Source organism: Tinamus guttatus, unplaced genomic scaffold (genome assembly GCF_059628265.1).
Source record: "Tinamus guttatus ecotype Peru unplaced genomic scaffold, ASM5962826v1 Tinamus_guttatus_pri_ptg000133l, whole genome shotgun sequence".
Taxonomy (NCBI): Eukaryota; Metazoa; Chordata; class Aves; order Tinamiformes; family Tinamidae; genus Tinamus; species Tinamus guttatus.
In genome coordinates this window covers 2,372,615-2,444,703 of record NW_028288667.1, presented here as the reverse complement: position 1 = coordinate 2,444,703, position 72,089 = coordinate 2,372,615, and the positions used below count along the sequence as shown (strand labels likewise).

Here is a 72,089-nt window from a genome sequence, read left to right as displayed (position 1 = left end):
CTGATGGCCATCATATTTTGACAGTAAATTATGTTCATTTAGAGAAATGCATCCCAGTACATGATAACTAAAATGTTCGCTATGACTGAAAATCTCATCATCTTTTATCTCATATGGACTTTTCTGTTAATTCAGTGGTTTATTTTTGTCTAGCACTAGCAGGAAAAGGGGGTGGGAGGGTGGAGAGGACTAGAGACAAGCAGAAAAAAAGATTAACAATAAAATGAGAAAAAAATGTAGAGCTCCTCATGGCAGTGGGATTCTGACTGCAGGATTACAAAACAACAACTTCAGGGTTTTTAATAGAATTGTGACTTAATATATTTTACCTTGTATCATAGCTTTCAACAGTAACTTACAATATAAAGCTACCTATACCAGAATAGCATCTTGATGAAAGCTAAGGGCTTGCCTAAACTTGCTCCTTCAAAGAAAGTATATTGTCAGTTTGAAGAAGAGCAGTTGCTTAAAAAAAAAACCTCCATATACAGAGATTCTTATTCCAGAATAAAAGCCTGGAAGAGTGATCTATAGTAGCAAGACTATTATCTGAAGTTTTTTTTTAAATACAATTAATATCTTTTCCAGTATAAAAGTGCAATTAAATTTTCCAATTAAATATACAACAGACTTATAATTTTTTTACCTCTGATGACTAAGGACTTTTCATTAACTATGTGTGCATAAAAAAATAAGGACATTAACCATTCCCAGAACAAAACAACAGATTCAAATACGAGATTACTCTGGTTTGTTAATTCATACATGAAAGATGTTGCAAAGACAACAGTTGCTATTCCAGTAGCAAGGCACTTGGAAAGTATCAAAACTGGTTTTCTGATTTACAGCTAAATCAGAACTCCAGCAGGGTCCTGAGCCCCACCACACTCCTACCTGACTCTGTTAAGACTCAGGTCTTGTGAGATATGTGCAAACCTTCTGAAACAGCCTTCTCAGCAATCCCTCTACTCCTTAGATCTCTCAGGTACACACACACAAAAATCTGTTCATGGTGTATTAGAAGGCACAGCACATGTGCAATATGTGATCTTCTGATGCTGCTCTGGTCATTATAGTTCTGCCAGTACGTCTATATAACGTCATTATCAGCATTAGCAAACTCTAGCTTCTGCCTGATGTACATTTATTATCAGTCAATTCTGTTTTATCCTTGCAATATAATTAGTGGCAGATTATATTGATTAATTGAAAAAATCTGTTTCTGAATAGCAAATACCACAGGAAAAAGTCTATTGAGAATGATGGCTTACATTTCTGACAACATTTTGCCATTGGAGTATGGTATAGCAGTTCAGAAAGAGCATGGCTTTCCAGTAATCTCAGATAAAACAGCATGAAATTCCTTAAATTATTCCAGGTGAATATTAAACGATCATGGAAAGCTTTAGGGATGATACCACACCATAATGAAAGGCAAATATAAATGTGAGAATGAAAACTAAGTGTCAAGGCATATTTGTGGAAATCTATACAATGCGGAATTTCACATCAAAGTACATGAGATTTGTATCAAGGGTATTTCTAGTGATATCCAAGTGAAAGGGAGCAAATGTGCTTAGAAATGTATGCCCGGACAAACAGAATAGCTCAATGTGAGCCTGTAAACCTCAGACTATCAATTGACAATTACTAATGCACACAGAAAATCCAGCCTTCAAATGAGGTACTCAGGTTGGCATTTCAGAGCTTAAAATATGTAATAGGATGATCAGAGAAGTTTTGTAAAAGGTTGAGAATTTCAGAATTGAACAAAAGACTCTCAGATTTAAGTATGTCTCTAGACATCAAAAAATAACCCTGTGAAGATAAAAATGTACAGCAGTAAGCATTGCAAGTAATCTACTACAATACTTTTATTCATTTTGACTGTGGATGAGATTATCAAGTTGGAAAAGATGACTGAAGAATCATCTTCTACAATAAAGATTATAGCATAGCCGTAAAAATTTTAAAATTATTTTAGTCCTTCTCAGCCACAGACCCTTGATCTTCTGATACCATTCTACTTGTTGAGTGAAGGTTTTAATGAAAACAGTAACTTAGAACTTGCTTCCTTTGTGAGTATATGTCCTCATCTTAACCTTAACATTATTTTGACATTGTTTTTGTGGGAGCATTTACTCTGTTGCAAAGTATAGTAAAGTATTGCAAATCTGGTAAGAAAAAAGTAAATTCTGAGAAGAGGTTTTTTTTGTATCGGGAATGGCTGAAATATTTACATATCCTGGAAAACCTGGGAAATTCTGATGTGACTTTCTGATGGATACAGTTTTTGATTAAAAAAAATCTCTTGCAGACAAACACAAAGCTAAACTGCTGTTATATTGTTTTGTTTGATGAACAATCCACATGGCTCATTTCCTGGGCATCAGGAGAAAAACTATTTCCTATACAACCCACTGAATTGAGAATAACAGCAATGAAATGACTGGTGACAGCAGCAACATAGAATCTAAAAAATACCCCGTATAAGTATGCATTTCTGAAAGGAAGTATAAATATCATAGTGTATATCACATAGGATGTTAAATCCAAACAATTTGCTTCAGTGTCCTACGAGCTGCAACTGTAACTGTCACAACCATTCATTATCTCCCCAGACATTTTAAGCTGTTCCTAGAAAAACAAACAAGAGCAACAGTTACTAAAGACAACAACAACAAAAAACAGTAAATCCAAATGTACTTTCTGTTTTCCAAAGGAAACCAGCAAATATCTCATGTCTCATGATGTGAGAAAGTTTAATTGTCTGGTTTTGTTATCTTCTAGAACAGAATTTTTCAGATATAATAGGAAGACTATTTCCAGGTTTTAGGGTATTTTTTTCCAAAGAAACTGTTTTTCCTAATCTCTAATTTGACCATAAAATATTAACCAGTCATCTAAATGAGCAAAGATGCATACTCCACCTAAATCTGCTATTATCATTCCTGATTTCAAAAGAGGTTGATTGCTGCAGAAGAATTGCCTTCATGCTACAGGACAGTATGACAGTATGACAACATATCCACATGCTTAGAGGATATACTCAACCTCAAACACCTCATCAGGCTCATGTACTATAATGATTGTCAGTCTTTACGTTTGAATATATTAAGCTTATTCCTACTAGAGTACAGGATTCCTTTATATACCTGGAGGAAAAACAAAATAAGTAGAACAATCAACTGTGAGCAGAGCTCCTTGCAGTACACACCATAGAAATGCTTCATTGTGGAAAAGTAATTCAGATTTACAAGAGGCATTTTTCTATTAGGGATTTAACAGCTCTTCTAGAGTTCTTACAATGACCCATCATATTAATACATATTTTCTTTAAGCCCTGCATTTAAAGACATGACACTAGCATCAACAAATTGCAGTCTAAAAGGCATCCCCTTTACAGGCATTCCTTTTCAAAATCATTCACAGTGTACTTGCCTATGCTGCCACTAATTGCCAAAAATTAGTTTTATATATCATATAGAATGTTGATCTGATTTAATACAGCATTTCCTGTTTGAATATTTAACTAATCCCAGTATTTTCTTCAGTGCTCGAGCTTTCACTGCTGCATTAGCCTCCAAGGAAAGCTGATTTAGAGCTCATTTCCTGTATCTGATCTTCACCTCTAAGACAAATAACCCATTTAGTTCAGTGAGCTGCTAACTGTTAAAGTGGTCAAAATGACAGTCTTGGCAACTATTTATTTTAAAAATCTGACAATCTTAATTGGAATCATTTGAAAGTTTATTCCAGAAGAGCAAGGAATCACAATTTCAAAACTATTAATAACTGAAATTTCTGATAAATACCACTGCATGTAAGAATGAATACTCCATAACTATAAATGAAGGAGAAAATAAGATCAGGCAACAAAGCAATAAATTTAGACTCTTTTGAAAACAGCAAGGGTTCTTTGGACTCAGCTCATTATTTTTTCCCAGGAGAAATGCAATTGAAATTCAGTGAGAGTTAAACACTTAATTCCCTTAGGTTCTTTAAAATTCCGGATGAAGTGATATTTAACTAATTCCCACACTAACAGAAATCAGTCACTCGGCACAATGATGCTCCCTAATTGTTGGTCACTATAATAGATTCAGTCCCCAGCATCGTATTGAATGACGTTACAGGAGCTCGCATGTCCTGTCCTGCTGGGCTAGTATGAGCTGACTTTATTGGCCTCAAAGCCCAGTCACCCACACTGCAACACAAGTAGCTGCCCTGGAGAGTGGCTCTTGCTCCCCACAGTAAAGTGTGTGTGCATGTACTCAGCTTTCCACACCACTTTCCCATTTTCAGAAGCATAGTCTACATATAAGAATATATTCTTTGGGTGTGATCATGCTTTCATTTTTTCATAAAGCAGTGAAATTACATCACTTTGACTTTTGTATGAAACAATACTGGACGTTATCTGGAGAAATTTACTGTTGAATAGCAAGAGCTTTCTGCCTTTTCCTAGTTTGTTTTCCTTCTTCCATTCTTCATGTCCTTGCTTTGCTGCCAGAAATTTCTAAATTGGTGGGCTCGCTCCCCCCCTTTCCTTTCCTTCCCTCCTTTCTCTCCTCCTCTCTAACCGGCTGTGGCTTTCAATGGGCTCCTGCAGTTACTCAGGCGGGCAGCATCGCGTTGCCAGGCGACTCGCTGAAAAGCAGCACATGCTGCTGCTGCCCAGACAGAGCCTGCCCGTCTGCTCCAGTGATGCTGTGGCCTAATTTCTACCTCCGTTGTGTTAAATACAAAAGGGAACATCTCCAGAGTAGAGGGTTAGGGAGTGCTGAATTATTTGCACTTTTTTGTTGTTTGTTTTTTCCCCATTCCCCTGATCGGGTGCATCCCCTTCCATCTCAGGGCCCCCAGAAGTCATGCATGTCTAATCTGCTTGCATCCATTGGGGACTGCTCCCTGCGCTTTGGAGAAGACTAACAATTTGCTGTTAGCTTTCGCCTGAGTTAATAGTACTTAGGGAGATCCGTTAAGCTTCCCAGTAGCTCTCAGTTAACGGTGGTTTTGCATATAAATTCTCAAGGCGATTTTGCATTTAAATTCTCATCTTACCCTACCTGACTCTTTATCTCCTGTTTGTTAAGGTGTTTTTTTTTTTTTTAAGGCCTCTTTACAAATGCAAGCATAGCCTTACTTATTTTCTTTCCTTTCACTGTGCCTTCTTGAGAACAAAGAAGAGCAAACTAAGAAATTCCTAGGTTTTTTTTTTCCACAGCCTGAAGAAAGGGCGCTGTTTTATCCATGGATTTAGGTTTGGTCTGCCTAATCTTCTCAAAAGGCAGAGCTGTATGGATGCAGGTTTTCTGATTTGAACTCGGCTCTGCTCTTGCAATCTTTCATTGTCTGTTAGAGATAGCACTGTCTTTAGGTAAAAAACAGTAGACAGAAAAAGAAACAATTTATTTTGATTTATTGTTAGCTTTCTTACATTTACTGTTAGCATGATTTTAATATGAAGGTTACTTATATTAGTTGCCTCTTGTCAGTTCGGAACTCAGCAACTCAGCCTGCAAGTAAATGGGAACCTCAGAGAGAAGCTGCACTGTAATGAACCTGTCGTAGTGGAACATTGCTCTGGTGCTCTGAGTATTCCGCTGATTCTCCTTTCACTTCTGGACCAAGTTTGAAGTCCCAGGGCTAATTTGCAAGTCCCCCATTTGGTTAGTATACATCTGCTTTAAAGGCAGCCAAGAATCTGCATTCACTGCTCCCTATGGTCAGCATTACACTATAAACTTCTGCCAGCATAGCTACCTCAGCACAAACTGTGAAAAATGCATAGCCTGTGCCTGACATTGCCATACGTGTAAATGCCTGGGGCAGACTCATGTACACCGCCAGGGCAGAGCATTTGTTGGTTTAGTCTGTGCCTTCCAGTAATGGGCTAGAACTGGACAGGGCAATAGAAAAACACTGAAATGGCAGATGCTCTGTAATGCACACAAGGCCAAACAGCACAGTGGCCTATGGACACATTACAGGTAAGAAAGACTCTGCAAAGACACAAGATCCAAGAGCTTTGTTGGAGGAGGATCCCAGCTCAAATGTTCCAATTCCTCCCTTTATGATCATGGCATATAATCTATTAGATTGCAGCCATATTTCAGTCCAGCGTATTTTATATGTATATTGCATATATACACAAATTGCATATATGTGTGTATATATATGTATATTGCTGTGAATAATACACTGCCTATCTTTTCCTTATCTTTTGTTTATCTGCACAGAGAATCAGAACTGTTCAACTGTATGCTAGTCATAGTGCTGTGACACTAAGAAAAGCAACTGGAGAGGCAAAATCTTACTCTTTTGGAGCCGCAGAATATTTAGATTCATGATACATTCATGATGGTAACAGCTATCAAATCAACATACCATTTGTACAGAATTTTGAGATGTTCTGGATTAAAAGGTGCTATATATAGGACGATAATACTTTCATGAGCTCATATAGCCATCTCCATGTGAGGTAGAACTTCTTGACTGTGAGGGTGACAGAGCCATGGAACAGTCTGTCCAGAGAGGCTGTGGAGTCTCTTTCTCTGGAGATCTTCAAAACCTGCATGGATGCCACCCTGTGCCCTGTGCTCTGGGTGTCCCTGCTGGAGCAGGGGGGTTGGACTAGATGGTCTCTAGAGGTCCCTTCCAACCTCAACCATTCTGTGATTCTGTGTGATTCTGTGATATATAACTTCCAGAATTAAACAATGCCACAAAATTTCTTCCTTCCCAAGCATATAGAATCACAGAATCACGTAAGTGTTGAGGTTGGAAGGGACTTCTGGACACTGCAGATGTGGTCTCACCAAGGCTGCACAGAGGGGCAGGATCACCTCCCTCGACCTGCTGGCAACTCTCTTGCTAATGCAGTCCAGGATCCCGTTGGCCTTCTTGGCCTCAAGGGCACATTGCTGCCTCATGGTCAGCTTGTCCACCAGGACTCTCAGGTCCTTCTCCGTAGAGCTGCTGTCCAGCAGGTCAACCCCCAGTCTGTCTGTTCTGATGTGTGAGGTTATTCCTCCCCAGGTGCTGGACTCTGCCCTTCCCTTTGTTGAATCTCATGAGGTTCCTCTCTGCCCAACTCTCCACTCTGCCCAGGTACCTCTGAAAGGCAGCACAGCCCTCGGGGCTATCAGCCATTCCTCCCAGTCTGGTATCAGCAGCAAACTTGCTGAGGGGGCATTTATCACTTCATGCAGGTCCCTGATGAAGGGGTTGAGTAACAGCAAAGACTCAGTATTGACCCCTGGGGGCCTCCAACTAGACTCTGCTGATCACAACCCTTTAAGCTCTGCTATTCAGACAGTTCTCATCCACCTCACTGTCCACTCATCCAACTCATACTTCCTGCACTTACCTATGAAGATGTTATGACAGACAGTGTCAAAAGGTTAACACTGTATAAGATGAAATATTTGGGACCTTTCTCCCTCAAAAACATAATAGCACTAAAGTAATAGCAAAACCCATTAAAATTACAGTAAAAATTCACACTCCCATTTGAAGTCAATCTAAAATAGAATATAAGGCCCCAGAACAATTTATGGTCATGCCAAATCCAAGGAACAAAACTGAGATGGTCTCCCGCCAAACAAAGGTAAAAAAGAATAACAATGCAAAATATGAATATCAAGTTGTAACTCACTGTCCAGGAGCAGTCTATGTGTGCATATATTGGACTCTCACATCAATTCAAGACGATACTACAGCCTGGCCCACAGCCAGGAAAAGGCAAGTCAAATAGCGTTCCAAAACTACCACGTACCATGAACACACAGCTGGCTTCAAAGGGAAATGGACTAATCCTACTTCATTTCCCTTCTTCAGGATATGTTTAAAGAGCTTTCGTGCGCTGAAGGAAATCAACTAGAATTCATTAGTTTCCTTCTGATTCAGCTCATTGCTGCTGTAAAGGGAAACAGCTCAGGATTGCAGGATCCTACACAATTTCCTTTTGAAGCAGACTTACAACCAATTCTCTTGCACACACGCAGATCCACAATTTTCAGGAACTATGCTTGTATCTAAATGCAATACCTCTCCAAGTGGCTAAAATATACGAAGACTTTAAAGGGAAATAAATTTAAAAAAAAAGACAAATATCAGTCCATTGGACTTCACTTCTTTGACAACTTCTGTTGATTGCTAAAAACAAGTATTCCTGATAACAAGCTCAGAAAATTGAGAGGAACGGGAAAATATCATAATGAAGGAAAATAGGAGAAAATAATCATTTCTTGAATATAGAAACTTTTTGTTATTCAATGAAAAATCACAACGAACTGAAACACTACCAATGATAGATGACCTAAGTCCTACGCATAATTTTGATCTTGTTTGCAGAAGATTTTGAAAAGGAGAGACATTAAACTTAATCACTTCTTTTGGATGGAAAGCCTCTCCTCCAGTTTGTAATAACACCTCCTCTCCAATTCTCTCTTCAGAGCTCCTGCCATGTTTTCATGAGCCTTCTCTAAGTTTTGGGAAGCCAAAGGATTTCAAGTGAATCCAGGCTATACGCTATTCAGTTTGAGGCTACTTCTTTTGAGACGGTAATCTAGAATTCACATTCTTCTACAGCAATAGTTCACAATTTATAACCTAAGCAAAAAATGGCTTTTGACAAACAAAGCAGGAAAGAATCATTATTTTTGCATTTCATTACTACAGTGAAGACAAGGAAGTACTGCTATAAAATCTGTTCAGGAGCAAAGTCACAGCTGAGGAGAGAGGTGACATAAACAAAATATCAGGCTCTGAAAGGTTTTATTTTCCGAAATTCTAGAGGTGTATGAGGAGTGCAACAATTGAAAAATCTGCCTCAAGTGTAGTTAGGCTGCACAAAGAGAGCACAGGCATGACTTTTATCCTGCACTAAAAGCTCCTCAGCGTATGAAACTGAAAGACAGTTGGAGAGCAACTAATGGCTCATTGATTTTGTAGAAGAGTCTGTACCACCTACAGAGAGACTTAAAACAAGATAATTTCCCTTTGCTATTCTATGCCAATCTTAGTTTATAGCCTTAACTTTGACTATTGGACCATAATTGGGACTGTTATTCAATCTGCTCTAGAAAAAAATATTAGACACTTCTTACTTATAAAGCCTGAGAGTTTGATATAGAAGCCAAGAGACAGCCCAGCAACAGCAGAGATAACGTGTTCCCTTCGCATGTACAAATAACTTTCTCATTCCCAAGACAAAGATCAAATGCCCCATCCCTCTCTTTGGTTGTAATGAACGGATGTTGTACAGGAAGAAATCAGTCACCACTTCTAGATAACATCACAAGCAAATAAATACATAAAACAAAGGTATTTCACAGCTCAAATATCCAAAGTCAAAACTAGTTTATTAGCCATTTTCTCGTTTTTGTTGTTTATTGTATTTTGAATCAGTTTCAAAGTATAAGAGACTATATGATAAAAAAATGTAGCTTTATCGGTTCAGTAAGTATAACTAATTACATTTTCTTAATCCTTTTGTTTGCTGCATTTATTTCTCTTATTATTATTCCTGTTTGCTGCTCTTATTATAAAACTTTTTGGTTTTTTTTTGTATTCTCTTTCCACAACCTACACTCTCCCTCTTTCTTCCCATCTGCTCAAGTTTGCTATTTCTCACATGTAACTTTTTCTTTTCAACCCTGGTATGCATGTATATGACTTTTACCTCATCTGGTGTCACCTCAAAATTTAAATTTTCAATATGAAATTACTCTGGATAAAATCACATTCTGAATTTATTCAACCTTTATCAGAGATTAAAATTTATTTTTTACTGTCATAAACACTGCAGCTTGCAAAACATTATCCAGGAAAACCTCCTCTTAATTCCTAACGTAAAGAGCCATAGGTCACTTTTCTGAAAATAAAAAATAAGTGCAGAATGCGAAATGTAATAAAATAACCTAACCAACCATAGAGACAGCTTCCACACTAGATAAAGTTACTATTTACACATGGGAGTTAAGTGTATACAAGGACAACTGGGATCTTGAAGACATAACAGGAAAAGAAAACATCCTCCAGTTTACATCAGAAATGTCGCACACTCTTCAAACAAGAGGTAGAGAGATACTGAGGGAGACTGACTATTACGGCAAGGGACAGAACACAGTGACAGAGTGGCCCACCCCTCCCACCATTCCTTAATGGAAAGGTACTTTAAAGGCAGCAAACAAGCATGTCTGCCTGCGAGCATGTCTGCCTGCAAGCATATGCCTCCTCTTAACCCACGGTGGAGGCCAATGTGGGCCGCCTGGTAGCAGGATGAAAGGGGCAGAAAAGCTTTTAGAGAGCCAGTCTCTAATCCTGTCTCCTCTCTTCCCACTACGTCACTCCTGACAGTACAAACACTTGTGCAGACTGTCCTGGGCAACAAAGTTTTCCATGCAGTTTGAGTGACTCCTCTTTCGACTCATGCACAATTCAGAGAAAAGAGAAAGGCATCCTGCATGCCACATAAAGTTACAGAGCCTGTAGTAACAGATACTCTGAAAATACATGATGATGATGTCGGCAGACAATTATTCACTTTGCTTTCTGGTTCTTCTATGGCGTTCACAATCATTTCCCTTTAGAGGCAAATTGATCCACATCTTACTCTCAAAAGAACACAGTATCCTGAATCTCTTTCAAGAACTTTGGAGATTATCATTTTTGATGAACCTTTGAGAACAGTTCATTAATTACAGTCTTTGTTAAAGACTGGCGGTTTTGAAACAAGACTGTGGATCACATTTTTCTCTTAGTTTAAGATAGTGCTGAGATATGCTCAAGCATTAGGATCCATATAGTCAGCACTGACATCATGCCTCAACGAGAAAGTTTCAGGTAGAAACAATTTTGCCTAATTTAAAAAATCTCTATCTTCAACATTTAAAAAAATAAAAAGTATTTACAGCACAGTAATTACACTTTTCAGCACTGAAACCTTGGAATGAATACATCAGGGCATGCTAAGTCAACCTACCTGCTATATTCGGGGGCATCCTGGTCTTTATTAGCCATTGTATACAGGCCGAAACCTAAGGAAGTCATTCACTCTCCTTTTGCTACATGGTAACATTATTGAAAGTTTCAGAACAACACCCCAAAAATCTGATTTAAATACAGATCTCCTCTTTGATCTCCTCCTTGAAAACAAATAGTATGAATGAAAACTTGCCTCCCCGGTCTTCTTCAGGCATGGTGTTTCATTCCTGACAGACATATTGTAAAAGTTGGATAAACCATTGCTTATCTCGCTTACAGATCTAGGACTTAGGGCTTTTATACAAGTTAAATACAACAGCTCAGGGAACATAACCAAAACTCTTTCCTCATCTCCAAAGCTGAAAGTAAGAAATCAAAATTACAAGTCCAAAAAATAATCCACTTAATCCCACAACTGTGGAAGCTCTAACCCTTATTAGATCTCTAGGTCTTCCTATGGTAAATTAAATAGATAATAATAGGTCCAAGAATCCTGAAGGTCAAAGACTTCTAATAGTGCAGACAAACAAAGAGAGGAAAGCCCCTCACAAAGATTGCCTTTCTGCTAACTGAACTAACTCAAGCTTGTGTCCTCCTAACTCTGCTGGTACAGCTATGGAAAAATGAAAATATGAACTAAGGAAAAGGCAATTGTCTAAATAGTCAGGGACAAAATTATACTTTTATTTATTTTTTAATAAAGTAATATCTTCAAAACATAGAGAAACCAGGAAGAAATTAACATGGAGAAGGTGGGCTTTTTTTCCTCCTGATCTAGGTAAGAGCTGTTACATTCTCCACAAATTACAGTTTCTGAGCGATTTTAACAAATAATACATTAGCAAGACCCAGTCATCTGCTTTCTACTATTTCAAACCAAAATGATTAAAAATGCTTTACAAATGTATGATATGATTATTGTACTATTAATAGGCAGACAGAAGCAAATTTTTCATATACAGGAGAAAGAACTCCTAAAATATGGATTTTCAAGCTAGAGGAATTTTCAAATGCTTTTGTTTAAAGAATAAATCAACATATTTTCACTTGCTGTTAGTAATTTCCACTAGATTTTGTACAGTTGTAAATTGGATGGATGCACACAACATACTAACTGTTGTTTATGTAACACTTGAAACACAACAGTTCAGGACAAGATCTTCCTCTTACAAATGAAAAAGATGCAAGAGAGAGAAGGGAAAAACAAATTTCCCTCTTGGAGGTTCTGCGTCACAATATGACTACTGGACAATGTTGTGTTTAACACTAACCGGTCCAGCTGGCTTCTTTGCTTTCTCAGTAGCCTTCATAGCTTCCTTGTGTTGTTTTCTAGGGTCTTCCTTTGGCTGGCCGTGTTTATAGCACTAGGAGAGGAAGAAACAAAGCAATTGTAAAGTTTGTTAAGAAGCAGTTCACATGCTATTAAAGGTGGCCTTCCCACTTCCAGTTCTATTTATTCTCCTTTCTTTCCAAAGTAGGTCAAATCTTTCCAAATCTGAGCACTCTCAACAGCGAGGTCTCCGTGAAGAGCAAAGCTAAATCCTGAGCTGTCCTGAGTTTCTGAAAAGAACAGATCAACATTCAGACAAAGTGGGAGAAGATCACCTTATAGCAATCTCAAATCTACAGATACATTAAGTACAACACAACTCTAAGCCGCCTTCATAACAGATGGAGAGGCTGTTACAGTATTGTTAGGTCCAGCACCAACTGCAAAACTGTGGTAGCTGCCAAATGAAGAAAACTCAGGGTGCGAATCTGCTCAGAACTATTCTCTAGAACTCTATAGACAAAAATGCATTTGCAAACAGCTGTACTGTATAAGCAATGTCCAGTGGCACATTCTCAATTGTTCATCACATTAAACATTAGTGGAGATTACTGATCTTTTCTCTGTTGTTTGTTCAAGATAGGATTTCACATTCTGTTTCAGGTGAGGTCAGACAGGTTAGTTTAAACAGCAGTTCTTTGCTAACCTGGATGATCTTGTCTGCAAGGGACGGTAGTGCATCTGTATGAGTAGTTCAGCAGATGGTCTGAGGGTGTGATTTCACATGACACTTAATAGGGTGTAAGAGCAGGTTACCACAGAAGTTAACCTGTAAGAGAGCCCTGTGGACAGTCTCTTCCAGAACTAGTAGGAAAGGCTACTGGCTTGCTGTTCGATGATCATTATGGAAAAAATGCAGATCTATATGATCTTCTCTGAAAAAGAAAAAAACTGTATTTTGATTCTTCAAGTGATGAAACTTTGCACTGAGGGATTAGATTTAGTGTTCAACTGGTCCTCCTGGAGGAAGGCAGTTAAAGCTTTATATTTTTGCTAGTGTCTATCTTAAGCTGACACCCAAGGCAAAACCACTGCAAACATTGCTATCTGATATAACAAATTGAGAGATGTATGTTTTAAGTACATTTCATCAGGTGTAACTTAGTGTCCTACATTAGCTTATTTTCCAGTCCGTAGGGTTCAAGTATACAGATCATGAAATCTGAAATCTAACTGTAAGCATATGAAAAATCAACAGATAGAGCTTCACAGTCATATAGTGAAGTCATGCACAGCAGCCAAACACAAATTAACAGGAATGTCCTCAATCCAGAGTTATCTGTCAAGGTCTGGAAAGCAGAACCTTCTGCAAGCAACCCTGCAATCAGGTAGAGTATTCAGTCATTCTGAACAAGGGACAATTAAAACAAAAATATGTTATCATGTAGGATTTGTATTTTTGCTTTTAAAAATAAGATGGAATATGATGTGTTAATCACCCTGTTTGTTTCTCTGCTATGGATGTAAAACACGTACTCTTCATTTTTATGAACTATAAAAAGAAGGAAAAGTTAGGGGGAAACCCTCAGAGTAGCAATGAACTAGCAGTTCTGTATGCATTGCCCACAGCCCTGAACACCATAAAGTTAGAAAATGCCCACAAGTTTCACTTAGCAGAAAGAGAAAAGAGGAAGTACAGTCATGAAAAGTGGCTGCAGTTTGTATACTATACAGTTCATGTTAGTATCCCCAGAATTGTAGGATGCTATAGATATACATATTATTTAATCACAATTTGCTTGGACTTGAAAATTCTTACTGAATATGGCATCTTCTGATCCTGAATGCTCTCCTGATCACTCTAAAACAAAGCACATTTCCAGAATTCAGAAATGTGACACACAAAACATTTTGCACATTAGGTTTGCAGTGAAGTATCCAAAACGAAGGTCTTGGCCTTGCAAGACATAATAAACTTTGCATTCTATGTAATCCCACCAGCTGAAATTTAAAGGCTCTTGACTGTATATTCTGGTTGTTTTGAAAGTCTCATTTCAGTTTCCCACAGACTAACTGACTTTAAGTAAAAATACTATATTTGTGCATCGCTTTGATCAAATTTAAGATCCACGTTATTTCTTATTGACATGTGAAAGATATGCATAAAGGACCACAGTACAGAAATTTAAATGATAAAAGCGTGCTTACATTTTCCTCCCAGCATGTAAATGACCATCATTTCTTTGTGCGAGGTTCAGAAAAAAAAAAAAGGGCAACAAATTGCAAACAAATATAAACAAATCTGCCCAAATAAAACACTAACAATTATAAGAAATTTAGGGGAAAATATAATGACAAGATATTTATTGAATCTCTGTTGTCAAATTCCACAGCAAATAAAATTTTATTTTTCTTATGATGGTGAAGGTAAAGGCTGAATTCATACCTAAATCAAAAGGCATCACCCCAGTGGGATGGAATTATCTCACTTTACAGAAGTAGAGGTTTGACCCCAATTGTGTTTGCCTCAAGCTCTCTGGTAAGAGAAAAGCTTGAGCTATAATGACGGAGTCTGCAAAATGACCCACATTACCTTTTGGCTAAGTACTACTTTTAGCAAGCTTTAGCAGTTTATCTTCACTATATGGTAATGATGACTTTTCTCAGACACAAAGAATTATGTTTTTTATCAATGGTTCATGCCAAATCCAAGTCCTTAAAAGAAATCAGCCCAAAGCAGGTGCACAGAGCTGTCAGACCTTGAAATTTGTTTTGAAACCAACCACCTGTTAGTGTAATTGTGTAGCTGTTTTTCCTGGCTTATGGGATTTTAGTTCAGCTGTTGTTCTCATGCTAACGTTTATTTCCTCTAGGAATCAGTCCATCCACTTACACTAACCTATAGATTTCTATGTGACTATCTTCACAGAGTCTAATTCAATGCATACATGCAAAACGTCTGCTGTCTGTTGTAGAACCCTTGATCAACAGTAGACTTTGTTTACAAAATAGTTCACAATTGCTGTAGGAAAATGTCCAAAAAATAGTATTTCACATCCCTTGTGTCAAGTCAGGTTTAATCATTTAGATGACTCATCTCTGTTCCTTGTTTGTGTTCAACTGCAACAAAGAACACTTACTCTTAATGCATGATCTCAAAGATTAGACTTAATGTTGGTGCCTGACTCACATTTTACTGATAACAGAATACTGTCTCTGCCACTGAAAGTAAGTCTGAGTCAGGATTCCCACTAAAACCTTCTGTTTCTAAAGGTTTATAACTTTAACAGAAGTTTATCCCACATTAGAAGTTAGTAAAGACACTCTCAGTGCAAATGCACATATACTTGAAAAATGAAAACAAAAATCTGCCTACATGTGAGATACGGGTAAAAAATATTATCAGAAAGATAATGTCTTAAGATGCTTTTTGCAAGTAAGAAATTGCATTTAGTAAATAACAATGGGCTTATACTTAAGGAACCAGTCAGAATTGCAGTTCCTTTATTCTCCAGATTGCTGTTTTCAGCACCCTTTGGACATAAGCCACCCTAGAAAAGGACTTGAACACTTGGATCAGAACAATAGCTGAGCTGTTCATGAAATGAATGTTTCCTTGAACACAGCCAGTCCCAGCCATCTCACAGCTCCACACTGCCCTCCAGGGAGGAATGTCAACAAAGTCACAGTGTATCCCTCAGTTTACCCCATCAGCGGATGATTCCTTGGGTGTAAACACATAAAGCAAGAATAAAAAATACAGCTGACATACACATAAACATACTCATAAAATATTTCAAGACAATAAGCAGTAAAAGGTCAATTATGAAGATTAAATATTCCATGGGTTCTTACACATGCACAGATAACTGCTATCCTAACGCTTTTTTCAAGCATCATATAAAGGAAACAATAAACAATTTATGGGTAACAGATCATAAATATATGCAGTGCCGCAAGTCCAATGGGCAGAGATATTTCATTGTGTAAGACATGATTACTAGGTTTGTGATGACATGAAATGTGAGCTGTTTAAAATCATTTCGGGACAAAATATACTGTTGACAAGATTTATCCTATTTAAGTGTATTGCGCATCCCTGACTATAGAGTATGCTGTCTTGTTTTCAGCAAAGGGAATACTTCTGAAATAGATTGAGAAACTCCATTGTTATCATTGTCTTAACTTAAAAAGACTACACCTTTGTATAGAGTTCTGTTAAAAGAAATCCTGCTGCTTATCATAAGCACGTACTTCCCCGAAGTTCCTGTTTTTTTAGAGGTTTTATTAATTGCAAATGTTGTTTACTAGAGGAACACCATGATTGAAGCTGTAAAACAAAGAGAATAGTGGTAACTTTAATCCTTTCAATAAGCCTTTGTTTCCCATTGACTAAAAACTTCCTAAAGGAAGTAGAGCTGCGAAAATCCAGGAAGGAATTAGATTTGCCAAATTCTGCTCCTACTTGGAGTTAGACGCAAAGCCTTTGTTATTCATTGTACAAATGTTTGAAAAAATAAATAAATAAATGATGATCAATTATAAAAATGTATTTTTACCAAGGTTGAAAATTACAAATAGAAGAGTTCTCCCTACCACAAAATACATAATTAAAAAAAAAAAAAAAAAAAAAAAACTGCTGCTGCAATTTTTTAGTATTTCTTTCTTTTTATTATCTAAGAGGGACTCAGATACTGGCCTGATAAAGATCATACAAGAACCTAGATAAGTAAATAAACATGAGAAGAAAAATACAACCGCAACCTCTCACTCACATTAAGCATGATTCAGAGCATGCAAAAGAAGAGAAATCTTGAAAATCCCTTTCCATGACAACGAGTAATTGCATACTGGAAAGCATACTATTGTGGCAATAAAGCTGAATTCCCTGCAGGCCATTCAGAGACACTACCAATTTGTTTTGTATTTTTTTTCCACATGCTCATTGTAACACTGTTCATGCTCTCCAGGATTTAACTAGCCAATATGTAGAGTTTAGGTAAGTATTTTCACTTATTACATAGGCCAGAGGCCCTATGTAAAATGATCCTAAAATTATCCTAAAATAAATGAAACTCCTACCTCCTTCCCACCAAAGCAGTGTATATTTAAAAGTCCATTTCTTGTTCAAGAGTACACTGGAATATTAAAGGATATTAGCACTACCATTTTTGTAACGAAATGCATAAGGATATATCATTTTCTTAGGCAAAAAGATGCTGCCTACTTGTTATTGATTTCAGTGGAAGTGTTGCTTAGCTTCTGGAGACACTCAGCTTTGACGTACAAGAAGCTCCACATTTTCACAAAGGTGTGTCAGAGGTTTGGCCAAGCTTACTTGGATCACTGAGTTGGAAAAATTATGTTATGCAAGTTCCAGTAGCCAACAGCAGGCAAAGAAATGTTGTATTTGACATCATGTCCAGTCCCTGTATAATGCTAGTGCAAACTACCAAGTGCAGAGAGCCTGCCTGGGTGTGATCTTCAGCCTAAGCAAAAGCAAATGCCTCTGGATCCCTAATGAGATGCATTAATGGTTCTGCTATGGAAACCTCTTTCTAAATTTTGTAATACTATTACACATATGACCAATTTATAGAGTAGCTTCAGCAGTTTTGGTTGCTAATGTTTATATATCTAGGATACACTAAATAATCTAATGCTTAATTTAACGCTGACTTAAAACTTGCTTTAAAAATCCCTGTATGCTAATAGATATGTGGAGTACCTCTCTAATATTTATTAATAGACCCTAAAACTACACAAATACACACACAAAAACATGTTTTGATGGCATAAAATCATGAGAGGAGAGGAGAGGAGAGGAGAGGAGAGGAGAGGAGAGGAGAGGAGAGGAGAGGAGAGGAGAGGAGAGGAGAGGAGAGGAGAGGAGAGGAGAGGAGAGGAGAGGAGGAGAGGGGAAAGAGGATTTCTATACTCCTAATCACCACATTGACAAACCTTTCTCAAGATGGAAAAGCCAGTTTTAATTTAAACTACAAACTGTTGACCAGGCCTCAGCTTGGCTTTGCGATGCACTGTATGCCTGAGGGATGAATTATTTAGCATTAGCACATGGTATGTCATGTCTTGTTACTTAAGTGTAATATGGCTTCTCTCCAGCTATCCCCGCAGGGCCCCCGGATTGGCTGTGAGTGATGTCACTTCCATTTGGAAATCCTCAGCGGAGCCCCTGGGGACAACGCCGGCCTCCCAGCCCCTCTGCCTCCAACCTGGGCCCAGCAGTGGGTTTCCTCATGCTTATCGCTCCTGGGTTCACTGCAGGTACCGCTCCAATTAAATGATTTTCAATAACAGTGTAGTGGAACAGAAGGTGCAGCAGATAAGCTGCATCACCATTCTGTAGCGTTCTGTTTCCTTTGCAGAAACTTGCAACAATTTTGGGGAGATGAATAGGGCAAAGACCAGGCTGAATTCCTGCCAAAGCTCCAAATCAGCTCACAAATTTTGAAGAGTTTATTTAACCAAATATGAATATAAATATTGTCATTAAAGTCTTTTTATTATATTTTCATCATATTGCAGATTTTAATAAAAAATGTGTTTTTATATGGCAAGAGAAAGGGATTCTTAAAGTATAATTCTGAAAAATACTTCTTTTAGAAGACCAGCAATTAATTAGTTAACCAGAATGCCTTTAAATGGTCATCTTTTGTTTTCTGTTAACTCATTATTTTGAAAGGGCACTTCCTTCACAACCACCCTCAGAGATTATCTGCCCCTATAGGTAACAGTCAGCATGCCATTCGCTACTGGCAGGTTTCCAGCACAAAAATAAGTTCAGGATTGTTTCGGTTTTAATGAAATTTGGAGCAAAGTCAAGGCAATGCCGAGAATTACAGGGCACTTTCAGTGCAGTACAGATGGCACCGTCTACTCAGCGGTGAGGCACAAGATTTGCCTGGCAGTTAGGGTTCAGCAGCGGTTCTGCTCAGTCTTGTATTCTAGATGACAGATAACAGAAAAGACCCAAGGGACTAGCCCTGAGAAAACTATGTGTTTTGGTACATTTTTGTTTAAATAGACTACGTGATGCTCTCAGAACTTTGTTTCTTGTGGTGAGGAGGTATGCAAACTGACTGTCGTTAGTCTTTTATGCTGCTGGATCTCAATTATTTGCTATATAGCATGTTGCATGAGAAGAAAAAACAAAAGGATTTTGTGGAAATAACGTGATCTTGCAGAAGTGAAGTGCGTAATTCTACAAGACAGTAGGGGAACTTTGCAAGGGGATTCCCACAAGAAGAGACACTGAACCAAGACAGGACAAACGGCTGCACAATAAACAACTGCAAGGCAGGAAATGAAGAACCCCAATCGATACTGCGAGAGGGACTGTTAGTCAAACGTGGAAATTCAGAACTGCATTTAAATCAGAACTGTTAACTCGCTCTTCTCATACCACAAAATACAACCTATAGCCATGGGATTGAGCTCAGAACTTTGATTTTAGGCATTTGGAAGTTAGCACCTGCAGCAGGTCCTAGCCTCATAGTACAGTGCTGATTTAAACACTCAGAGAGAGGGACACAACGAATTTGCTCTCATGTTCATTCTCCCTAAATTATCAGTCCTACTTTGGCTTTAACACAATAATAAGCAGCAAGATTAGCAGGCCGGCAGGCAAGTAAAGCACTCTGCGGGCAAATACACAACTTCCCTTGGGTTCGGCTCCCCACTCCAACCCGCGTGTCAGCACAGCCTCTCTCCCCGCAGCCGACAAAACTAACACGTTACCTCACACCCTAATGTGTCACATTGCTAAACTGGGGGCAAAAGAAGACTAAGCCCATCTGCCGTGCCGGCCTTGGGAACCGAGGCCGGGGGAAACACGGGCTGTGCCTGACGGGCTCGGGAAGCGCCGCGTCCTGTCAGGGGGCGGCCCTTTTGTGAGGGTAACTGCGGCGCATCCCAAGGCAGAAGCAGTGGGGCTGACAAAGCAGAGCCTCCGCCGGCCCTACCTGCTACGGGGCGGGCAGCGGCGACCGGGGCAGGGGCAGAGAGCGCCCCGCCCCGCCGTGACCGTTAACCGTCAGCGGGAGCCGTTGGGCGCCGCCGCGGCTCTCGCGATATCTCGGCGCGCACGCGCACTGCCGCTGCTCTCGCGAGAGGTGGCGCGCGCGGCAGCGTCGTGGCGCAGCGGCGGGCGGAGCCGCGAGGCGCCGCGGCAGCCGCAGGGAGATGCCGAGCGCGGCGGGACGCGGGCAGGGCCCGGGCCCGGGCCAGGACCGCCGTCCGGAGAGCGCCGAGGCGGCCGATGTGCGTCTCCCGGGGGAGCGAGCGGGCGAGCGCGGGCCCCGGAGGGGGAAGGGACCGGGGCTGAAGGCGGGGAGCGGCGGAAGGCCCAGCGCAGCCCTCAGCCTTTTCGTCACCTGAGGCCTGCGAGGCCTTGGGCTCTGCGCTTGGAGTGCGAAGAGGCGTAGGCCGGTGCTTCTCCCCACAGGGAGACCCTCATAATGAGCGTGGCTGCGCCCTATAGAGCGAGTTGCGTGGTGCCGGCGCGGCGGCAAGGAGCTCCGCAGTGGTGGCTGCCGTAGGAGTTACACGTGGCTCCCTGTTCCTCAGAGGAACCTAGACTCTGCTGTGAAGAAGTTAAAATGGCCTCCTGTTCATTTATAGAACAGAAACGACGAGAAATAAAAAGTTATTTTTTTAATTAGAAGTGAGTGAAATTTGTTTTGTAGACTCTTATCTGGAGCTGTGATCCCTGCCCTGAAAAGGCCCCATCCCGCAGCGTATTACCCAATTAATTCTGTTAGTGGCCTACCAGGCTTGCCCTGGCTGTGTTACTGCCATATGATCCATGCAGCTAAATACGTGAAGGATATATTTAGCAATGGATCTTCTGCAAGACTTAAATACTTTTTTGGGAGTAGGTTTTTCACAAGTATTCATATTAATGCCTATATAAAAGTCATATATTTGTAAATACATGTATTGTGCAAATATCTATAAATATTGAAGGAATTATCCTAATGAATGCTTGCTGATGGTGTTTTTTTTTTTTTTTTTTTCCCTGTGGGACACAGTTATCTCTTGTGTGCCACCAAGAGTCTGAAACACAATTTTCTTGACTTTAATAGTATACTTTTTTTTTTTTTTGCATTACCTGTAATGATTTAATTCATGCTATTGTGCATACTTCTTTAGTATGTGATTCTTATATGTTTTTCACCTCCATTTTAGGATTATGCTAAGGAAAGATATGGAGTGTCATCAATGATACAATCCCAAGAGAAAACAGGTCAGTTAAAAAGATGGAAAAAAAGTTCAAAAAAAGGAAAAATAAATTATGTATTAGGTATTATCATTACTTGTTTGAAAAATGATTTTCCAAACTGTTTTTTATTCATTGACATCCTATTGATATGCTTTCCCTTTATTTAAATACATTCGGTACTTAAAACTGTGTCCAGTTTTGGCCTCTCCAGTGCACAAAAGGCAGTGACATTCTGGAACAAGTCTTGGGGTGGGCTTCCAAAATGGTCAGGAGACCAGAGCACAGGATCTCTGAAGAGAGGCTGGGTAAGCTGGGCTTGTTCAGCCTGGAGAAGGCAGAGACATGATTCTGAAACTGGACCCAGAGTGGTTATTGAATCTTCATCTCTATTGTTGCCTGGACAAGGCCCTGAGCAACCTGCTTCAAGCATGGGGCTGAGCTGGAAACCTCCACAGTTCTCTTCCAACTTATGTGTTTTTAAGCTGTATTTTAGGATGGAGGAAAACTGAAGCTAAAAGTAGTATATGTGCATAGTAAATAGTTTGCTAACATTGGCCTATTAAAGCCATATTCTAAAGGCTGAACTGTATCCGAGCCCTGAACCTTCATAAATCACAATGAAAATGAAGAAAAGATCATCAGCTTAAAATAAACCTGAAGTAAGCTTGGATCTTTTGAAATCACTGGCAGTTTTTGTCTACATCCACCTGTATGTACTGCAGACTTAACTTTTTTGGATTTCCGGTAAGATTGATTAACACGAAAAATGTTGAGTCCTAGGATGTTTGTTTTGTTCATTTGTTTGGTGTAAGCTCTTCTGTAGCTTGCTGCAACAATGCTGAGTAAGAAATATCTCTGCTTTTTTGACCTTTGTTACCTATGAGCATCAAACCCATCCTATATCTATACATATGTATCTTATATACATTTTTATCATTGCTACCATCACTGCAAATTCAGGAAACAATCATTTTATAGGGATGGGGAATTGGGATTTGAAAAAAATGGTAAGCTAGAGAACTGTTTCCCAGACCAGCATGCTAAAAAATCGTAATCTTCGTGTTCAAGGTATGAAGCAGTAAAACTGCAAAGTGAAAGAAGATGGTAGGTTGTTTTTTTGTATTTTCTTTGTAAGGATTTTTTTAAAGAAAAAAGTCTCATCATTTATTATTACATGAACCTTTTTCTCCCCTGAACGACTGCTTTGGTTGACCTGCCTTAGGAATGGAAATGGAGAATATAGAAAGAATTAGAATCACCAAAGCAATCATAAATTGAAACCAGTTCAAGGGGGATCATCATGTCAAGAATGTAGCAAGATGAGAAAGTCACTGGATATTATTGTATAAAATAAGTATTAGCTATGAAGAAAGGGAACTGAAGTTGGCCTTCTATTAAACATAAGCCAGTCTAACTGCTGGCTGCTGTGGTTTCCATCTGCCTTGTGCTGAGTCTGCTGCTAATCCATTTCAGCATGCTTAAATGCTAATAATAATAATGACTTGTTTAGCCAGCTTAGCGGTGTGGAAAAAAACAGTTGGCTAGGATCCTAATGAGTGCTGGAGGAGGCTGGAGCACAGCTGTCTCTAAGTTATGGCTTAGGTTGCTGCAGAGCCATAATCTAGACAGTACAGTAGTGAGAAGAACTGACTTCTCAAAGTTAGCATCTGACTGCAGTCTGTTTGATTCCTCATTCCCAGCATGTTCCTGTGATGGCTTTTGCCTTGCAATGATTTCTGCAAGTAACCTTGTGTCAGTTTTGTTCTCTGAAAGCCCCAAATTGGCAGATTCAGATGGTGGATCCATTCCTACTTTCTTGGAAGAGGCCTGCCCTGCTGACTGACTTGTATTCATAAGGAACACTCAAAACAGTGTGTGTGGGGGGCTTACATTCAGCAAGCAAATGGTAAAACCTATGGGAAGGGATATGAAAATGCCCTGTTGTCCCCTTCGCCATCCATCCTCATAAAAAGAAAGTCTCAGCTAAAGTACAAGGTTGAGGAGTTTTTGTCCATTGTACTTGAGATAGGGCCTGATTCTATTCATGCTGTTTAGTTTTTTAGGTAACAAAAAACCCTATAATTAAAATAAATCAGGGTAAGTCTAGTCCCTTTCTTAGGGTAGATATCCTCTTACTTCATGTGTGAATACTTATTGCCAGGGAGAGCTCTTGATCCCATCACTTAACTTCAGCAGATATGTGTGTTGTTCCCTGGAATATTCTACTTGGATTGACTGTTTTAGAGAAACTACTGTTACGGGAGGGAAGGCACAAATGTGGGAGTTCCCATCTGTTTCTGCCGTGTTAATTTTGTTTCTTTCTGAAGTTTATTTGGGTATGTGCCATTTTGAGGTCAGAATAATGAATTATGGTATGATATGTATGGATCCATATACAGTCTAGTGACTGCAGCCAACAGGCAGCACAGACAATACAGTGGGCAGGAAATGATTGATGTCCTCAGCACTGTTGGTCTTAGGTTACTGTAGTGGCTGTACTTTACTGGGGACACTAGCCAGATATGCGATGCTAAAAAGCTTAGACTGTCAAGGCAAATTGTTCTCCCTTTCCAAGCAATAGGGTGGTTGTCATTTTTCTGTACTCATAGATTCTTGTTCCTCTCCAGGTCAGAAAACTTGTTTCACTTGTTTCCAGTTTTTTTCAGAGCTCCTCTGCCCTGCTAAACTGATCTCATACACACCTGTGCTTTCATTCTTGGCCCCCTGAAGTCTTTTTTTTTTTTTTTACTTTCTGCTAATGTTGGCTGCCCTGCCTATCTGGTGTACTCAATTCCCCTTACATCATGTCTCTGCAGGCCTTTCTGGCTGCTTTAGGCTATGACTGCTAGTAAAACTCCATTTGCTTTTCCCTTTTCCTCACTTCAGCCCCATTACTTTCATCTCCCCTCCCTGGAAACTAGTGATACTGTTTTTGGCTTTCAGGTTTTTTATTCAACTTATCTTCCATTTCTCTTTTTCAATATTATCCAACATGGTAATGATGCTGGTACTTAACAGAAGAGCAGAAATACTGCTCATACTTTTGGCAGCTTGCTGATCTAGGTCAGATGAGAGAAGGGGGCCAGAGGCAAGAAGATGCAAGTACAGCTTGCATTTGTGAAACAATAAGTTGTGAGTCTGAACGTTATGCAGGAGAACCTCTAAAGTGAGAACAAGAAACTTGTTACCTTTTGGGAAAGGCAGAAACGAACTGAAAGGATTTTTATGTAAAATGATATGAGAGAGACAAAAGGGAAGATTCAGGATACAACATGTTGCATGGACAAGAGAGAATGAGAGACAAAGGGCTTTTTTACACTAACAAGTGTAAATGATAACTTGAACCACTGTCATTTGAGAAATGAGAGGAAGGAAAACTGGATTTGGTCAGGTTGAAAGTGGTAGAAAAGTTTCTATGTCCCCTTGCGGGGAAAAAAATCATTTCATTGTGCCTCTTTTCAGGGATTTTGTTAGCCATTCTGTAAAAGGTGAAATAGATTTTAATAACATACCATAAAATTTATTTTCATCATTATTTTTTTGTTTAGTTTTGATGAAACACAGACCGTTGTCCAAAGATTGTTTTTTAATGTTTATCTAAAGCATATGGTGCCTGAAACATGAGGGATTAATAAAAAGAGCAACACCTCATTCTGCTTTTATGCTTGCATCTGGAAAATGTTTTTGGTTTGTAATAGTACAGTTTTAAGTCGATTGAGGTAGTCCTAACTGTTTATATATCAAACTTCTAGGAGTACTAAAGCTTATGGTTTGTACTGGTTGTATGTTTGCTTAGTACTGATGAAGTTTGAGCATCTGAAGTCGCTGTGAAGTGATAACATCTTTACTCCCCTTTCCTCCCTCCTCTAATGCGCGAACACGCATTCACACGTCCTTGTACATGTGCTGACATGCGCATATGCATGCAGACACTCACACTCTTAATTATGAATATGTTTGAGTCAGTTTCCTATAACATTATTTTGTACATTTTATTTCTGTTCTGGTTTTGATGTGTGCCTCCGAGGAAAATACTGTTTATCTGTGGAGAAAGTGCATAAACTATTGGTCAGTTACAGAGTGTTGGTAGCAGAATTTTATATGAGACACGATTATAGTTCTGCATTACAAAAAATAACTATATTGCTCTAAGCGTAAACTAAAGTGAATTAAAAACTAGTAAACAAAAACTCCAAATTATCAGGAATTGAATTCAATCCTGGTACCGAATAATAGGGTTGCAGGGCAAGCTTAGAGTGGTGTGTGGAGACAGAAGGAAGAGATCCAGAAGAGCAGATGGTAAGCTGAAGTGTCGGTGGAGTTTGGAAAAGTTCTGGCCAGAAGCAAAGTCTAGAGTGGAGGTGCTGGTGTTTTTTAGTAAATATGTTGAAGTGAGGTCTAAGTCTTTTATGAAGGACAGAGGCAGTGAATTTATTTGTGTTACATATCTCCCTTAAAGACAATTTTTGTTATAATGAGCAGTGGTTTTAAGCACATATGAATCCTGAATTAATAAATGTAGCTGTTAGAACTGTGGAGTTTCTCAAAACTCCTTGTTTAAAAAACAAAAACAAGGTAGTTACCTTTTTTTTTTTTTTTTTTTTTTTTTTTTTCAAAATTCCTGCTCTTTTCTGACCATGCAATTCCCGTTGATGTCTAAAAGATACCTGCTTTCTTGGATATGTAGAATTTGAAGGGTCCTTTGTAATGAATTCTGTGTCCTGCCATTCCAGGCAACTGCAGTACTGCTTGATCAGATTATCAAAGTGATTCTCTCTTTAAGTAAGTTTTACTGGTTTTGCACACTAATCCTCTTTCCAAGATGTTGCTCCAAAATGACATTGCTTGGGTCAAAATGAATTTTCTTTTACTATTTAATGCGTATCAGTTCATGGTTCTCTATTTTAAATAATAATTATTCTACTCTGATTTTTACCCTACTGATGTAAATACAGGAAACAGTTTCCTCTTCACCTTTGTTTTGCTATTTGGAACATGCCAACTTCCACACCTGACAGTGGAGCATCCTTGAGCAAAAATCCAGACCAGTAGGCACACATGGTGCACTGCAGCACTGTGAAATCCTATTAGAAATAGTGTAGTCAGGTTGGGCTTTCCCATCCTTGAACCACAGTGAGTCTTGTTTTTGTTTTACTGAAGTTTGATGCTGCTGTATAAGTCACACAGTCAGCCTGAACCAATTTAAAATTAATTGATCAAGTATAATTCACCGAGAGAGGAAATGTGATCTTTTCTATTTCCAGAGTTAACATTCACTGTAAAGTAGCTACACAAAATAACATCCTGGATTTATTGCAACTATTTAGCAATAATAAAGTTATAAAAGATAATAATGTAATATCCGAGTGTAGAGTGAAAAATATTTTTGGCAACTTTAAAAAAGAGAAGCATTCTTACATTTGTTTTATTTTTGTGATGCAGATCGAGTTTTGATTCGAATAAAAGACTTGACAGAGGAGAAAGCTGATGAAGTGGTTTGGGTTCGTGGTAGAATTCATACAAGCAGAGCTAAAGGTGAGATGCCTTCAGAATTTTGATGTTTATATTCTAGTTTTATTGATACAAATGAATGTTTATTTTGACTTGAAAACTTTTTAGTATAAAGAATCAAAGCAATTCCTTTGCATTAATTCCATTTTGCATTTAGAAAGTCTTGTCTTCTGGTTACTCAATATTCTCACTTGAACTGGTTATGTTTGCTTTCTTCCAGCCTTCTTTTCTGAACAGGGGAAAAGGACATTTTGTTTTCAGCTGGACGGGAGATCAGATATTATTATTGCATTCCCGTATAAGTGGCTTTAGTTTTTACTGTGTTACTAAATAGCGTGTGGACGCATGTAAATAATAGTAATTAAAAAAAAATATAGTCGTTCAGCTTTGGATGTTATGTACATGAAATAAAATATAATTCTAAATTTAAGTGGCCTTCTAAGGAAAACCTGTGTCTATTATAAATTTACTGATTGTTAGACGGGCCCTATTTATTCTGCATATAAGTGTGCATATAAAGTTTCATTGCATCTTCTATAAGAAGCAACAATCTGTTTTAAAATTTCATACTGTTTTACTTTCAATTGCCGTTATTTGACTGGTTGATTTGAACTTAATATCTTAAACCGAAGAGCCTTTTATAGGTTCTGAATACTGTGGGCTGTAATAGTTGGTCTCTGACAGCCATATGTCTTCACTGGAAGCAGAAGTTCTGTCTGGAGAAGTTCTCTATTCAGCTTTTTCAGTTGACATCAGATGCTGACAACTGCTATACTGACTTCCAGTTATGCTGGGTTTTTCTGTGCTGAGACATAAATATGTTGTGTTCCCAAGACTTGAAAGAAAAGAGCATAAAGAAAGGGTGTTCAAAGGAAATTTAACAGTAGTCTTAGAAGTGGGAATAATGCCAATTGAAGTTGAAAGTTCAGTACAGAGTATTCTTATAGATACCAGGTTAATTTCTCTTTCTAAGACTTTATTCTCATATAAAAGTTCCTCTTTTATGTATTTATTCATTAAAGAATATATGTAGTTTTTTCTTAATGAAAGCATAAATCACTGTCAGTTAAAAAGGAGCTGGATGTAAATTGTGCATATAATATGCATTTTAGTTTGCGTTGGAATTTTTAAATTTGGGTAGATTTAGTTCTGTAGTGTGGTTCTCACATGGTTGTCATTCTTTTTCTTTCCTGTGTACAGGAGTTTTCCAACTTCAAAAGCTGTGAAAGCCTCAGTCATTATTGTTAACAAGTTTGAGCTGCTCAGACAGGTGACACTGTGTTTAGTTTAACTGCTGCTATTAGTATACAAATTAGAGGATACTGACGTTTTCTTCTTTTGCAGTTATACGAAAAAGTTTAGACTATAGATAGAATTTAGTAGATTAAACATGAGGGTCAGAGAGATGCCTCACTGCAGACCTTTAAAAGAAAAAACACAAAGATCTGTGGTTGTTTATGGCTTGCTTTTATGAAAGGCATCCTGCATGATCCATGCATGTACTTCAGTCAAGATGACATAAACAATATTGCAGTGTTAAACACTTCACCATAAGGTGCCCTTTCTCACCCTTCACCCTCAGCCTTGGGAGAGACCATTGTTTTTAATGAAATAATAATACTTATTTTCAAAACTCTTAATGCAACCTGAAGAATGAAAGAACGGGAATTGATTATGATTTTCTTGTGAAGCATTCTCAGTTTATTGATGGCACCTCTTGTTTCCTCTTGGGCTGTCAAAGCAAAATCTGACATTCAGGGACTGCTGTAAGTTTTATATGCTTGTTTGTTTAAGCTTTGAGGGAAAAGCAAATGTTTGAGTGTAAGAAGTAATATTAGTCTTTCTCACACATCATGGCACTGTTCCGACCGTTATGGAAAGGAAAGTCTGCTGAAAAGTAGCTTTATTTTTTTTCAGTCTCAAATTTGTCTCCTAAGTAACCAACATATCCTTTATTTAACCCTGTCTGATTCTGACCAATAAACCAGAGAAATGGAACAACTGCAGAATCCAGCTGTCTCATGTAGTGAGCCACTCATGAAGCCCGACAGACGCTAACTGAAGGATGTGTAAAAAAAATGGGGTGTTGGGAATTTCTGGGAGTTGTACTTAAAACTAAAGTAGTTGGGGCCCTGTGATTTTTATCATAGATTAAATAAGTGCTATTTCTGGCCTTATTTTAAAGCTCTGGCTCATTTTAAAAAACTTAAGCTACTGATCAAGTTTATCATTGAACATCTACTGGGAGATCAGCCTGGTTTTTGCAGGCTGCTAGGACCTAGGCAACTTATTAAACCTGAATTTGTTTTCGTTTCATAGATTTATTTTTTAAACATCAAGATAGTGTGCTGAAAAAAGAAAAAGGTCCAGCAGTTTCAGTATTAGAAAAAAATACAGTAATCCATATAGAATTGTTTCTTTGCGGGCATATATATTTAATTAGCAATGTTATTGGTCGTACAAATATATGTTTTGGTCATATAAATATATGACAAATTCTCACTGTTTATGGGAATTCTTTTGCTACAACTTATTCTCTCATAAGGTCTTGTCATTTGGTATTTCCAACTAAGAACAGATATGTATTCGTGTTTGTTTTTCTTTGTTTATTTTTAAGACTCCCATGTGTGGTATATTGTCTGAGTGCCTAGAAGTTCCTTGAGTTGGATGGAATCAGACCTTTTTAATCAGATCTTTTTGAAGATTTTCATCCTTTTAGAACTTTTTGGAGAATACAATGTTTGTTTTAGAGAAACGTATAGATATCTTTGCTTTTATTGAATATAGATAATTAAAGTTGGGCCTGCACTTTTAACTTAGAAAAGATAAAAAAGGTATGTGAAAAGATCTTAAAACATTCAGAAAAGAGTTTTTTTTTTTTTTTCCCTCTCCTCCGCTCTCCTCATTTGCTTCCTTTTTTCTTTTTTTTTTTTCCATAGTCTTGCCAGGAAAGGCATCTAATCAAGGCATCAAATCTAATCAACTAGATTTGATTATGGGTTGTTTTTTTGATGTTTTATTTCATGTACATTAGGCTTTCTTGGGAAACGTTCTGTTTCTCCCTTGATCTTTGTAACAGTGAAAATGTGTGTAACAGTTCTCTTTCCTATCAGTAAGGTTTGTTTGATCACTTATCTTTTGTGTGATTAGAAATGGTTATTATATTCTATAAAACATCCCCTTTCCTTACAAAAGCAGCTAGTGTTACTCATGACAAAAAATATTTTGAGTCCTTTTGTAATGCAGATATTGATCAGACTTCAAGCATTTTGGCTAAAGTAAAACTGACTTGTGTAATAGCCAGTCCTTCCATTTCTTTGTCTCCTCCCCTTAACAATTTACTAATTCAGAGACATTCTGGATAGATATCTTAAGCTTTTTTCATTTATTCATTCAGTTATTCAGATATTTTTCATTTGAATCCCTAGTACAATACCGTTGAAATTCCATCAGACTTTGTTAAATTGTTTGTAACTGAAATCATAGGGAAAAAATGCTGTATTTAGGAAATGTATCAAACAAGTTGTAAGAAAGAAATATGGAACTTTGAAAAGTGTGAGTAAGGCCTCACCCAAAGAAACTTTCTGAAGCTTGCCATCTCCTAGTTTAAATCTGTAGATCTATTTATTTATTTATTTATTTACTTTGAGTTTGTCTGTAAGAAATGTGAGAAGTAGTGCCATACTAGTTCCTTCAATTTTGGAATCCCTCGAATATAGAAATGGTTATACTTGTTTTCTGAAAAAAACATGGCATTTCTGCAACCAAGGTCATAGGACAATAAGTAATTTCTAACTATTACGATGTCTTTTTAATAGTATTGTGTGCTAGTGTTATGTTTGCCTCAATTGCCAACAGATTGCATGTCAAACGATTTGCATTTATCTTCTAATAGTGTTTAAATTATTTGCAACTGCGTCAGGAATTGTAATCTACATGATTGCAGATGAAAAGTGCAGTTGACATTTTGATGTTGCTGTGCAAGTTATATGCTATAGAAACATTAAAACATAAATGTAAGTCAGCAATAACTGGGAAATAGCAATGTTGTAACAAAGCTTCTGGCTTGAACGTTTCTCACTGTTTTAATTGAAATACTGTTTTAATGTTATGACTCAAAACTTGGAATTAAAAAAAGGGTATGGATGCATTTTGGCAGACACTGATGCAACACTGGAATGTTTTTCCTCTCTGAGGAAGAGACTTTTTTAATTTGAGCTAAGGAATAAATGTCTGTTAGAGATGCGAGATGTGAGGAGAAATATAACATGATTATAAATGTCACTGTGTAGGTACTTTGAACATATGAAAACAAGCTTTGTTGGTTTGGAAAGATGTATTTTGAAACTCAGCAGACTTCTCATACTCTTTGCAATTATTAATTGCTTTTAACTTCTTTTTCCCTAAGCTGTTAATGAATAAATTGCTCTTGCAGGAATTTTTACTCAAGTCTTTTAGGTTCTTGTCATTTAGCAGAATCAATGCTTCTTTTGCTCCTGTTTGTTCAGGGTGTATATTATATTATAGAATGAACATCATTGGTTTAATCCCTGTGGTGCAAAATCGAGTCTAATTCACTCAGGGTACCTTTGTCAAAACAACCCTACAGCTTTTGTTGTAGACGTAATAGCATATTTCAGAAGAGGAAGATAGTCTTCTTTTAAAGTAAGGCTCAGTAAGACTCAGAAGGCTATTCATTTTCCATGTATGAAAGTGAGCAAAGCAGCAAGGAAAAATGTGAATTACATGTAGAGTTCTGGGACTGAAGTATTGCATGAATTCTGATTTTCAGTTCTGTCTAGATAGTGCTCATCTCAGAAGGCATATCATTAATTTATAGAAAATGTACGCTCACTTATAACACAAAATCTTGGGATTTGATGTGTGTGTGTACATGCAGAATTGAATCTAGTAAGAAATAACTATTCAGAGAAACACACATATAGACATAACATCTTAGTGTAATATAGCCAAGCTTATTTTCCCATTCACAGGGACCTCGAATAACTTGTCCTTAATACACCTGTGTTGTTTTCCTTTGTATTCAGGGAAGCAGTGTTTCTTAGTCCTGCGTCAGCAGCAGTTTAATGTCCAGGCTCTTGTGGCTGTGGGACAGCATGCGAGCAAGCAGATGGTAAAGTTTGCTGCCAAGTAAGTAAGCAATTATATCCTGTTGTCACAGTAAACAATGGTGGGAACCAGGACTCCCAGGGGTTGGGACCATTTTCACACATTAACATCAATGCTTCATTTGTTTTAAAATGTACTTATTTAAATTGTCAGTTCACTATTGCTTGAATACATTACACTTAACAAAAGATAAAATAGAGAACAGGCTTGAAATTCATTCTGAACTGCTGAAGCAGCATTCCCTCACCACTGACATGGCTTACTTTCCAGCAGGCTATCAATAAAGTCTGGCAAGCTAAGCGTAGTGGGGTAGTGGGACGCTTCATTTTTTGTGTGGTACTAGTCTGTGTGTCTCTGCGTCTGTGCACATGTTCAGGGTTTTCCTTCTATGAGGAGGAGATTTGCAATGTGCTAGTGTGTTTTATAGTGAGAACTGGGATGGTGTGAACTGCTCCGTATACAGCAAACAACATACTGAGTTGAAGAAACCAGAGTGGTTTTTGTGCACCAAATTTATCTTTTTTTGACACTACAAATTGAAGCTTTTTAAAGCTGCTTTATTATTATTTTTTAAATATTTAGGGTCATAGACATACCAAGTAAGGAAAATGTTTCTTGAAGCAATTTAAATTTATTTGGTTTGTTTTATTCTTAATGCTAAAAAAAAAAAAATCTTCCCCTGCTGCCTTGCCTCAAAAAAAGATTGTGTTTTGGAGTTACCCAATATTAAATATGTTTACATGACAGAGGTGTTTTTATAATAGAGGTTTTTTGGTCATGTAGTGTTTTTAGCTACTTGTCCACAAACAAAAATGTGGGTCAATTCATTGCAATAATATGTTTAACATGTGGCACTTCAGTTGCCTCTGTGTAGTTCTTGGCACTGCTCTGGTGCCTGGGAAGGGAGCCCCACTAATTAGCTGTAAAAGTGCTACAGCCTTCAGCCTTCAATATGTCAGGGAAAGGAGGGATTCATTATAGTGTAGCCTTCCACCAGCCAAGTTAAGGTTGGGATAATACTGCTGCTCACGAGGTTCAAGGCAATGGGAGAACAGACCCTGCAGTGTTTGTTGTCTGGCGGTGCTTAGTGTTGGCAGTGCCAGTGTGAGACATGCTGTTTACAGGTGCTGATGAGCCAAAATGAGGCCAAAATGAGCCAAAGTGAAGTGTTCTGTGTCTTTGTGAAATAGCTGCTTCTCTCCAGCACTTACAGGGTTCTTCAGAATGCATTGTGTGCTCTCTCTTTTTTCGGTTCTCTTTACCCCTCTTACAGTCTGCCTCTACTTTTTTTTTTGACTTGATTTATGCTGCAGAACTGTGAAACAATGCTTCTAGTTGTGATACCCAGTTCTGTCAGACCTCTTGTTTTTTCCATGTTGCTTCATATTTGTTCTTTCTGCATCTGAGTTTCTTACATTTCTGTTTCATGAGCAGCTGAGCTCCATGGTGTCATGAGAGGGAAGCTGGCCCTGGCCCTTGCTCTTTTCTTTCCTCTGCTGACTATGGGACTTCATGACCTTTCCTCAACTCATCTTTTTTTTTTTTTTTTTTTTTTTTTTTTGCTGCGTTAGTTTTCTCAGGCTAGTGATTTAAACTAACTCATAGAGTTCCAGAGATGACAAAATGATAAATAGTAAAAAGGTATCTGCAGAGAGAGAAGGGCAAAAGCTTCTTTCTCTTCTGGTAGCAGTAAGTTAAATCAGCAACCTTGTTAGTTCCTTTCCAATTCCCTTTCATCCCCCCTGCATTTTTTGATGCCACAGATCTGCTTTTTCTGTGAGTAACCAGGTTCATAATGCTTATACCTCATTTTGATTTTTCATTCTGTTGTTTTTCTACAGGAGTATTTTCAGGGTAATCCCTGATGGTACAGCCTCTCATTTATAGCATGCGCATTTGACTCTATATTTGCTTCTGACAAGGTTGTAAGCTGACCCTCACGTGCTTTGAATGATAGAGCTTTCCCTGCTATGGCCTTGTTTTGTGTGTTTGTTTTCTCTGTCTTCATTGCAGCTGCCTCTTGTCCTACAGTGGCTGCTGCCCTTTGACCTCCAAGTGCATTTGCGTTGCCACCTGAGTAACACCTGAGGCACAATAGCAGACGTGCCTTGGCTTCAGTCACTTTCCTGCTAGTTCTCGTGGCCTGTGGAATGATGCCACTATTGTTATTATTAGCAGATCGGGCTGGTGATGGATGTCCAAAAATAACTATGCTCCTTCTCTACTTTTTTAAATGTCTTTTCTTATCATCTCTTTTTTTCCTATCCATTGAGGAATTCGTATTATTGAAGAACATATTGAAGTACCTTACATTTACATACCTTACATTCCTTACAATTAAATGTGTAAACTAAACTCTTTTAGTGGCAGCAGTATAAACTTTGGCATTTGTATGTTGCTTGTACATATTTTGCTACTGATTTTTTTTTTCTTGGAGCTTAGGTACAAAATTTTTTACAAATAGCTTGTGAAATGCTGGAACTTTAATTTTTAAGGAGGACTTCAGATAGCTTAAGTGCTGGTTAAATCGCAAGCATTTTTTTTGTACAAAATTTCATAAATAATAAACAGACCAGTTCCTCTTCTTGGTATTGGCACATAGAAACTGAGAACTTTCATAACCATCTGTGGTCTAGTAACATTAGCATACTGTAAATATATTCATGTTCTGATTATCTCCATTATCATCAGAATGATGGCTTGTTTTTAGTGAGAGGGACTTGCCTGAGACCTTATCTCACTTTTTTAAAAAGAAATTTATATGAATTTAACAACGAAAAGTTCCTAGTTGATCAGAAGCAACACAATGCCCTAGAGCCAATAGCAGTTATGGGGGAGTTCTCTTGCCTTTTGTCAAAGAAAATTTCAGATTGGTTTTACAAGAAGTACTTCATAGGGGAAGGAGTTAATTGTCTCTTTAACATAACAAAGGCACCGAGTGGTGAAGTAACTCATCAACCTTTTTTTTTTTTTTTTCTTTTTTTTCCTCCCAAAGAGATTTGTTTTGGTCATTTTTTTTTTCTCCTTCTCATAAGGTTTGGGCCTTTTCATGCTACTTAATTTGTTCCACCAAACCAATAGCTATTTGACATGGTTTAGCAGTTGGAGGGGGTTGCCAGATTTTAATTTAGCAACTCAAATGATGTGCCTTTGGTCAGGATGCAACATTGCTTGCCTGTATGCAGGAGAATGAAAATTCTAAAGACAGATAAACCATGCAAAATGGTGGATAAATCTGTATGAAAACATGTTGCAGTGTAGAAAAATGTGCAGTAGTTGGTCAGCTAGATAAATTAGTAGTGATACGAAAACTCACAAGGCAGGATTGAAGCCCTGTGTTGAACTTTAATTTTCCACCTTCTTATATCTGTCTGCTTAAGCAGAAAATGTTTGTTATATTTGTTAGATGCAGTAGTTCCTTTCAGGAGGCTTCTTAAAAGCACATTAAAAGTATTAGAAATGATCTAGCACTTCTTGAAAATGGGGAATGCTTGTCTGCTGAACCTGCTGCTGTGGGATGTTGCAGAAATATATTCTTGACCCACTTCTGTTTATGCTGGTCATCTAGAAGGAAATGTCAAATTGCAGCTGTTAACTATCCAGATAACACAGAAACTGGTATGATAAACTATTTAGCCATATTACTGCCCAGAGTGCACAATTATAGGCCTCACTTAGAATAATCTCTTTGCTCTTCAATGTGAAGCTGTACCTTTGTGACCATTAGTACAAATCTTCTGTAGGTTCAGCATTAATATCCAGGAAAGTAGTAATAGTAGTAATAACAGATCTCTAATTTAGAATTTCATGCAGTTCTCATATATACTGTGCTAAGAGCTCTCTTGAATTTTGAAAAAAAAAGTAAGAAAATGACACTGTTAAAAGCCCGTGATGAGATCTTTTGCAGAATATTTTGTCCCCTTCTGTTGTGTTTGTATAAAAAAAAATGTATTTTCAAGTTGGAAAAAAAGTTGATGACAAAGTTAAAATTTTAAATGATATATTTGGAAAGTCTGTCTTCCTGTGAAACCGAAGAAACCTGTTTTATTCAAGAGAAATTAATAAGTGATTAAATCTGATAGTACCTGTATAAGAAGATGACCTTTTGTCAGGTCATTTTCTTTAGTAGGTACAGAAGTATGACAAGATGGAATGAACAGATGGTAAAGCTGGATACATTCAGAAGGGAAAAAAATGGGATTTTTATTTTTTTACAGTGAAAATACTTAAAAGTAAGTAGTGAATCTGGTTACTTGAAATCTTTGAAAGATGTCCCTTTTTTCTGCAGAACATATTCTAGCTCTTCCATGTGTTAGAAGGCTTTTAGATAATTTTTACCATGAGGAGAATAAGAATAGATGTTTTCCCGGCTTTCGTGTATATGAATTATCAGTTAAATTTCCTGCTAAATCTGGGTAGGAAGACTTAATGAGTACATATTCTATTTGTGCAGACACCAATGTATAATTGCAATAATTGCTATTATTGAGTTAAAGTAAACAATGTTTATAGGTTATTTACAAAGTGAACCATTTTTCCAAAATGCGCCATATTGCCTTTAGCTTTCACTGACATTCAGCTAAAGAATCTTTTGTTTCTTATGTTTTATGGCAATTATTTAATATTTGTGTAAGGAAGTATTAATATTCTAATTTATACATTTTGCCTACAAAAAATAGTTTTGAGAAGAACAGAAAAGAAAATGTTGTATGAATACTCAGGGATGCTCGCATTAGTCAAAACATTTTCTGTTTAAAGTAAATTCTAGTCCTTTTGCAATTCTTCTGACTTTTGATCAAGAAAATATTGATTGTGATTCACTTAGAGGCCCGCATGGGGTTCAGCTTGCAACATGAAGCTGCTGATGAAAGATGTTGTTATACAGACTGCAATAATGCAATCCTGTGGTTAAAGGAGAAAGTCTTGGCTAACAGACATACAGATAATTAATAGGGACATAAGGCATCTAATGGACATTTTAGTAATTATGGTGGGGTGTTTTTTTGTTTTGTTTTTGTTTTGCTTTTTAGGAATATAATGGAGCAGTTTGCCATACAGAAATAACACTTTTTTTAAAAAAAACTGGTCAGGCTTTATGAATCTGTTACTAAAATAGCCTTTTTTAAGGACTGAGCAGTATAAAGATACCATATGCCTTCTCTTAATGCATTTCTAATTTAGCTTTGCAGATTTATTTCTTTATTTTTAAACCGGGGAATTTTGTGAAAAATCACCTAGCCAGCTTAGTGCCGCAGCTGTGGGGAACACTTTAATATAGTTACTGGAGTTTAATTGAAGCGTCTTGTTTCTTGTTCTAATTTGAAGTGAAGTCATTATTTCAGTTAGATTCCTTGAATCACCTGTTAAGCTCAGAGTGGTCCCTTTCTTTGATTGCTGTAGTTTGCATTTGGTGAACTGTGTTGTGGAGGTGATTTTAGTTACCTTTAGTCTCCAATACGAGATCTTGCTGAGAATTCAACCAGAGCTCTGAACACAAGTTTTTACTTGCAGACTGGACTAGATAACTAGTCTGAATGAACAAGAGCATATTTTATAATTATCAAATGAAAACTTAGAATAGATTATGAATATTTTTAAACATACAGTGTTTTTATATGTCCAGGCAATTATATACCTATGTTGGTATACATTTTAAAATTATGAAAGATGTAGTGACTAAGAGATGTTACAAATTTTGAAGTATGTTCCAGACCAAGGAACTTAACTCTCTTAATTGTAATTTGAGATTAAAGAGAAAAAAAATCTAAGTAGATTTGATCACAAGAGTTTTGATATCTAAGTGTGTAAATGATATTACAGTTGTAATGATGTAAAAATTTTTCCTCTTATTTTTGTTCTAATGCTGGAATTTCTATTACATAACTTAAATCTGGACTCTTTTATAACATAAAACCATTTGTACCAGGTGGACCAAAGCTTCATATAGCTTCTCTTAAGTTTTGTATGGTTGCTTAAAGAAGAATAGAAAAGCAGAACAAGCAAGTAGTCATACCCTCCCATTTTTAGCAGATTGTATCCTAGCTTCTGGATCGTGCCAGACGCACTTTCTCTGATAGAAGTCTACATTTCCCCCTCAGTTAAAAAGATAAATGTCATTATTTGGCCAGGGAAGTCAGACTTTAAAAATGTGAGAGAATGTCTAATTCTAATAGGAATTTCTGAAGAGAAGCTTCTTAATTAGTTTTTCATGTGGTTTTACTGTACCAATGCAAAAAGACCATAGGACTCAAATGTCTAGATTTTGTTCCCAGCTCTTATACTGGTAATATTTTGAATATTAAAAAAAAAAAAAAATCTCATCTATCAGTCTTGAGAATTTTCTCATCATTTGCTTAGAACATACATACTTCGTATCATATTGTGGGAAGGCGTTCAAGATGTTACGGTGGTTTAATGTGCTATCAGTGACTATTAGTGAAGAGTAATTAAGATGTCCACTGTCTTAGAGAAATGACTTACAGCATATTGTATCTTTCAGTAACAAGTCATGCAGTTTAAACAAGCTCAGTTAATTTTGATATTCCCCTCCAGCTCTTGGGCTTCTTTCTGTTTGTTGTTCTGCTGCTTAAGGCATATGTTTCAGATAACTGCATCATCTGACACATACAAGAATGTATATGGCCTAGGAAAAGAAGTATGCGGCTTGTCAATTCATGTATACATGTGCAATGAATGAGCAGGCACGAGGAATAATATTATTCTCCCTCCCCTCATGTTTTCCACCCTGTTTTTTTATTTCATCAGGGAATATTTCAGCAAATACTGATGTAAAATAACAACTATACCTTAATCGTTAACTGTTTCATTGTTCCAACAGTCCGTACGGTACTTATACTTCCTAGTGCTAGATGCTCAGTCTGGTGCAGCGTGCAATGAGTAAGCTGACTATCTTTATTGACAGCATCAACAAAGAGAGCATTGTGGACGTAGAAGGCGTTGTGAGGAAAGCATATCAGAAAATTGGAGGCTGTACTCAGCAAGATGTTGAGCTGCATGTTCAAAGGGTAATTTATTGAGCAAATGGATCATTGGGTTAATTGTTTGAGATTTTTTTTTTCTTCTGTCTACTTATATAAACTTTGTCAAAATGTTGTCAAATATTTCCTCAGTAAACTGTCCTGTACCAGAGACACCAGCTGCTTTAAACTGCCAATTTCAGCATGTCAAACATAAGCATGAAACAGTTCTGTTTGAGTGGGTTTGTTGTTGTTGTGTTTTTTTAATTTCTGTTCCTATCTGCCATTTGGAATATAATAACAAGTAAAATAAAGTATCTTGCTAGAATAATTTGACTAGGAATGCTTGTAATTCTAGCTCTGGTTCTTAGCAGCAGGTACTGTCATAAAAAAAAATCTTGTGTGTAAGTCAGAAGTTTCTTTATCACAAAGATGCAATCTTGCCCTTGGTACAATAGAATGGAATACGTCACACTCAGTGAAAACAAAGCATTGACTTAACACTGTGGAAGTTTTTGAAATCTAAAATCCCCATAATTTGTACTGTAAGGCTGGAGGAAGTGCAACTTTATAATTTGTTTAAATAGAATGTATATTTAAACCTTTAGGTAATATCCTTTGCTTCTAAGGGTTTTCAACGACTTCGCAAACTGTGTGCCTACAATACTGTTGAAACATGGTCATTTTGATAGCAGAGCACAAAGGCCAGACATAGACATTGATGCTGTAGCAATAAGGTAAATTTTAGCTAATAGTGTTGAGGAAAGTCTGCAGATTTCAAAGAAATATATTTTAATATAGGTATAGGTATAGCTTTGTTTTTTCCTGCAAATTGATTACATATATTATTAGACTGTAAGGCAAGATGTCTTTCTCTCACGATATTTTAGTTATCTCATAAATTTTCAATCTGAAACAATTCTTTCAGATATAATCATAGGAAAACTGTAAAATAACAACAGGAGGACTGAGATGGTCCTGCTGGAATCAAAATTGAAAAGTCTGAAATCTAGTAGTTTCAGATCAGGTATTCATGATGAATAAGCCTTGTCCCTCAGGCAGGGTACGCTTCATGTACTTGTTCAACTCAACGCTACTCTGCTTCCCAGGGAAGAAAAGAAATAACAAACAAAAATCCCAGAAAAGTAAACTTTTTTTAATCTTTCCAAAGGAAAATCAGAACTAAGGACCTCCAACATTGTCAGGAGCATGCAACCACAGATCTTGACTATTTGAATAAAATCACAGTCTTCCAGCAAACAGCCTATGCAAAGCACCGTTTCATGGTTATGCCAGAAATACCCTTTTGTAAATCACACCTCCTTTTGAGCTGAGTGTCATGCTATTTCTGTTTCTGTCTCACTTTCAGATCTATGTGATCAGTTTGGCTGAACCCCGATTGCCCTTACAGCTGGATGATGCTGTTCGGCCTGAAGTGGAAGGAGAGGAGGTGAAAACTTTGCATCCTCTAATACCTTTTAATATATTAGTAATTGAACAAAAGCACAAATTACTGTCAGCTTCCTTTTTGTAGTGATTTTGGCTGGTTGGTAGACTTAAATTTTACATTTTGTCCAACATCTGTTAAAAAGTTCTGTTTGCTTGCTGAACTTCAGTAGAAAGTCAGAAACAGGTGTTTTACACTCTGAGACATATTTGTGTCCATGTCAGTTCTTCTGACCCTCACAGATGCTTTCTGCCTGTGACTACTGGGAAAGCTTACATACCTTAATCTTTGCTTATGTTGGTAATTTGCTGTATGCTCTTCAGGGTCTTATAGAAATTATTTGAATGTGGGAATAAACCTCTGTTTTATCCGAAGAACTTCTTTATTGGTTTTGATGATGTTGTTACATATTTCAAATCTGTATTTTTGCACAATTCTTTAGGATGGAAGAGCTACCGTAAACCAAGATACAAGACTGGACAACAGAGTTATTGATCTGAGGGTACGGAATGTTCTGTGTTGCATGCTCATGTGTATTTGTTGCTCAGGTATCTAATCCATAAAGCAATAGAAAGGCCTTTGATGAAAGCTGTGTTCTTTGCCAGAGGAAAAATGAACAATGTGTTTCTCAGTTTGAGACAGACATTATTAAAAAACCAAACAAGCAAAAAAACCCACAGCTTCATCTGTGTATGCATGTACAAACAACAGGGGGGGGGAAAAAAAAGACAAAACTCTCCTGAAATTCATCAAAGAATATATATTAGTAGTGCAGTGGTGCATATTTAGAATTTGTCATGTGCCTCTGTTTTTTTGTTTGTTTGTGTTTGTTTTTATATTAACAAAATCAAAAAGTAGATGCTTGGACAGCTTACAAACTAAGAAACAATATTTCCTCTCAATTGCGTTAGCCTTGTAAGAGCTTAGTGTTGAAATATATGGTGGAATTTGCAGCTGAGGCCCTGTAATGTTTATCTTAAAAGTGAAATGGTACCAGGTAGTAATGCTGATCTCAGTATTAGTTGGTTTGTTTTGAAGCTTGAACTTCAACTCTGCCTTCTGCAGATGTTATTTTCCTCCCTCATTCCAACAGCTGTTGTGAACCATGCTATACAAGTATTTCGTGGGCACTATTCAAAAGTTAAACTCTCTTTCTGAATTTTACTAACTTTTGCTATGCTGATGAATACAAAATGACAGATTTCAGTGCCTTCTCTCTCGGCCTCCACATCCAGTCGTGGCAGGATCTAACCTGGCTACAACTTTCCCTTGACTAGGGAAATCTCCTTTGTCGTCTTTGTGCAATGTATGGGAAATGCTTCTGGTCCTGACCCCACCACATTCCTGGGCAGCCTGTCTGTTTCCCACTTCATTCTTTGTTTCAGATCTAGAGCAGCTATTCATAACTTTGTGTTCTTTGTTCTGCAAGAGCCTTTGCTTGAGCAGAAAGGATTCTAAATAGTTAACACATTACTCTGGTGTTTTTTTACTTTTTCTACTTATTCGGCTCTCCTTAAAGGATTTAATGGAGAAAGGGAGAATCTCAGTAAGAGTATGTGTGTTTGTGTCCATGCTCTAAGCACTGTATGCTGTGGAATTACAGGAGCCGGGACACTGTGGCAATCTGTCTGTCAAAATAATTTAAAAGGCTACTAATTAACTTTCAGTGATCTGATAGCATAAATTGGACCCATAGGACAGACTGAGGCTCTGGTATTTCAAATACATTGCTTAAGTAGGTATGTGCTAATCAAGATTAGAAGACATGATGTCTTAAAAGCTTACAGGGCCACCTGAAACCATTGTTATCCACTTGCTCTCCCATACAGTTGCTTCTGGTAAAATCAAATTATTGGCAGCAGTGAAAAAAATGTTAACAAGGTATTTCTAATGAGTTGCTGTGACGATCTGTCCTCACATGTGTGGGAGGAAGTCAAACCACAAATGTATGTACCATGTAGTTCTGGTTTCCTCAGTGCTCTATTTTTTTAAGGAAGGAGTGGGGTCATTAAATATCGAAAATAGAGATGCTATTTTTTGGAGAAAGATGTAAGGAGCTAAATGCTTATACTTGTGTAGACTCTGAATGAAAAAAAAATAACAATCCTTACTATAGGACTAGAATTATGCTTGACCATTTAAATGCGGGCTTAAAAATAGTTTAATACTTTAATTTATTTTTTTACTAGTGTGTTCACTGCTTTGGACCAAATTATCCTAAAACATAGTTATGAAACTCAGTTCTTGCATGAATGAGAGGGATCAGGTTTCCAAAATAGTATAGATCCATCTAGCAGGATTCTCCTGGTGTAGGTTAGTTACCATGACGAACACAGCTATTTTAAGACATAAACATCTTAGTTTTCACAATAGTTTAATAAGAATCAAAACCTCCTTTCTAATTGTTTGATGTACTGTCCTCTAAATTGCTGTATTTAAGTTTCTGTGAAATATGCACTAACATGTAACTTCTCATGTATATATAAACTACAGAAACTGTTGAAGGACTGTATTTCATGGAGTTTTTGGTGAAGAAAAAAAGTAGGAAAATAACACAAGCAAGTAATAATAGATATTAGATTTCTGCTTGTTGGTGTATTTTCATCCTTAAAAAAATATCATTCAGGTTTATTGTTTGATGACCAGGGGATATTTATCTCAGCACTGTCCAAATTTAACTGGACTTGTATGCATTCTGCAATTATTGAATTATATTCAAATTCTGCAGCTGGCCTGAAGAGCAAAATGGAAGGTTTGCAACTTTGCGGCTGTGCTTTAGTCGCACCTCTTTGAGATGTGATTGCTGAAGGTGTTAACTGCCCTGAATATTATCAAAACACCTTTACTTCTCTGTTGCTGGTGATTTAGATGGCAATGATTATTCTAACACCACAGATCATGCTGCATACAATGTGATAATAGTTAATATAATCTTAGTTACAGTGTTAGAACATATTATCTTCTATTATTATATTTTGCTTTGTAGCATTTAAATAATAAACAGTAGGTGAAAGTAGGGTGAGGTTTTGACCAAACCTCATATTTCAGCATTTTTAGCTGTACACTTTCTGCTTTTACAAATGTGGTTATTAAAGATAGGGAGTTCTCTTGTAAAACCAGCTCTGCAGTCCAAGTTAAAATATTAAGCGCGCACAAGTCGAGTGGCATGAGTTTTTCCAAGTTCTGCTTAAATCTTGAAGGCATATTTGCCATCTTTGGCTTGGTCCCAGATACAGTTTGCCAATATGCTTGGGTAAGAGTTCATGTTAGATTAAATGCTACAGGAAAAAAAAATGCCCTGGGGTTATCTTTTTACATATACAATATCCCTTTGAATGGATCCAGTGCTTTGATGTGCTGCTCTGCAAAGTTGCATAGAGCTGGGCTAAGGTGCTTGTCTTAGCATCTGTCTGGCTCTTGAGACCAGTGGAAAAAGGGTGAAAACATTTGAGGGTACTTTTGTAACTGTTGCTCAAAACCTCATTTCCTTCATTTTGAAAGTAGTGGGAGTAGCGGCTGTGGTTAATGCTATCAGACAGCGAGAGCCGCGAGCAATTGCTACCGGCTTAGCCAATTACATTGCTCTGATACTTTATCAGTCTGCTGGAACGGCAAATATCTCCGAATTACTATGAATCTGCAGTAATATTATAGCTTTCTCTCTCAGATTTTCAGTTTGTCTTCCAGAGATGATGGATGTAGTTTTATTTCAATGTATGCAATGTTTTGTCTGTCTGAATTTGGTCGTTATATAATTTGCTTTGATTTTTTTTTTTGTTTTGTTTTGTGGTTTGGTAGGAGTCATGTGAAAAAGGCCACAAGGTTCTTTACCCCAACTGAAAAGTTGGGTACCTTTCAGAAAGGAGAAGTAAACAGTGCTGTGACGCACATCGTCGTAAAGAAGTGTTCTGGCAGCTGCTTGCAAGAATTCCTTGATGTTTTTGTACGCGCTTGTAGGCTGCTAACTGTCACGTCTCAAACGCTGCAAGTGCAAAATCAGATACGGGTTCAGTACTGACGTATTGCAGTGTTTGCAGCATGCACTAAGTTTGGGTTTTTTTTCACACTAAAGCCTGAGAGTGTTAAAGGAAAACCTAGTGTTAGTATTTGCTAAGCGGAGAAACAGCTTAATTGTGTCATGCACATAGACAAATAGAAGATGATCAATTCAGGTTTTCACCTAAATACAGGCAGCTTTTGGTATAAATTTTTGGAAGACAAAATAATTGCCATTCTCATATTGGGTGTATGTGGATTGTTTTAAATGCTGCTTAGGAGATCTCCCTTTGGAGTTGAGTGTGTGATGGTTGTCTTACATGGATTATGTGTGGCTATGTTTTATGTGACAAAACATCATATTTGGGAGTCTTTAATAGAATCAAACATTCCTACCAAGTATAAGTTGAGTGTTGCTTTTATCATGCATTATAGGTTTCTGCAGCTGCTGTAGTTTAGTGTGGTAAAAGCTTTTTAATAGATTTTTGTTTTTATTTAATTTCTTACTATAGTACCTTATTTGCAGAAGCACATCTCAAATCAGTGATTCTTTAAATGCTGAATTGACTGTAATGCCTCCTTAGTAACGGAATGGTCTGTATAGTCAAATTAAGTGATTCTTCTGTTTCCTTTACTATATTCTTCTTGTGTAATAAATACCAATTTGTGCTTTTCTCTATTCAGTCAAATAAATATAGGAAATGAAATCTTCCTAAGAGAAGAGGTTCATCCTTCCAGCTATCTGGAAGACCTGAAGAGCCTGGAAAACTAACGTAGGTTTCATTATTTTTTTCTTCTTCTTATAGACCTCAACTAGTCAGGCAGTCTTCCGCCTTCAGTCTGGTATTTGTCAGCTTTTCCGAGAAACTCTCATTCACAAGGGATTTGTGGAAATACAGACTCCCAAAATTATTTCAGGTAATGTATATTTTATTCAGCATCTACAGATCTCCCTGTAGAGTTGTTCAGTGTAGCTATCTCCTAAAAATTTGTCAGCTTTTTAAGACACTTCTGATTTAGATGTAATACAGCAACCTTCTAGCAGGTAATGAAGTTATTCTTCACCTGGCTTCAGATGCTGAAAAAATGACAACACAAATATATATACCTAATGTATGTACTCTGCAGCATATGCAAGTTTTGATTTGGTTTAACGAAGATACAAGATACAACATAGAAATATGTGCAGTCATGTGTGTTATTCTGCACATCAGTGTTCTGAATGATGGACACTGGCAATCTAAAATCCTACTTTCAAAACAAAAAATGTTCCAGTTTAACTTAAAAGCAGCTTCCATCATGTAGGAGTTGCAACCACCACATCATGGTATAAAAGATGATGCCATTATAGTAAATACTGACTGTCACCTCTGTAGCAATGAGTGTATGATTGAATGGAAGATGTTAGCAGTGTTTTCCTGAAGGTGTGGCTCAGGACATTCAGCTCAAATTAAAGTTTTGAAAGGTAGGTTTAGCTTCTGATTCTGTTGCTAATTTGCTGTATTTTCTTCAAAAGTCAAGTTCTTTCATATACAGTTTTTCTTCCATCTCCGATGTGCTTTGAGGTTTTTTTGATGTCACTAAGACATCTTTTATAGAAAATGCTACTGTAGGGCAGAATATTTGTATTGTTCGTATTTTGTGTGTTTATTATGCAGATACATTTTGCCTACTAAGTTTAATACTTTTCCGTTTATATTTTGAAGACTGGTCTTCACTGAGATAAAACCAGCATGGGTTTTTTTGCTTTTACAAAATTCATGTAAGCAGCTGTCCTTACTATATGGAATGTACTGCTGAGCTATATGATTTACTGCCTTTGTTTCAACTGTCTCTGTAGGAAAAGCATGAAGCATTGAAGACTCCCAAATAATGTATTTACATAGGACCTTTCAGTGTACTCTTGTTTCTGTGCAGTGTATCACTGAAAGCAAGCAAGCATCCCATTATCGGAATGAAATAACGTTTTGGGTTTTTTTTCAAAAAAAAAAAAGGTTAAATAGATGCAGCCCTTGCTAAACTTTGCATTTAAATCTTACCTGTTTTAAGGAGATTTTAAATGTTGAACTGTGTTCAAAAAATAAGTATGTAGATATTCACCTAGACCATTTTAGTAGGAGTATTAGTACTGAAAGAAGAGAAACGTTTATCTTGGTGGAACAGTTAATAATAATGACAGTATTTAGCACCTTACCTAGTGTTATCATAAAATTTTTAGGGACTTGCTAACAAGTAATTTACTCTGGCATATTTTTGTTAGCAAGGTAGGCAAGCGTAACTTTCATATCACTCACTGAGAAAAGTAAAGTGACTCAGCTGATAGTTTAAGCAGTTGACAATGAGGAATTCAAATGCATGTGTTCTTGTCTCCTTTTTTCTTAAGGTAACTTGCTGTGCTAATTGCCTCGTACTAAGAGAAATGTTTAGACCTTTGGCAGATGTCTTGTGGTAAATCTAGCTGTGCATCTTGGCCTCATCTGGCCATCAAAGCCAGTTAACTCTGGTCTTGTAGGTGAAAGGAACAGTTGGGGATAGTAATATCTTAAACTACCCCAACAAAATTTACAGGACAGTGCCTTATGGTTGTGAGCCACAAAATTTCCCGCAACTCTAATGGATGCCATTGTATCTTTTTCATCTCATTTCATATGCTTTGAAGAAAAATCTCATTCTTGCCTTTAAACATAAGCCCAATAGTAGTGGAATCAGTCTCTGAATTTTTCTTTCATTTTTATCCTGATAACTACTGTAAACATTTGTTTCAGCTGCCAGCGAAGGAGGAGCCAATGTTTTTACTGTATCGTACTTCAAAAGCAGTGCCTACCTGGCTCAGTCTCCACAGTTGTACAAGCAGATGTGTATTTGTGCTGACTTTGAAAAGGTTTTCTGCATTGGGCCAGGTAAGAAGAGCATGGGCTTATCCAAGTTTTGAAGTGTGCAGTGATGTCTTTTTGCAGTTTGGGGACAACTAAGATTCGTGTACGCTGAAAGCTTCAATAGTTTCACTTTATATGGTTTCACTTACCAAATGCAAATCTCAAGTGGGCTGACTAATAAAGCTGGGTAAGGTTGACAGAGAAGTTTCTGGAACAAAAGTCAAATGCTGAAGCGAGAGTGGAATACTCTTCTCCAGTGCCTTCTCTTCCAGGAAGAGAAAGAATTTTTGCATTGAAAATCAATAATATGATGAAGTCAGTAAAACATTTAACAACTGTGATTGCTGAAGCTTGAAGTTTCCTATTAAACATGCTTTATTTGCCCAATAGCTAGTACTTGAAAATAGGCAATTTAGGTTTTCTGTACCTCAGATCACATATTAGAATATACTTATCCTTTGCTCTTGTATATGTACTAAACAGCTTTATTTAGAAAGTTCACAAGTGGGCTGTCAGTAAATAATCCAAATTTAATGTTTTCCAAGCTTATGCTTTCTTTCTTAAAATATGTGCTAAAATAAAGCCTTGACTCTTCAAGCAGTAATTTGGTACCTTTTCCTAAGACCTCAAAATCAGATTTTAGGGTGTCTAAGCGGGAAGTGCTGGAAAACGAGTAGTAAAAAGCTTACCAAAGAAAAAGGCAACAATTTCAGAAGATCTTAAATGTCTTGTCTTGTTAATATCTAAATCATGAGTCATGGATTGTGAGAGACATGTTTATCTACATTCACATACTTTGAAAACAACAACATGCACACGTGCAGAAACCCTTTTCCTCTGAAAAAGGCAGCTTTTCAAATCTGCAAGTTCTTACATGCCTGAAAGCTTGTCTGTTTTTTCCACTCCTGCTAGTCTACCACAAGCTACTGCCTCTTTACAAGTCTTGCCTCTCTTGTATCCTTTGACTGTCACAGTTACAATGATGTTATCAGTGTTATAAATGATGCTTTGCAGAAGTCAGTTTTCTCTTTGTTTTTAGGTAAGAGTTGTCATGTCTAGAGGCAGCTTGTCTGCCTGTCCATAAACTGAAGGGATTATCTGCGTGTGTGTGTGTGTGTTTTTTTTTTTTTTTTTTTTTTTCCCCCAAACAGGAAAAATAATTTCAGGTAAATAGAATTTCTGATGTTTAATTTTACAGTGTTTAGAGCTGAGGACTCCAATACACACAGACACCTGACTGAGTTTGTTGGTCTGGATATGGAAATGGCTTTTAATTATCACTATCATGAAGTGGTAGATGAGATTGCAGATACGTTGGTGCAGATATTCAAGGGACTTCAGGAAAGGTAACTAGAGCATTTTCCATTTTATAGATTACTTCATCTGTAGGAGATACCTAACACTGTGTTATGAAATGGGTGGGCATTTTATCCTCAGCCTGACAGATGATCATTAGTAATCTGATTTACAGGAGAGCTTCAAAACTCTCTCTGAGCTTAACGATTTTTCTGTGCCTAACTTTAAGAGTTCAGTAAAGCCACAGGCCAGTACATTTTTTTCTGGTTTTAGCTTGATTTGCACCTCCTAGAATATGCCAGATTGCACTAAGAAGGCCTGTTTTTCACCGGTGAATAATCTTCTTAACAGAAATGATCCATCATTACTGTAAAATATCCTTCCTTTTATGCCATCAGAGGTAGACTGATTGATCTATTAATCTAATATTTACTGTTTAATAAAACTTTTAGGAATCAAATGTGTTGTAGTAGCTTGGATCTCTGTCATGAAAGAATTGAAGGCTATTTTCCATTGCAGTTTTTAACTTGGTAAAAAGCCAAGCCAGCAATTTAAGGAGTGGTTTTCATTTTCTTACAGATTAGAGCATCTTGACAACAGAAATGCAGATCTTTTCAGCTGACTATAGGGAAAATGTTCTATTTTATTGAAATTGTACAAATCCAAGTAGACCCTGGCTAAATACTACAAATCAAAAGGATGATGTAAATATGTCTTTATTCTGAAGAATTTGACCTAGTCAATGATTTCTTACAAAAGGAATAAAACAGAAGTAATAGTAAAATACTAATGTGTATATCATTTAAGCAGATTACATAAATTTGCATGAAGCATTTCAGTAGGATTATACAGAACTTTTCCAGAAGCTGCCTAAAAAATGATTGTATGTTGCAAGAGGGACCTCTTGTGGCAAGAATTTATTGGCATTGCAAAACCATTATTAGATACAAGAAGAGTTATGTTTCTTGATTGTGTTGTATTTTGCTTCTCTTTTGTTTTCTTGTATGTAGATTTCAAAGTGAAATTCAGACAGTGAACAAACAGTTCCCGTGCGAGCCGTTTAAGTTTTTGGAGCCAACTCTGAGGCTGGAATACTGTGAAGCTGTGGCCATGTTAAGAGAGGCTGGTGTTGAGATGGGTGATGAAGAAGATCTGAGGTATTGAAATGTATTAGACTTGCAGTAGTAAAGTGTCAGCTTGGCACTGTGCAGCTGACATATCTGGAAATGGATAAGCTGTTCTTATATCCAGATCTCCTACAAATAAATGGATGGACTTGAAAACAGGCCTTTCTTTCACTGTAGACTGTTTACAAAAACTCAGGACATCCAAAAGGCAACAACTTAAAATATGAAATGAGAGGAACTTTGAACCTCCTAAGCATAAAAAAGTATTTGTTTGCCTAACAATTACAGTTATTCATGTGAATTGACACTTTTTTTAAAAAAAAATGGAATTAAATTAAAAGATTCTTCAGTCTGAAAGTCGTTCTTTTCAATAACACCTCCCCATTTCCTCCTCCTACCTCTCAGGAAAGTTGTTAGGCGATGGTTTCATTACCATTGACTGAAGGATGGATTTGTTCAATAGAGACATAAATTTAGTGCACAGATTGTCAGTGATCTGAATATAGTGACTTAGAAGTAGGTGTAGGTATAGGAAGAGCAAGAAATCTCCAGATGTCCCTTAATTTAGGGAATTTCTAGGACCAAATACAGCATACTTAGGAACAGAAACAAATAACTTCAGTTTTGAAATTGCTGTTCACACAATCCAAAACACTCAGAAACAAGTAATGTATTTTGTAAAAGTGGGATGCAGCAAATTGCTTCTAAACTCTTTAGCCTTATGAAACTATCATCGCTTAGGTGATTTTCAGTTTTATCACTTAATGGTGATAATCTTTTTCAGCACACCTAATGAAAAGCTCCTGGGACGCCTGGTGAAAGAAAAGGTAACTGTTATTTTAGACTAAATGCATTTGTGATTGAAACTGAAGCCTGAACTTGTGGAATGGGTGGGTACATTTTTTATGTACAGATGGAGAAGATGAATCTGAGAATATGCATAAATTAAGACAGTTTGTGCTTGGCGTAAGCATCTTCTGACATTATTTACATTTTGCTGTTACTTTATCTATTTTCAGTTTTTTTTTCCTTATCACCAGGAAGTTGTTTCAAACCATTTTAGATCGCTTTTGATATTTATCACCTGTTATGTTAAATACAATGAATAGATGTATTTATTTTCCCTTAGGAGAATTAAAAACACAGATCCTAATTAATTCTCTAGCAGAACACAAGTCTATGGCAAAAAAGAAATGACCAGTTATTATGGCAAGACACTTTACTGTTAAGCATCCTAAAGTTCACAGTATAAGAAATACTGGGAAACTGAAAAATAACGTAGTTTTTACTGATAACAATTAGTTTTGAAGATAATATTGTTAAATTTCTGCAAAGTTACTGGTGTTTTTTTTTTTAAGTTTTCCAAGATTAACTGTTTGCTGTTCATCTTTTTGTAATTTGTGCTTTACATCAATTTATATTATACTAACTGTTTTAAATGACTTTCTTTTCTGTCAGTATGACACAGACTTCTATATTCTTGATAAATATCCTCTTGCTGTGAGGCCTTTCTATACAATGCCAGACCCAGTAAACCCTGTAAGTAAAAATCTTTGTTGTTTTGTGACTTTTTTTAAGTTGAAAATTTTCTGTCTAAGGATAACCTGACAAAATAGATAAATTAAAATACTTTTATGTTGTCTTCTGCTACAAGTGAAATTCTGGTAAGAAGAGTTCATCAGTGTTACAAGATTCATAAAATGTTTGTAGTTACTCTTTATTGGTGAAAGTGTCCCACAGTGAAACCAATCAAGCTAATAGGGGGGTAGCTCTATGAAAAGATTACTAAAGTCAGAGCATTGGTGCTTTTACTGCAATCTCTGAAAAATATATTTTTCTAGTGCAACAGACACTTTAATAGATTTTTAAATTGCTAGAATTCTCTAGTTTATTATTAAATCCAGACTAAATATTTCTATAACATCTTTTTCTGCAATAACTATGTGCAATATAATGTTTTTTCAAAGGACCAACTTTAACTTTTAAAAATCTAATCCAGCCTAAAGAGTGGAGTCAAATTACAGTTAATTTAATAGTAATTTTAACAGTCCCCAAATACATTTCACTTTTCCTACACAAGTTCGAGTGTCATAAGCAATGTTATTTACAGTTGCATATAAAAACAGGTATATGTTGGAAATAAATTTATCTTTGTCTTTCCAGAAAAACTCCAACTCTTACGATATGTTCATGAGAGGGGAAGAAATTTTGTCTGGAGCTCAGAGAATTCATGATCCTCAGCTGCTGACAGAAAGAGCTCTGCATCATGGCATTGGTAACCAAACAAACTATATCATATAAAGCTAGTCTTAAAAGTTTGTACTTTGTGGTAGGATTTATTTCCTTTAGAAGAAGTATCCGAGGGGCAGAATTTGATACATGGCAGTATTGCTAAAACTGCAGTACTGCCTATTGCGTAATGTCTCTTGTTCTGCTTAGTCATTTTAATCTAGAATGGTCCTCTTATAAAAAATTGGTTTAGTTTCCCCAAAACACCTTGATGAAAATAGGTAATTTCTGAAGGCTTTATAGCGATCATAGTGCGGGAATGAGAGTCCTGCACAGGATCATGCAATGGAATGAGGGTCGACCAGCAAGTCTCATCCTGCCAGTCCCTCTCTGCCCTCTCACCAACCTCTTACAAAATCTCCATCAAGGCTTTTTTTAAGCCTTGAATTGGGAATCAATAAGAAAGAAAGAATCATTCAAGAAGCCTCCACTGGTATGGAAGGACTCGACAGGGGCAAGGCTGGATAATAGTAAAAGAGTAAAAGTAAATTATGTGGCAGACAAGAGTGGAATGTGTAGATTAAAGTTATGGTTTCAGGAGTTATTAGATTAAGGTTGCAGATAGGAAGTACCAACAAAGAAGGAGCTCTTGTAGCACAATGGAAAATGGTTGTTGGATCTTCATTTTCTCACTGCAGGATATTCAAGAAGTCACCATTTTCAATAAATTGCAAGTAGTTTGCACTACCTCTTACTTGATTTTGAAATACCTAATACCTTCTGCCATTAAGTTATTAACAAGATTATAAAATAAAATGGGTTTATTCATTTCTAGACAGTGTTTGTAAAAACTGTTAGTTTGTACATCACATTGATAAAACACACATTTTGTTGTGTTTGCAATCCTCTAGCCAATTGTGTGTTTGACTTGAGGTTCATTAAGCAGGTGAGAAATTTATGGAAGTAAACATATCTTTTCCCTCCCTAGATTTGGAGAAAATAAAAGCCTACATTGATTCCTTTCGTTTTGGTGCACCTCCACATGCAGGTGGTGGAATAGGTACGTATCACTTATCTCTGTTATTTACTTTGTATTAACCTGAGTTTAACTTAAACTGTTTGATCTCAAGCAGGGTTCGATATCAATTTCAAAATGGTAATCTTGTTAAATAACTGCAAGCTGTTTATTCAAGGGGAGCTCCTTAGTCTCTCAGTGCATTTGATGAAGCTGTTTTGTTGTGGGGATAAACAAGTGGTTGCTTCTGTCTTAACGCGCAGTGGTCTGACTGAGTGGTACTGAGCAGCTTTGGATAATGCTGAATGTTTCAACAAAGTTATAGAGAGGCCTCCCTTCTTGGATGTGAGCATTTTGCATCTAAAAGTTTTACTTGTCATCGTACTATTCTATATCTATCCTACATCCTAGCCATCCTGTTTCCATTAGCAAAATGTTATCTGTTCATCTGTGTTCATCTGTGCGAGAAAAGGATGCTTTGTAGGTCCTGAGCAATATCCACAATTTCAGTCTTTTCAGGTTTATATTACTTTTGTAAAGAATGTTTATTAAATTCTCTTCTTGTTTCCTGAGCAATTTCCTAAGTAGGCCTTTAATAAATATGTCATTGAACTAGCTGTTTTTAAATACTTGCAAAATGCAAACCTCAGTGGTCGGGCACTATGTACAAGCAGAGGGGATGCACGCAGCATTTGGAAGCAATACAAAATCACTTAGTTCCGTCAGGTTAATATCAAGGAAGCTGAGGTTGTATCTGTCCTGTAATGTGAATGCTCCCCATGGCACATCCCAGAGGCCAGGCCAAGTACCAGGCAAATGGAAGATCCTGTGAGAGGGAACACTAGTTCCTAGCTGTTCATATGGAAACCCTAACATCTTTGCACGTTCCACACTGTACACTTGAAACCTCCAAGGTTTCAGCAAGGCAGAACGCAGCAACTAATGAAATATTTAGCATTATCATAAAGATACCAGTTGCAATAGTACATACTGCCCAGTCTAAATGTTTGTGCTGCGGAGGTCTTGGGATAAACTTCTCCAAAGGTAGGTTTTTACTCTAGTTTTTTTGTCGGCAATTAATGCCTTTTGTGCTGAAGCCCTTGGCACCAGCTCTTGAGAGTGATTTACTCTGTACTGTGAATCTGTATACAGCATGCCATTTTGTGAACCTCTGCCCTGTGTTTAAGTTTTCAACACCATCCCTTTTGAAAGTCCCAAGTGATTCAAAACAAGATCAAACCTCTAGTACCTTTGCTAACTGATACGTGTTCTAAATGATGTGTGTTTTTGGAAGGTACAGTAGGCAAAATTTAGTTTTTGGTTCCAGCTCCTTTCTGAAGTCAAATAATCTTTGGTCATGTGTGAGGGTGATTGTAGTTACGAAACATTTGAACTAAACTTTTAGGACTAAGAATCAAATATACTATTTTTTTGTCTTTTTTTTTTCATTTCTTCTAGGGCTGGAAAGAGTAACTATGTTGTACTTAGGGTTGCACAATGTTCGTCAGACCTCCATGTTCCCACGGGATCCCAAACGACTGACACCTTAACATGACCTGCTTCTTACTGAACCTGCTGCTACTGAACCTGTATTGATCTGAGCATTGCATTGCAATATGCAATAAAACAAGAAAATCCAGTTTACTGAAGTGCCACAATAATTTTTTTATTCTCTAATTTATTTAAAAGAAAATATTTTAACTAATCAGAACTCTTTGTATTAGAGACTGGGTGCACATTTTTTATGAAAATGTGATACTTGAGTTAGTTATTCTAGTGTCATTTTCAACTGTATCATATTTCTAAGCATTTTAATTATGCAATTAAAAATTCTTAATTTTTAACTTAGCAAGATCGAATATTCATAAGTGCTAATTGGATTAAAGCTAAAATAACTGGATGTTTACAATTCAAAAAGCAGGAGGAAAACAACAAATACAGGAGTACCAGTTAAAGAAGCAGGTGAAAAGTGGAGCATTCTTGAAAAAGTCTTCGTATCAAGTTGTGAAAAGTAGATTGCAATAAATCTCTTGAAGTCAATGAGATGCAATATGTCTGTTTTCATGTGTGTGTTTGTGTCCTTGCAAGATAATCGTGAATAGATATGAAGGTTCCCTGAAAACTGATGGTAAGTTTATTTGTTTCCTTTCTTGTTTAACTTTTTGAGAGTTGTTTACAAGCAGCAGGCCCATTCTTTGTCTTATGCGACAGAGCACTGGAACAGGCTGCCCAGGGAGGTTGTGGAGTCTCCTTCTCTGGAGATCTTCAAAACTCACTTGGACACAGTCCTGTGCCACGTGTTCTAGGTGACCCTGCGTGTGCAGGGGGTTGGACTAGATGACCTCTAGAGATCCCTTCCAACCTTAAGGATTTTATGATTATATGTTACTATTTGAGAGGAGATTGCATACACTCATGGGATAAGATGAGGGATATAAGATGTACTCGTAAAGTAAATGGATGGTGTGTTTGAGAGCAAGTCTTGTATTTTTCTGCCTGATCCAGCATCTAGGATGACTAACAAAAAACAGTGGGTTTTTAATCCCTCTATTGCCAGTGGAAGAAAGGCAAATAATGTGAATAAGTCGGCTCTTAACACTTTCTTTTTCCACTGATAAATGCTGTCAGCAGCAGATCACTGTTGTACATTTTGGGAAATCAGGTAAGAGTACTTTAAAAATTACTTTTAGACATTCATTCTTTCCAATGAATTTCTGCTTGAACCTCCTTAATTAACAATCATACATAAAGCCACTTCATGTTCCCAATGTAAAGGATGTCCTGCAGTCTGGGAGGAACCAGTGCTTTTAAAATGTACTTTTATTTACTAAGCCAGATGGCTTTTCAAATGGAAAGGGTTTTTTTTTTTTTTTGATTGTTTGTTTTTAAGATCAGATGCCTAAAAGTAAAGGATTTAATGCCTTATTTCAGCATTCAGTTAGTCTAACTTTTAGATGTATTCTAATTCCTGACTTAGAATTTTGGCCTAACATTTTACATGTTTAAGGAACTTTTAATAGGAGCTATGGTTTAGGCAGTTCATCTTATTGTTGCTACCTCAATTCTCAAATGTCAGAGAAGACAGATATTGGTTATGCTACAAAAAGGTCACAGAGGCTGTGTATAGTTCTGCAGAATTGCACAAAAGGGCAAATCCTCTTCTGCAGCTGCCACTGAACAAGGCTTGATTATAATGTTTTCTGACAAGAGTTCTCCATTATTTAAAAAAATATATAATTTTAAGAATACAAGAAGTCATTGGGTAAAATACTGGAAATGTGCAACTTGAGCTGTGTTTAGAAGTCATAATTCAAAGAATAACATACAGTTTCACACACCAGACTGGTGAATTATTTACGATGAAATTTTTCCAAAATTATTAACTTCTACTTAAAATGATACAATAAAATCCATTTAGCTTTATAAAGTACAAGGGAATACAAATATGTCTTACTATGGATTTGATTAATGCAAGTTTCAAAATAGTTGGTAATTTGGTTTAGCCAGCTAGAGTCAATTGAATTATTTTTACTTTTCTACCTCTGGAGCTGTATTTTATTCCATGTGGGAAGCACTTTCTTCTGATAATAAAATTACTGGATTTCATTTTTTGCCCTCCCTCCCCCACTCGTCAAAAAAAAAAAAGTGATAGCTGTGTTCATTTTTAAAAAATTGGCAGCAAATTTTGAGCATGCACTCCCTCAGTAACAATTGTGTTTATGCTAAATGGGTTATTCAAAGCCAGGTTTCATTTTGATTTCCTCATACTAATTGTACAAGTACCAGAAATCTGGGATGGAGATCCTGATTCCTCTGTGTACATAATGATTTTTTTTTTACTTAACTATTTGAAAATAACTTTCATCATAAATTTAAATCTATCTCCCCTGAATGTCATTTTATTAAAATACTTCAGTGTGAGTTCACGTTATCAGACCCTAATTTTAAACACTGCAAGTAGTAATTTATCTTTTTTTTATGTTGCTTTGGTAGTTCTACAAACATAAATGGATAATCTTTTATCCCCACTAGCTTCTGCAGAGGTTTTAGCATTTTACATGGAGTCCACATTTTTGTTTCTGTATCAATTCAAACTGTATTTTTTTGACTATTGCATTATATATAGGTAATTACAGTCATTTATAATTTCTTAAATTTATCAAATAGCTGAAAGGAGCATTATTAGTAAGGAATAGCCAAGGAGTCATCTGTTTCGAACAATAAAACAACCTTCTTTTCATCTGCAGCCCAAACTAGGTTGCTGTGAAAGCCCATCTGTGTTGAGTGATTTGTCTGGACCTGCCCAGCAGGCAAGAGGAGTGAGAGCTGTTGTTCCAGATGCCAAGGGCAGGACTGTTTTCCCTGTGGCCACAGACGGATCCCACTTGTAGCAGCTGGGAGATGGTCCTACACGGTACCAGCTTTCCTGGCACCAAGGAGAGACTTCTGAGCAGCATTTTAATCTGTAAACAGGTGCAGGGCAAACATGGGAAGATTAGCAGGCATATTATTTTGTGGTATATAAGATGGTGAGCTGGATTGCAAAATTAAGGAATAAAAAAAATACTGTAAATTCTCTTAAAACTTTATAATCCATCATCTTTCCTTTTAAACTGTAACTGCTTTTGAGAGTTTTATTTTCCCTTCCCCGTGGCTACTAGCTTCACGGCTGGACTCAGCTCCTTGCAGTTACGGCTTTCTGACTTGCTTCCTTTTTTACTTTGCCCAGTCTCTAATCAAGGATGAATGAGCAGAAACTCGAGCTCCAAAAGTCACATAAGAACAATGTATTTCAATCAACTTCCTTTAAGCTCTTTAGTAGAAAGCTGAGAAACTCGAGCCACATCCTGTTCAATCCCCCTTTTTTCACCATCCCACCTTCTATTCTTTTGCCTTCCTCTGCAAGGATTTGCTATTTGGGAGAATCTGATAGTGTTCCTAGTCACTTTAATTTCTCAGTTAAGCTTAAATGGGTATTTTTGGTTGTCTTTTCGCTCCCCAAACAATCTAAATACTGAGCACAGTGCAAGCACTTAAGTGTTTCTACGTAGAGACAGCTGGACCTGTATGGACACATCAGCTCTGTCTCAACACTAGAGCTGGAACTAGGAATGGGGGCTGGAAAAACTAAAGCAGCTCTCGTAACGCATTCCAGGTGTCCTCTTGCTAGCACGACGCGTTCTTCCAGCACAGTTTTAAGTTTTCGGTTGCTTTTCCAAGAACGACACCGCTCACAGGGAGAGGAGCGAGCGCTGCCGCGGGCAGCTCCCCACGGCCCTGTCACAGGACCCGGGGCAGGCGCGGGCCAACGGCCGCCTGGCGGGACGCGCCGCCACGCAAGCTCCGCCCCCGACACTGACGCCATCGCGTTTGGCGCGAAAGCGCCCACGCGGGAGGGAGGGAGATGAGGACCAGCGGGGCGGGGCTCTGCTGGCCGGCGGGCGCCCATTGGCCGAGGCGGCGGCCACGTGGGGCGGCTGTGGCGCGAACGGCGGTGGGGTCCGTGTGGGGGCTGGGGTGGCGGCCATGGACCTGGCGGTGGCGGCGGGTGAGGCGGGCGCGTCGCAGCAGCAGCAACTGCGCGATGAGGTGGCCGAGAAGTGCCAGAAGCTGTTCCAGGACTTCCTGGAGGAGTGAGTGGGGTCGGGAGGGGAGCGGGGTGCAGGCCCGTCACAGGAAGGGGAGAAGGCCGCCATTTGATGGGGGGGGGGGGGTCGCCAGTGGGAGGGGTCGCCAGTGGGAGGGGCCGCCATTTTGGGGGGACGTCGTTATTTGGGGGTGCCATTTTGGGGGGTGCCTTTTTTGGCGGGGAGGGGAGCGCCCCGCGGCGCGGCCTGTCGCCCCTGACGGTGCTTTCGTTACACTCGGACTTTCGGCCGCTTGTCGCAATGTTGTGATACCGGCCGGCTTCAAAGCCCTCTCGCATCTGAGTTCCGGCGAGTTGGTCCGCTGGGCTTGCTGAGCTGGGCCTTCCACCGGCACAAAGCAGGGAGCTGGTAGCGTGATGAACACCAGGCCCCGTTTGCTTGTGTGGGGTCGCTGTTTAATCCCGTGTGTTAAACCAGCTATAAGAAATGCGGATCGGGCCATGCTGTCTAGGTGTTTATGTGTAGGAAGGGAGCAGGAGGAAAGATACTGCTAAAAAAGACGTGTCCCAGAGAATATGCTGTATTTCTGCTGCATGCTCCTTAGCACGCCCCTTTCCTCCCCTTCCCCACTGTGTTTAGCAGAGCTCATTTGCTGCCTGTTTTAACTACGAGCATCTTCCCGGGTTGCTTTCAGGTTCCAGAACAGCGACGGGGAGGTCAAATACCTGCGCGATGCCGAAGAGCTGATCCGACCCGAGCGGAACACGTTGCTCGTAAGCTTTGTGGACTTGGAGCAGTTCAATCAGCAGCTCTCTACCACTGTCCAGGAGGAATTTTACAGGTGAAGCATAGAGATTACCTGAGCAATGCGATGTCAGGCCCAGAAAGTCGTAGCAAAAGTTCATCTGCTTTCGCTATGATGAAAAGTCTTTAATGTTTAAAACATGTTTTTTTTATTGGATCAAAACATGTTTCCTGCTGGGCTTGTTGTTGTTATTTCTGCCTCTCTGAGAAGTTAACTGGGCAGTTGCATTTATTCTGGTTAAGTAGGTGGTCAGGATAAAAACAAAGTAAAAACCTTAGCAATTCTTACTCTGAAAATATTTTATTGAACCACTAGCTGATTTTCAGGCTCTGTGTCTTAATATATGAGTAAAAGTGTCCTCAAACAAAAAGGCAAATGGTGATATTATGCAGTTGCCTCGCATCTAACATATATTTAGATTAATTGTTGTGTTCTCACATAGTGTGGCCAGTATAAAACAGAACCTGCAAATGTATGATAAAAACCTTTCACACAGACTAATGTCAGGAAGACATTTTGATAGTTTCTGTAAAGCTAAAACTTATTTTCTGTGTTTCAGGGTCTATCCTTATCTCTGCCGAGCAGTAAAGACTTTTGCCAAAGACCATGGAAATGTTCCTTCAAACAAGGACTTTTATGTTGCATTCCAAGATCTGCCTACTAGACACAAGTAAGATGATTATTAATTTCAAAAACTTTGCTGTTTGTTTCTATATACAAACCATACTGGGAAACCATACTGAAAATGTTTTGACTATGTAGCAAGAAATGTGTAATTTATCAGTACAGATGTGCAAATTGCCTAATCTTGTGTGGAATATTTTCTGAAACACTTTGAGTTGTGAATCAGACACTGGACTAGAAGGGCAGGGACCTCAGATAATTGTGTTCATCATATTTTGCAAACAAATATTGTAACCTTGTCTATTAAAACATAATTTAGGTACTTTTTGAAGTAAAACTGGACTAACTTTTAGATGAACAGTTAAGCACAAAACAATATAAAAGTTTGTGTAAAATCTGAAAAGGACAAAACATTACAATTGTTCTTTAATCACAGATTTAATGAAACTACCTACTATCTTAGTATTGGGCACGGCACTGGGCCAAAAAATACCTGCTCAGCTAAGAATTTTATGTCTTAAACAGAATTCGAGAATTGATATCAGCAAAGATTGGCTCCCTGATGCGCATCAGTGGACAGGTGGTGCGAACCCACCCAGTTCATCCCGAGCTTGTAAGTGGGACCTTCCTATGCCTAGACTGTCAGACAGTGATTAAAGATGTGGAACAGCAGTTTAAATACACGCAACCAAACATCTGCAGAAACCCAGTCTGTGCCAACAGAAGGAGATTCCTGCTGGACACAAACAAATCGAGATTTGTCGACTTCCAAAAGGTAGTGTGTGTGTGTGGGGGGGTGACTTTTGTCACAAATTGTGACTTTTCTGTGCTAGCTGAAAGGTGCTGTTTGGGCTGCTACACATTGGCGATAGTTAATTTTGGTACTGTCAGCTTCAAGAAAAGGCTTCAGAAGAGGCATTAGAGTTCCTGCTAACAGCTTGCTTTCTGTCTGTGGAAGACTTATTTTTAAAGATTAGAAGTTAGGAATAGAATCAAAGCATTTTTTTTCGAATGACACTTATTTTTGAAGTAAGGCAGAGAAAGCTCGCATATTTAAGTCATTGTCACTCTCCTCTGGCAGGTACATCATGTATAATTACTTTATATAAGTATGAAAAGAGGCATCTCTAGAATCTTTGGTGTTTCATTCTTTCACATCATTCTACTTTGCCAAATTCTCTGTGTGTTCCATCCTACAGTAACATTTTTGTATCTGTCACATTAATTGAACTGTTCAAGTGTCCAGAGTGGTTTTCCTAGTCCACAGAATTGAGCTCTCCTGATCGTTCCCTTCAGTTTCTCCAAAACTGTCTAGATATTGATTAGTAAGGGGATGTTTTGTTTGTGGCCTTTTAAGAGGAATTTCATAAGATTGACATAGGTGGCAGCAAGCAAATGCCATTTACTGTATTTGTTAACAGCTTCAATTTTTAAAGCGGTTTCAAAATTAGCGACTGCTGCTGAGTCCTTTCCTATTCTGTAAACCTCAGGTCCGCATCCAGGAGACACAGGCCGAGCTGCCGCGTGGGAGCATTCCTCGGAGCGTGGAAGTGATCTTGCGTGCAGAAGCTGTAGAGTCTGCTCAGGCTGGTGACAAATGTGACTTCACAGGGTCGCTGATTGTTGTGCCTGATGTGTCTCAACTCTCAACACCAGGTTTGTAGCTTCTACCACTGACTGCACCTTGGATGGGGTGTCCCCTCCTGCTCGTCTTGGGAACTGTTCTGCTGAACTGTTGCTCTAATGGCAGGGGTGCGTGCAGAAACCGGCTCCCGTGTCAGCGGGACCGAGGGCTACGAAACCGAAGGAATCCGAGGACTTCGTGCCCTGGGAGTCAGAGAGCTGTCGTATAAACTAGTCTTCCTAGCTTGTTATGTTGCACCAACAAATCCACGGGTGAGTGTGGAAAGAAACTAGGTTTAAAAGTGTTGGTCCTTCCTGTTCTGTATAACTTCAGATTGAGGGGAGTTAAAATTTTAATTTTATATATGTACCATCTTACTCTGCATTTGACTCTTGTTTCTGATTGGGTTCACGTGACATACTTGGCAAATAACATGCCTGTGAAAACTGTTATGAACTGTAAAGAGAGTTTTATTGACTTAATTTAAAGAGATAAATGATTCACTTATTTCCATTCAGTCTTCGTCCATTTCTCCAACATTTATTCCAGGAATCCTAATGTTTCATTTTGTCATGGGGCAGGGAGGCTAGAAGCTAACCTTCTTGTTCTCTCCATTTTATCATTTAAATCATGAATATTACTACACCATACTGAATAATACTGATTATGAGTTTTAGCCATGATGATATTATTAGCCATTATGATACCCATCCTTCTGTTAGAAGCTTGCCCGTATAAGACAAAAACAGTGTTTGTTATTTCTTTGGTGTAGGAGTCTCCAGCCTTAGTATAGAGTAAAAAAGAGCCTTGAAGTTCTAGTTAATGAAGAATACTTATTAAGGCAAATCTTAGCGAGAGGAAGCCGTCCTGTTTTGAACTGGATGAGCATCTGGCACAGGATTTTCTTACTAGCTGAAGTTACTCCTTTGATATTTCCCACCACCGACAACACACCCTGGGACTTGCCTCTCTCTGTTGGTTTTTCAATTTCTAATTTTGATGTCTAAGTTAATGAGCTTCCTTAGTCTACAATCAGTCTTTCTGGATTTTTTCCTCCTACTCTGCTCACACAGCAAGTTCATATAACCTCTTTTTCTGTAGTGATCAGACTACTAATGTTGGTTTTACTTGTATATTTTCAATATCTCTTGTTTAGTTTGGTGGAAAAGAGCTCCGAGATGAAGAACAGACTGCAGAAAGCATTAAGAACCAAATGACCGTGAAAGAGTGGGAAAAGGTGTTTGAAATGAGCCAAGATAAAAACCTCTATCACAATCTGTGTACCAGCCTCTTCCCCACTATCCATGGTAAGAGTCCAGTTGTGGTATTAGAGTGGGGACATCTCACTTGATATGTGAAAATAATAACTCTTTGTGAAAATAACAAGTCTTTCTAATGTCTGTTTAGTGCCATTTTGTAGCCCTCTTCTGACTATCTCAAACTTACCTCCTCCATCATTGGTTTTGCTAGAAAAGGAGAATCTATTTCCTGAGTATGTCCTGTGTTCAGTCATGAAGGTCTAAGTCAACGTGGTTGGTTTTGATATTGCATCACCTACAACTAAGCCCAACAACTGATAGTTGCCTGTAAACGTTGCTTTGTATGAACCTCCTTCTAAAAATTTAAGAGTTCCAAATACTTGCACACACTGCATGTGCATGTAAGCATTTGAAGTTGTGCTTCTGCCTCTCAAGTACATTGTATTTATTTTGGTTATATCTGAAAAGCCACCTGCTGAATTTTGTCCATATCCCAACCACCTGAGCATTGAGGAATTCAGCTGATATCTGAGTAGTTTTACCTTGAATCTGTATCAAGCACATGCAGTTTTTAGTGGATGTTTAGCAAATCAGTGGGCTCTGATTTGGTGCTTCCAGATACCCTAAAAATTCTACTGGGCTGAATTTTTATTTTAAATAGGAGAAACGAGGAGCTACGTTTTGGATTTTATTTGAGTATCTCTTCTGGGACAGGTAACGATGAAGTGAAGCGTGGGGTTCTGTTGATGCTTTTTGGAGGAGTTCCTAAGACCACTTCAGAAGGCACTTCATTGCGTGGGGACATCAATGTTTGTGTTGTTGGTGATCCAAGCACAGCCAAGAGCCAATTCCTGAAGTAAGCATCTCTTTAAAACTCAATATCTAAATATTTTTCCATGTGATTAGCAATTTAAGTGTTTACTGTGCTGCTTAAATGTATTTATTTATTTAACCTTAGCCAAGGGACAGTCAGGTAAAATATTTAAGAAAAAATTCTGGGAAATACTTGGATATGGTTGAATTACTTGGGTAAGGTTGAAACATATTTAACAAGTCCCTGTGGTAGCAACAGCAAACAGCAAGGAATGAATTAGTGCTGCACATGCTTTTTTGTTTGTTTGTTTTGTTTTCCCTGTTCATTTTTAATTTAGTGTATATCGAAAGGTTCCAAACACTTTGGACAAAGGCAGCTGTTGACCTTGAACAATAATTATTGACTACTCAGTCTCATGCTTTTTTACTTGAAATACTGTTTAAAATTATGCTTCATTCCTCATATACCACTTTCCAAGGCAGACTGGTTTGGGAACAGCTGGTCTGGAGAACCAATTTGATACACTAGCTGGCATAGGAAGCACAGGATTTCAGACCTCTATTCACTTATCTTTGCAACTCTCTGCTTGAGGCTGGGATATTTCAGCATACGCATCATGCATTAGGCTGTCGAGGCCAATCTGGCTGCTTCCTGCTGTGAAGCTACTTGTTCCTTTGTGCTGACACTCACCTGACCCGCAAGGAGCAGTGACAGCCTGTGAAGTCAGTAGAAACAGTGGAGGAGGTCTGAATTGCTTCTTTTTCTGCCACAGTAGCCAAAGGTGAATAACAGACCTGTGACAGTGTGCAATTAGGTAGTTACTGTTCGCAAACATCAATATTGATGGAAAGGCTTACGGCCCACCTAAATGTAAGTCTACCTACCTAAGTGTAAGTCCTTGCTTTTTGAAGGAAAGAATGAGTTTCTCTTTAGAGGTTGAAAGCAGTGCAGTGTTAAAGCTGTCTGGTTTCTGCAGGTTTTATCTATTTGTTTATTTAAAGTTGCCACAGCCTAGTTCTTCACTGCTTCTCTCCGTAGGCACGTGGAAGAGTTCAGTCCCCGTGCTGTGTACACCAGTGGAAAAGCCTCCAGTGCCGCCGGTCTGACGGCGGCTGTTGTAAAAGATGAAGAGTCTCATGAATTTGTTATCGAGGCCGGGGCACTGATGTTGGCAGATAATGTAAGTCCAGTAACTAGAGAATTCCTTCATCCGTGGAATGATTTTGTTTAGTGACAAAAATCTCCAAGTTGTCTTCAATATATTTATTTATTTATCCCAAAAGTGATTGTGTTTGGGTAACGTGTTATTTTTAATTCTGCTTTAGGGGGTTTGTTGCATTGATGAATTTGACAAAATGGATATGCGGGATCAAGTAGCCATCCATGAAGCAATGGAGCAGCAGACTATATCCATTACTAAGGCAGGAGTAAAGGTACCTTGTGCTGTTCGTCTACTTGACCAGTGTGCCTGATTCCTAAAGCGTTTGTTCTATTTACTCATCCAGGGTCAATCTCTATCATATTCCATTTCAACTTCGTAGTTGTCTCAGTGTAACAGCAAAGATACCACTTACCTGCTCAGTTTTTGTGCCACATATACCCAGAAAGAATTAAAAAAGTTTGATAAAATGAAGAAAGAGGTAGTAATGGGTAGGAAATAGAAAGTGGATAACATGATGGGAAAATCTGAACCCTGAGGCATCCCTAAAGGAGGATGTAAATTTGAATTTGTTTTTAGAAGTAAATTTTATACATGAATTGTAAAAACAGTGAGCTTTGTAGAAAGCAGTTTTAAGTAGGCAGAAATGCAATGCTCTTAAAATGGTGATTCATGCAGACTGCGATCAGGACAGAGAGCTGATAAGAAAACACTAGTGAGAAGAACTTGGGCCCTTCTAAGGAGATGTTGTAATACCATTGGATCTCTGTTAAAGATTGGTAGCATTATGAAGATGTTACAGGATAGCCTACTAATGCTATGCAGACCTATTGGAATGGCAGTGAGTTGATTTCTTTTTGGTTCCTTGCGGTCACTTTTTGCTTGTTTTTCCTCCGTTGTCAGGCTACCCTGAACGCCAGGACCTCCATTTTGGCTGCAGCAAACCCAGTTGGCGGGCGCTATGACAGGTCCAAGTCACTGAAACAGAATATAAACCTGTCGGCTCCCATCATGTCTCGATTTGATCTCTTCTTCATTCTAGTGGATGAATGTAATGAGGTAATTTTAAGGAATTATAGAATGATTTACATCAGAAAGCCTTTCTGGAGATTTCTACTCCAACTCCAAGCTTAAAGAAGACCACTAAGAACAGATTGACTTGATGAGTTTTGATTATCTCCAAAGATGGAGATTCTGCCACCTCTATAGGCCTCTGCTTCAATGTTTAACAATTATTATATGTTTGAGATTTAAAAAAACAAACAAACAAAAAAAACCCCGAAAGTATACCTGATCAGAATTTCTTGTCCTCCAGTTTGTCTGTTGCCTCTTGTCTTCTTAGTCTGTACTTCCAAGAATAATCTGGGTCCATCACTCTGCACCCTCCAGTTAGGTGTCTGTTTTGTGTTATGGCTGCTGAACAGCCTCTCATTATATTTAATGCTCTCAGTTTGTCTCCATACCTCACCTGTCTCTGCCCCATGACCATCTCTGTGGGCCCCACTGAGCAGTTTTAGGTGAAACTAGGAGGTCTCCTGAGAACCTCCCTCTTGTACTTTTCTTCTCTCTCTAGAAAGCCATGACTGTCAGTACACATTTGAACATACCCTGCTGAATACAAGGATGTTGCCATTTCATTTTGTGCTAATTTAACCTGCAAACTTGAACACCATTAGTCATTGTTGAAAATGGCTGGTTACTATGGTGAAGATTGCTACCACCAGGCTATGTGATGTTGGCCTTGGGAACATGTGAGATACAGAGATTAATGTTGGCTCAGTACTTCTCTCTGCGCTCTTTTGCTGGGAGTGATTATCTAATTGAAAAGGGACTGTTTAAAGAGACAAAGTAGGCTGAAAAGGAAGCAGTTCCCACGCTGTAAGTGTTGCTTTCTACTGTTGCTTTGGCTATCTTGTAACCCAGGAGAGTTGAAACTGCCTTTCATCCTTTCTTTGGTATTTTTCCTCATATTAAAAACCCAGGACATTCTCCAGGGTCTTCTGGTAGAGAATCTTGCTTCAGGGAAAACTAGCCCTGCCATGGGGAATGCAAGTAAGGGAGCAGGATGGGAAGGAAGAAATAACCTGTTGTTTTTATATGTGGCTGATGTGATCTAACAGAGCAATAATGTCCCAGGTTACAGATTATGCCATTGCCAGACGCATAGTGGATCTGCATTCCAGAATAGAAGAATCTGTTGATCGGGTCTATTCCTTAGATGATATCCGAAGATATCTACTGTTTGCCAGACAATTTAAACCGAAGGTAATTCTATTTCTCATCTATTAGTACAGTATACTGTATGGAAAGGTCCAAAAAAAAGTTATTCAGCAAATTGCTTCCTTTAGGCAAATGTAGTTTACTCCTTATTATATAGCAGTAGTTTCAGTTATTATCTAGATATGAAGTATATTTTGAAGGCCAGGTCTCCAGAGTTCAAAAGAATACATGACAACTCAGCTGAGACTGATGCTTGCTTTGGTGGTGGTTTTTAACCTCTGTCTAGAGCACCTGATAGGTGCTTTTGTAGCTCTGCCTTATCTCAAGGCATGGAGTGTTTAATGTAGCTGCCACAGAGATTTTTGTATTTTACTGGCCAACTGCTTAATCGAACAATTGACTTGTCTTTGTTGCAAAAGGATGTTGTCCCTCTGTATTTCTTTACCTTCTTCATTGTAAATGCAGAATATGGGAAACTAAGTACAGATTTTTGTGGTCTGTCCAAATGGCAGGTTGCATGGGCTGTGTCACATCTTTCAGAAGTTTTTCTACTGTAGTGCTTCTCAAATGCTAGGAGAGAGGACATCGTCCCTTACACAGAGCAACCTGTATCCTAGGGAAGGCCAAAGGAATTCATATAATAATTCCATGTCTTCCCTGCTCTGGATGACAGGGAGAAGGCAGAGACTGGCAGGGCAGGTCAAGATAAGGCCTTATCTGACTTTCATGGTCAGTGTTAATCAAATACCTTTTGGACAACAATTGATGTTAATGTTGTTGGATTAATTATAATGTTATTGTTATTGTAATCATATTATATTATTGTAAAACAGTTGCTGTTTTGTGTAGCATGTTGGACAGTAGACTAAAAATGGCAGCTAGTATATAGAACAGTGATCTAATGGGAGAAGCATGAACTTAATATTTTTTACATGGCAAGCTGTTAAACTGTCTTATGTCAAATAGATATCTAAGGAATCAGAGGACTTCATAGTGGAGCAGTATAAAAGGCTACGTCAGCGTGATGGCTCTGGAGTGACAAAGTCGTCCTGGAGAATCACGGTGCGGCAGTTGGAGAGCATGATCCGGCTGTCCGAAGCCATGGCCCGGATGCACTGCTGTGATGAGGTATCACTTCTGTATTAGCATTGCAGGTGTTCTTGCTTTGCTGTGTGCTGCAGTATTGTGTGTATTTTAATCCTCTGGGTGGGCAGGAGAGCTTGGATGTTTTCATTTGTGAAACCAGTCATACTCTATCTGAATTTGTATTCCAGAAATACTGTTTTCAAGGTGTGTCAGTTGGTCTAAAACGCAAATATTTATCTTCTTGCAGATAAATATGTCAGCACTTTCAGCCAGTCTAATTATACCAGTCAGGAAGAAATAATTTATATTGATATCGGGCAGGGCTGCTGACAGTGTCTCTTGTAATCTCATAATTTGTAAAGTCACGCGTCTCTTTCTCATCTGTAATCTAAAAAGTCAAAGTCCCTCAAGGCAGCTGAACCTCCCTGAGAAAATGCAAAGGGATAGTCAAGCACATACTTGTGACCTGAGCTCGTCTCAAGCACTGCTGAGATGTAGTGATGTGTGATGAATTGTTCGACAGTTACCCACCTACTCCCTGCTTCAAGATGTAGAGGACTTTTAAGGGTTGCAAATGACGCCACAGTGGTACTAAATGGCTCTCTGGTTACATGAGAAAGACACCTGCTGGGTACATTTTAGTTAAATTTAGCTTAGGAAGAAACAGGCAGCTTATGGCACAACTCTAGGGGACCTTTTCTTTTTTTCTAAATCCAGAGGAGCTTCTTTTAAAAGTAAACACTTTTTCTTATTTCTGCTCAAACCCACTCCTTTTCATGTCTTGTACCTCAGTGATCTTTCTTAAAGTAAAAAATATTATCTTAAAAATATATTTTATATATACATAAAATATATATGTTATTTATATTATATTTATGTAACAACTCTTATTATGTATAAAATATATATTTTTGCTTAAGTAAAAATATTGTCCATATGGTAGTTAAGGCCTGAAAGGTTCATCAGGCTGCTTCATCCATAATCTTATGTGAACCGGGAGTCGCACATTTTAGCAGGAGGTAATTTGGCTTGCAGACTTATGGTTAATTGGGTGAGAGGAGTAGAACACCAGCTCAGCAGACTCTGGGATGAGTTTCTGAAGCTGTGAGAGGAAATATGCATGGTAGCTGTTCTTGTATTAAAGGCTTTTTTAATACATGCGTTTTCAAATCTTTTCCAGGTTCATCCAAAACATGTGAAGGAAGCTTTTAGGCTTTTAAATAAGTCCATCATTAGAGTTGAGACTCCTGACATCAATTTAGACCAAGATGATGAACAGCAAATGGAGGATCAAGAGGACCAAGGTGGAGTCAATGGTAAATCACTTGCAGACACCTTTTGAAAGAGGAAAAGGGCTTCCAGCCTGTTATAACTTAAATTGCATATATATTTCTCTTTATTTCTCACCTATTGCTCCTCCTTCTGTACCCCTCTAACTAGTAATGCCTGGAGTTGGAGTCTAGAGTTTTTATGCCTGTTCTGGACTCTTTGAGCTTCCTTATGGTCTCTGTTCACTTTGTTGGTCAATGCAAGATGTTCTTGTGACTCACAGAGAATTTAAGACAGTTAAAAGACATTGCAAAGTTAAACCTGGCCATGTGTTCAAACAGGTGAGGCGGAAGCTCCAGCTGGGGTCAATGGTCTCGTGAATGGGATCGGTGGCCATCCTGAGGACGTGAGCAAGGACGCTGCACCCAAAGCTTCTCTTAGACTGGGCTTCTCTGAGTACCGGCGGATTTCTAATCTCCTTGTGCTGCACCTCAGGAAAGCAGAGGAAGGTAACAATTTCTTTATTAGAAAAATGACTCAGGAGAACTGTCGTATTATAGCCTTCTGTACAAAACATGCCGATTTAAGAAAAAGAAGAAAATCTGGTAGGCGAGTGTGTGTTTCTCTTTCAAGCAAGAGTTTTAAGTTATTGTTCAAATATATGTCCTTTTCTCTAACAGTTCCATTGTTGTATTATGCTGCTGTGTTTTTGCAAATTGTGTGAATTGGCTTTGTCATTAGATTTTCTTTTCTATCTCATTTGCAGAAGAGGACGATTCATCATTAAAGAGGAGTGAACTTATTAATTGGTATCTAAAGGAAATTGAATCTGAAATAGAGTCTGAAGAGGAGCTTATAAACAAAAAGAAAATCATAGAGAGAGTCATTCATCGACTTACACATTATGTATGTACATGGATGCTGAAAGGGAATTTTAACTTAGGAATATACTGCATTAAAAATGAGTCCTAAGTTAAGAAATGTCATATTGCTAACTGATGCAGTATAAATGCTTCCTTTATTTAAATCTCTGTTAAAAATAATTACAGAGAAAACACTGAAATAAGTTAGAGATAAATGTGTATGGAAAAAAGTTCAGAATCCTTACAGAAGTGTGAGTGGTATTTTTCTGCGCTTCTGTAGTATTATACATTAGGACTAAAAATGCACTCAATTTCAGTAGTTAGTTTTAAGCGTTATTCATAGAGCCTTATTTAAAACAGTTCTGAGCCTTATTTAAAACAGTTCTGGGCCTTATTTAAAACAGTTCTGTGAGGGGAAAAGTTATTCTTTTCCAGGATCAAAGCATTCACATGCACAGAAGTTACTGATTTCAGGTTTTGTATTCGAAGTGTGGGAGTACTAGGGCAGTTCGGAGGAGAAAATATCAAAATATAAAATGGGCAAAATATTCTTAATTTTAAAGATACTGAACAGATAGACTGAAATGTTCCCAGAAAGTATGCTGTGTGGAAGAGGTTTTCACTGAAGATATTTACTAAGATAGGAACTTATTAAAAAGGGAGCTTACAGTTAAAAGGATTAAATAATTCATCAGCAGGAGGTGCCCCCAGATGGCTTCTAAAAATTAGATATAGTCTTTTTTGTTCTTGTCTGATTCCTGGTTGTTATTTGTTGCAGGACCACATTCTTATAGAACTGTCCCAGTCGGGACTGAGAGGCTCAAGAGAAGAGGAGACTTTTGATGAAGATCCATACCTGGTTGTCAACCCTAATTATCTGCTGGAAGACTAAGGCTTGAGAACTGACTAGTGTTATATGTTGGAAAGTGCATTCTCTCTAAATTTTTGCGATAGTTGCTATATAGCTAACATCTTAAATTCGTATGAATGCTTTACTGTCAAATGGACCAATATGTGGTTAGTAATATATGATTGTTCATATACATTGAACTTATTTGGAATATTTTTAAACAAATGACATACTAATGAATTGGTTTCGCTACTTGTTCTGGGTATCACTGCAGTCATCTGGATGCAGAGGAGAGTCATTCAATACCTGTTTTCTACATTAAGCTGTGTAGATGCTTTTGTTTTAAATGAGAAGAATTTTGCATTATTCTTCTACTGTATTTAGTAAACTTTTTATGTCATGGTTTTTCACTGTTTTTTCTTATGAACATAAATAAAATATCGTTAAATGTCTACAGATGCCTGGGGTGGCTTTGTTGTTTGTGGTGTGTGGGTTTGCTGTTTTCATTGCCTGTGCTTTAATGCTAAAAAACTAGCAATCTGAATACATACTATTTTATGGAATATTTGATCTTCTGGATGACACATGCTGTTTTTAGGAAAGTTTTTAAAACTTTCTAGAACTACTAAAGGATAATGATAAAATTTGATTGCTTCTCTCTGTTTTGAGATGGTCTTTTTGTATATGCTTCTGCTGAACTTTTAAAATAGAACATTGGAAATAGCCAAGGCCAAAGCAGAGTTTTAGGCTAGGAGGGCAAAACCTCTGTCTTCTGTGAATGCTTTAACTTGTAAGTGAATTGCAAGGTGGCATGATTTTGC

The 72,089-nt window shown here is 37.9% G+C and overlaps 2 protein-coding genes across 2 annotated transcripts; both read left to right on the top strand.

Annotated features, from left to right (window-relative positions):
- Nucleotides 1–20,464: 20,464 nt before the first annotated feature.
- On the top strand, nucleotides 20,465–54,937 carry DARS1 (aspartyl-tRNA synthetase 1). Its single transcript, XM_088521797.1, has 16 exons — nucleotides 20,465–20,542; nucleotides 21,470–21,527; nucleotides 26,946–27,038; nucleotides 32,063–32,165; nucleotides 39,067–39,169; nucleotides 40,491–40,571; nucleotides 41,011–41,070; nucleotides 45,371–45,482; nucleotides 47,330–47,464; nucleotides 48,639–48,786; nucleotides 49,747–49,893; nucleotides 50,648–50,690; nucleotides 51,322–51,402; nucleotides 52,027–52,138; nucleotides 53,081–53,152; nucleotides 54,566–54,937. Exons 1-16 carry the CDS (start codon nucleotides 20,465–20,467, stop codon nucleotides 54,655–54,657), a joined length of 1,518 nt encoding a protein of 505 aa, XP_088377923.1. The 3' UTR covers nucleotides 54,658–54,937.
- A 3,696-nt stretch (nucleotides 54,938–58,633) lies between these two features.
- On the top strand, nucleotides 58,634–71,720 carry MCM6 (minichromosome maintenance complex component 6). Its single transcript, XM_088521792.1, has 17 exons — nucleotides 58,634–58,740; nucleotides 59,390–59,536; nucleotides 60,060–60,170; nucleotides 60,650–60,899; nucleotides 61,615–61,780; nucleotides 61,875–62,020; nucleotides 62,905–63,055; nucleotides 63,722–63,863; nucleotides 64,860–65,001; nucleotides 65,147–65,254; nucleotides 65,884–66,039; nucleotides 67,117–67,245; nucleotides 68,167–68,328; nucleotides 69,467–69,602; nucleotides 69,897–70,064; nucleotides 70,322–70,461; nucleotides 71,197–71,720. Exons 1-17 carry the CDS (start codon nucleotides 58,634–58,636, stop codon nucleotides 71,308–71,310), a joined length of 2,475 nt encoding a protein of 824 aa, XP_088377918.1. The 3' UTR covers nucleotides 71,311–71,720.
- The last annotated feature ends 369 nt before the right edge of the window (nucleotides 71,721–72,089 follow it).

Bases quoted from the DNA above. Each gene is read 5' to 3' on its own strand.
- DARS1 (XM_088521797.1), top strand. From the start codon at position 20,465: ATGCCGAGCGCGGCGGGACGCGGGCAGGGCCCGGGCCCGGGCCAGGAC. The intron at 32,166-39,066 runs GTAAGTAAGCAA...CTTTATTGACAG, and splicing joins ATGGTAAAGTTTGCTGCCAA to CATCAACAAAGAGAGCATTG. The intron at 48,787-49,746 runs GTAACTAGAGCA...TCTTGTATGTAG, and splicing joins TTCAAGGGACTTCAGGAAAG to ATTTCAAAGTGAAATTCAGA.
- MCM6 (XM_088521792.1), top strand. From the start codon at position 58,634: ATGGACCTGGCGGTGGCGGCGGGTGAGGCGGGCGCGTCGCAGCAGCAG. The intron at 60,171-60,649 runs GTAAGATGATTA...TGTCTTAAACAG, and splicing joins GATCTGCCTACTAGACACAA to AATTCGAGAATTGATATCAG. The intron at 66,040-67,116 runs GTAATTTTAAGG...ATAATGTCCCAG, and splicing joins TAGTGGATGAATGTAATGAG to GTTACAGATTATGCCATTGC.